Genomic DNA, 72,089 nt, shown 5'->3' on the forward strand with positions numbered 1-72,089 from the left:
TTTGTGTGTAAATGTAAGGATCTTCATGTGTAAACTCTTTAATGGTGAATATATGATGAAAACTTTGTTTCTACTTAAAACTCTTTGTGTTGGTTTATGATCGAGAGATGTTTACCAACTCTTGACCTAGGTTTTCATCCAATCTTGTTTGTTAGCTAGAGATAGTAATGAATGATTTTGTTCACCATAAGGTTGAACCAAAAAGTTGTCATTTTGATAGATTGTGTTCGAGAGAAACAATGGATCAAAATGGGAAAACTCACAAGGTGTGTTCGAGAGAAACATATTGGGAGGACTTTGTGAAATAATTTATCATCTAAAGGAGTTTATAAGATTGTTGACCGAACAAATACATGCAAAGTGATCATCGAACCCTAACTTTGGCAATATTTCTCATTTATTCAAACCAAAACTTTTACCGCAATTTATTACCTTTTTATGCAAGATAACGTGACAACCAACCAAAACCCTATTGTTACATTGAGTTAGAATTAATACAACCATCGAACGGCGGTGATATCTTACAATCCCTGTGGATACGATAACAAAAACCCGACACGTAAATTTACAACCAACAGAGATGCTCCTGCTATTGTTATCTGTTTGAAGTATAAAAAGCCGGGTCACAAGAGTAATGTGTGTAGGCTTGGTGAAACGAGATGTTTCCGTTGTGGTATGCCGGGACATGCGGCTCGTGATTGTAAGCAGAAGGATGTTGTTTGCTTTAACTGTGGGGAAGGAGGACATATGAGTGCTAAATGTCAGAAGCCAAAGAGGGGACAAGAGAGTGGTAAAGTGTTTGCTTTGTCGGGTTGGATGTAGTATTGGGTATGGACTGGTTGAAATCCAACTATGTTCATATTAATTGCTACAACAACACTGTGAGGTTTTCTTCTGCCGAAGAAGAGGGAAGAACAAAATTGTTATCCAAGAAACAATTGAAGGAGTTCATAGAAGAAGACGCGTTGGTGTTCTTGTTGATGGCAAGCTTGTCTGTGGAGAGTCAGGCTGTAATTGCGAACTTGCCGGTGCTGTGCAATTTCCCTGAAGTTTTTCCCGATGAGATTCCTAGTGCACCGCCAGAAAGAGAAGTTGAGTTCACTATTGACCTTGTACCTGGTACTAGACCCATCTCTATGGCGCCGTATAGGATGTCAGCATCAGAGTTGGCTGAACTGAAGAGTCAGCTAGAGGATTTACTGGAAAGGAAGTTTGTGAGACCTAGTGTATCACCTTGGGGAGCTCCAGTCTTGCTGGTGAAAAAAAAAGACGGAAGCATGCGACTTTGTATTGATTATAGACAATTGAATAAGGTGAAGATTAAGAATAGGTATCCACTCCCAAGGATCGATGACTTGATGGATCGTTTAGTGGGTGCTCGGATTTTCAGTAAGATTGATCTAAGGTCGGGCTACCATCAAATTAAGGTGAAAGATGAGGACATTCAGAAAACTGCTTTCAGGACTCGTTATGAACACTACGCGTATACGGTGATGCCTTTCGGCGTTACTAATGCGCCAGGAGTATTCATGGAGTACATGAATCGCATTTTCCATCCTTATTTGGATCAATTTGTGGTGGTGTTCATAGACGACATTTTGGTTTATTCTAAGTCGGAGGAAGAGCATGTGGAACATTTGCGTATTGTTTTGCAAGTGTTGAAAGAGAAAAGATTGTATGCTAAGTTGTCTAAGTGTGAGTTTTGGTTGAGAGAAGTTATCTTTCTTGGTCATGTTGTTTCCGGTGACGGAATTGCGGTTGATCCATCGAAGATTGATGCGGTGTTGCAATGGGAAGCTCCTACGTCAGTTACCGAGATAAGAAGTTTCCTAGGCTTGGCAGGTTACTATAGGAGGTTTATAGAAGGCTTTTCCAAGTTGGCATTTCCTTTGACTAAGTTAACTTGTAAGGGTGCTGCTTTTGTGTGGGATGTCCGATGCGAAGAAAGTTTCCTTGAGTTGAAGAAAAGGTTGACAACGGCTCCGATTTTGATTTTGCCAAATCCCGAGGAACCGTTTGTGGTTTATTGCGATGCTTCGAAGATGGGATTAGGAGGTGTGCTTATGCAGAATGGTAAGGGGGTTGCTTATGCTTCTAGACAATTGAGGATTCATGAGAAGAACTATCCTACGCATGATTTGGAGCTTGCGGCGGTTGTGTTTGTTTTGAAAATTTGGAGACATTAACTTTATGGATCTAGATTTGAAGTCTTTAGTGACCATAAAAGCTTGAAGTATTTGTTTGATCAAAAAGAGCTGAACATGAGACAAAGGAGATGGTTGTAATTGCTAAAGGATTATGACTTTGGGTTGAACTACCATCCGGGAAAAGCGAATGTGGTGGCCGATGCTCTAAGTAGGAAGACTTTGCATATGTCGACCTTGATGATGAAAGAGTTGGAGTTGATTGAGAAATTCCGAGATATGAGCTTAGTGATCGAGGTGACACCAAGAAGTGTGATTTTGGGTATGTTAAAGATTAACAATGATTTTCTTGATAGCATTAGAGAGGCTCAGAAGTTGGATATGAAACTTGTTGATGTGATCATTGGACTCAGACAATCTGAGAATGAGGATTTCAAATTGGATACACAAGGTGTGTTGAGGTTTCGTGATAGGATTTATGTTCCCGATAATGTGGATTTAAAAAGGATGATCTTGGAAGAAAGCCATAGGAGTAATTTGAGTATTCATCCCGGAGCGACTAAGATGTACCAAGATTTGAAAAGATTATTTTGGTGGTCGGGAATGAAGCGTGAAGTAGCCTAGTTCGTGTATGCGTGCTTGACTTGCCAGAAATCAAAGGTGGAGCATCAGAAACCTGCGGGGTTGATGCAACCGTTAGAAATTCTTGAGTGGAAGTGGGATAGCATTTCCATGGACTTTGTGACGGCTTTACCGAATACATCTAGAGGATGTAATGCTATTTGGGTGATTGTTGATAGGCTTACGAAGTCGGCTCACTTTATTCCTATTAACATAAGTTATCCGGTGTCGAAGTTGGCGGAGATTTATACCAATGTTGTTGTGAAGCTGCACGGTGTTCCTCTTTGTATTGTTTCGAATAGAGATCCGAGGTTCACTTCAGAATTTTGGAAGAGTTTGCAAGAAGCTTTAGATTCCAAGTTGAGGTTGAGTTCGGCGTATCATCCTCAGACGGATGGTCAAACGGAGAGGACTATCCAATCGTTGGAAGATTTGTTAAGGTCGTGTATTCTTGAACAAGGAGGTTCATGGGATACTCGCCTTCCGTTGGTGGAGTTTACTTACAACATTAGTTACCATTCAAGTATTGGAATGGCGCCTTTCGAAGCTTTGTATGGGCGGAGGTGTAGGACTCTGCTATGTTGGCATGAATCTGGTGAAAGTGTGGTACTTGGACCCGAGATTGTTCGAGAAACTACCGAGACAGTTAAGATGATTCAGGATAAGATGAAGATTTCTCAAAGTAGGCAAAAGAGTTATCATGATAAGAGGAGAAAGGATTTGGAATTTCAAGAGGGTGATCATGTGTTTCTAAGAGTCACACCTACGACCGGTGTTGGACGAGCATTGAAAGCTAAGAAGTCGACTCCTCGTTTCATTGGACCGTATCAAATTACGAGTAGAGTGGGAAAAGTTGCTTATAGAGTGGCGTTACCGCCAAACCTCTCGAATTTGCATGACGTGTTCCATGTGTCTAAACTTAGGAAGTATATTCCGGATCCGTCTCATGTGATTAAAATGGATGATATTCAAGTGCGCGATAACCTTACGGTTGAGACGATGCCTTTGAGGATCCAAGGTCGTGAGACGAAGTCCCTACGGGGAAAGGAAAATGATTTAGTGAAGGTTGTTTGGATTGATGCAGTCGGAGAAAGCACGACATGGGAATTGGAGAACAGGATGCGCGACTCCTACCCCGAGTTATTCAAATGAGGTAATTTTTGAGGACGAAAATATTTAAGTGGGGGAGAGTTGTAACGCCCCGATTTTTATTAAGTGTTATTATTATTATTTTTATAATGTTTGATTTATAATTATTTCGGTAAAATATTTTATTGTGTGTTAATATATTATTAGAGTTTAATTATAAGAATTGTGGTATAATAGCTATTGGGCCTAGTGGTGTATATAGTAATTAAGGGAGGTGTAAAAATTAAGCCCATTAGATAGTTTTTATTTTATTAAAACAAAGAATAGAAATAGAAGAGAAATAGAAAGAAGAGAAATAGAAAGAAGGGAAATAGAAAGAAGTAGAGAGAAGGAGGAGAAAAGAGAAGAAAAGAGAGAAAAGTTAGGGTTTGGAGGAGGAAGAGGAAATTGGAGAAGAAGAGCATCATCTTGATCAACCCAAGCTTGCTAGAACACTATAGAGTAACTCAATCATCATCTCTAAGGTAAGGGTGTGAGTTATCATTTCCTATAATTATGAAAATGATGGGTTTTATGTGGGTAAAGGTTGTTAGAGGATATTGTTGGGTTTTGGTGTTGTGATTGGATTCCTTGCTTTGAAAATGTTGTTTGTGTTCTTGATGTAGTGTTGATTGTTTGTGATTATTGAACATGTATCAATTCTTTATAAAATGTTAGGGTTAGGTTTAGAAGAATGATAAATAACATTGTGTGTTGTGTTGTTGTTGATGGTTTGGGGTTGATGTATGTTGTGAAAAATATGCTATTGTGTTGATGAATCAAAGTATGAGTAATTTCACAAATTGTGAATTTAGGAAGTGTTGGAAATTGATTGAATGATGTTTATAATGATGAAATAAAAGTTAATTTGTGGTTAGAATGGCTTTGTAATATTGAAAATATTTGTAGTCCGTTGAATTCTGAGAATGAGACTTTTTACGGAATCGAAATCGGAGGTCCGGAAGGTATTTAACGGTCAAAAACTCATTTTCTATGGTTCCTGCTAAATTCGCGGCGCGAAAGAGAGTTCGCGGCGCCAACTGATTTGAAAACATAATTCTTTTGTAAACTTGAAAAAGTCATAACTTTTGAACCGTAACTCCGTTTTGGTCCCCGTTCGAAGTGTTGCGAAGCTTATGAAATTTTCTACATGTTGTTGATGTTTATAGGCCATTATAAGGGCTTATTTTAATAAGTGATTATTTTGGAAAAGTGATTAATAATTGATATAGTAGGAAGCCTATTTGATTAATGAGGAATACCACTTAACTATAGTGTGTAGGTGTGCGATGTAAATAAACATAGCATGAGGTTGAATTACCTAAGAGATTGTATGATGAAACAATTGATTGTGGTGAATATTCTCATTTGTTTTATATATAAACATATGTATGAATGTTGGTGAAGATGATGTTGTGTGAATCCTTTTATGCATGTGAATGGCGACGTGGCCTAAATGGCAATAGCGACGTGGGCTTCGGCCATTGTGATGAGTTATGTTGATGCGATGATGATTTTGGTGTATGTGTATCATTTATCATGGAGTCACATACATTTGCATAAGCGACGTGGCCTTTTGGCAATAGCGACGTGGCCTTTTGGCAAAAGCGAAGTGGGCATAAAACCTTGGCCTTGATGGCAAAGCGACGAGTCGGTACCGCATAGCATTTGCATAGTTGAGTCACATATGTTGGTTATGTTTATTTCTGCATTTTGTGATAATTGTTGTTATGTGACTGTTTATGATGTGCGGTGATATTTTGCGATGATGCGATGAATCGTAATGTTTTATGATGGATTGGTGAAATGTTAAAATGATGAGATGCTATGATGTAACATTGATGTTGTGGATGATTATTGACTGTGTTTATGATTAAATACATAAGCATTCAAGTGAAGGATTGTGCGTTGTGGTAACAATATTTCTAACTTTCCGAATTTACTTATATATTGCTTATCATTATCTTGATTATATGATTTGAATATCTCACCCTTTTGTTGTTGGCCGTTACCTTTATACTGGTAACATGCAGGTGCTCCGCGTTGAGAGGAGGATAGTCGTAGCACACTTTTGGCGTCATTGCTCTGATTAGGATTGTAACACTCAGGGATTAATGAACGCTTTTCATGATTTTGATAGTAACGATGCTCTTTTGTATATCATTGTATATGATAGTTGTGATGGGCATTTGTTTTGTTGTTTTCTTTTGAATGTGTAAATGTACGACTCAACTTAATTATCTAAATGATTTCCGTTGCGATGTTTTGTGTATTGCTGCTATATGGACTAGGTGAATCCATATACAGTGTTGTTTATTATTTAACAAGGACTAAGTGGATCCTTGCGCATTTGCCGTGTTGTGTAATTTGTTTAAGTGTGGATGAAATGATATATGTGATGCCTCAATTTTGTGTGAAATTTGTTTACTTTGATTTTTAATTGAATTTACGACGGGTAGAATTGGGGTGTTACATTAGTGGTATCAGAGCAGGTCGGTCCATCCGACCAAGTTGTTGAGTCTTTTGTTGTTTAACGACCTTGTGTTGTTAATTTGTTGCTAATCCTTGTTTGTGTTGTGAGCGAAAGTGTAAGATGGCCGAAAGAAACGCTGGGAGGAATGATGAGGCTCTTGCTGCAGCTATGCAGGCAATGGCTCAGGCGTTCCAGAACCCACCCAATGCTGACGAGAACGTGGGGTCTCGTAGTCTGGCGACGTTTCAGAGGGAGAACCCGCCTACTTTTCTGGGTAGGTATGATCCTGAAGGAGCCTTGGCTTGGTTGAAGGAGATTGAAAGAATCTTCAGAGTGATGGATTGCACTCTTGTGCAAAAGATCCGTTATGGAATTCATAAGCTGTCAGGTGGAGCCGATGATTGGTGGGTGGACACTCGTCTAAGGTTGGAAACTGCGGGCGAGGAGATTACTTGGGAAGTGTTTCGTAGAGAATTTTTGAGGAAGTATTATCCAGAAGATGTGCGAGGAAAGAAAGAGATTGAATTCCTCGAGTTGAAGCAAGGGAACTTGTCAGTCACGGAGTATGCTGCTAAGTTCACTGAATTGGCTAAGTTCTATCCTCACTATGATGGAGCCAATGCCGAATTCTCTAAGTGCATCAAGTTTGAAAATGGATTGCGTCCAGAAATTAAGAAAGCTGTGGGATATCAAAAGATTCACGTCTTTGCGGATCTGATTGATAGTTGTAGAATCTTTGAAGAGGACAACAATGCACACTATAAGATCTTGTCTGAGAAGAGAGGAAGGGGTCAACACAGCCGTGGTAAGCCATATGAAACTCCGGTTGGGAAAGGGAAACAGAAAGTGATTCCGGGTCGAAGAACAAGTGGGGGAGATGCTCCTGCTAATGTTATCTGTTTCAAGTATGGAAAGCCGGGTCACAAGAGTAATGTGTGTAGGCTTGGTGAAACGAGATGTTTCCGTTGTGGTATGCCGGGACATGCGGCTCGTGATTGTAAGCAGAAGGATGTTGTTTGCTTTAACTGTGGGGAAGGAGGACATATGAGTGCTAAATGTCAGAAGCCAAAGAGGGGACAAGAGAGTGGTAAAGTGTTTGCTTTGTCGGGTTGGATGTAGTATTGGGTATGGACTGGTTGAAATCCAACTATGTTCATATTAATTGCTACAACAACACCGTGAGGTTTTCTTCTGCCGAAGAAGAGGGAAGAACAAAATTGTTATCCAAGAAACAATTGAAGGAGTTCATAGAAGAAGACGCGTTGGTGTTCTTGTTGATGGCAAGCTTGTCTGTGGAGAGTCAGGCTGTAATTGCGGACTTGCCGGTGTTGTGCAATTTCCCTGAAGTTTTTCCCGATGAGATTCCTAGTGCACCGCCAGAAAGAGAAGTTGAGTTCACTATTGACCTTGTACCTGGTACTAGACCCATCTCTATGGCGCCGTATAGGATGTCAGCATCAGAGTTGGCTGAACTGAAGAGTCAGCTAGAGGATTTGCTGGAAAGGAAGTTTGTGAGACCTAGTGTATCACCTTGGGGAGCTCCAGTCTTGCTGGTGAAAAAAAAAGACGGAAGCATGCGACTTTGTATTGATTATAGACAATTGAATAAGGTGACGATTAAGAATAGGTATCCACTCCCAAGGATCGATGACTTGATGGATCGTTTAGTGGGTGCTCGAATTTTCAGTAAGATTGATCTAAGGCCGGGCTACCATCAAATTAAGGTGAAAGATGAGGACATTCAGAAAACTGCTTTCAGGACTCGTTATGGACACTACGAGTATACGGTGATGCCTTTCGGCGTTACTAATGCGCCGGGAGTATTCATGGAGTACATGAATCGCATTTTCCATCCTTATTTGGATCAATTTGTGGTGGTGTTCATAGACGACATTTTAGTTTATTCTAAGTCGGAGGAAGAGCATTGTGAACATTTGCGTATTGTTTTGCAAGTGTTGAAAGAGAAAAGATTGTATGCTAAGTTGTCTAAGTGTGAGTTTTGGTTAAGAGAAGTTATCTTTCTTGGTCATGTTGTTTCCGGTGACGGAATTGCGGTTGATCCATCGAAGATTGATGCGGTGTTGCAATGGGAAGCTCCTACGTCAGTTACCGAGATAAGAAGTTTCCTAGGCTTGGCAGGTTACTATAGGAGGTTTATAGAAGGCTTTTCCAAGTTGGCATTTCCTTTGACTAAGTTAACTTGTAAGGGTGCTGCTTTTGTGTGGGATGTCCGATGCGAAGAAAGTTTCCTTGAGTTGAAGAAAAGGTTGACAACGGCTCCGATTTTGATTTTGCCAAATCCCGAGGAACCATTTGTGGTTTATTGCGATGCTTCGAAGATGGGATTAGGAGGTGTGCTTATGCAGAATGGTAAGGTGGTTGCTTATGCTTCTAGACAATTGAGGATTCATGAGAAGAACTACCCTACGCATGATTTGGAGCTTGCGGCGGTTGTGTTTGTTTTGAAAATTTGGAGACATTACCTTTATGGATCTAGATTTGAAGTCTTTAGTGACCATAAAAGCTTGAGTATTTGTTTGATCAAAAAGAGCTGAACATGAGACAAAGGAGATGGATGGAATTGCTAAAGGATTATGACTTTGGGTTGAACTACCATCCAGGAAAAGCGAATGTGGTGGCCGATGCTCTAAGTAGGAAGACTTTGCATATGTCGACCTTGATGATGAAAGAGTTGGAGTTGATTGAGAAATTCCGAGATATGAGCTTAGTGATCGAGGTGACACCAAGAAGTGTGATTTTGGGTATGTTAAAGATTAACAATGATTTTCTTGATAGCATTAGAGAGGATCAGAAGTTGGATATGAAACTTGTTGATGTGATCATTGGACTCAGACAATCTGAGAATGAGGATTTCAAATTGGATGCACAAGGTGTGTTGAGGTTTCGTGATAGGATTTATGTTCCCGATGATGTGGATTTAAAAAGGATGATCTTGGAAGAAAGCCATAGGAGTAATTTGAGTATTCATCCCGGAGCGACTAAGATGTACCAAGATTTGAAAAGATTATTTTGGTGGTCGGGAATGAAGCGTGAAGTAGCCTAGTTCGTGTATGCGTGCTTGACTTGCCAGAAATCAAAGGTGGAGCATCAGAAACCTGCGGGGTTGATGCAACCGTTAGAAATTCCTGAGTGGAACTGGGAAAGAATTTCCATGGACTTTGTGACGGGTTTACCGAATACATCTAGAGGATGTGATGCTATTTGGGTGATTGTTGATAGGCTTACGAAGTCGGCTCACTTTATTCCTATTAACATAAGTTATCCGGTGTCGAAGTTGGCGGAGATTTATACCAATGTTATTGTGAAGCTGCACGGTGTTCCTCTTTGTATTGTTTCGAATAGAGATCCGAGGTTCACTTCAGAATTTTGGAAGAGTTTGCAAGAAGCTTTAGATTCCAAGTTGAGGTTGAGTTCGGCGTATCATCCTCAGACGGATGGTCAAACGGAGAGGACTATCCAATCCTTGGAAGATTTGTTAAGGTCGTGTATTCTTGAACAAGGAGGTTCATGGGATACTCACCTTCCGTTGGTGGAGTTTACTTACAACAATAGTTACCATTCAAGTATTGGAATGGCGCCTTTCGAAGCTTTGTATGGGCGGAGGTGTAGGACTCTGTTATGTTGGCATGAATCTGGTGAAAGTGTGGTACTTGGACCCGAGATTGTTCGAGAAACTACCGAGACGGTTAAGATGATTCGGGATAAGATGAAGATTTCTCAAAGTAGGCAAAAGAGTTATCATGATAAGAGGAGAAAGGATTTGGAATTTCAAGAGGGTGATCATGTGTTTCTAAGAGTCACACCTACGACCGGTGTTGGACGAGCATTGAAAGCTAAGAAGTCGACTCCTCGTTTCATTGGACCGTATCAAATTACGAGTAGAGTGGGAAAAGTTGCTTATAGAGTGGCGTTACCGCCAAACCTCTCGAATTTGCATGACGTGTTCCATGTGTCTAAACTTAGGAAGTATATTCCGGATCCGTCTCATGTGATTCAAATGGATGATATTCAAGTGCGCGATAACCTTACGGTTGAGACGATGCCTTTGAGGATCCAAGGTCGTGAGACGAAGTCCCTACGGGGAAAGGAAATTGATTTGGTGAAGGTTGTTTGGATTGATGCAATCGGAGAAAGCACGACATGGGAATTGGAGAACAGGATGCGCGACTCCTACCCCGAGTTATTCGAATGAGGTAATTTTCGAGGACGAAAATATTTAAGTGGGGGAGAGTTGTAACGCCCCGATTTTTATTAAGTGTTATTATTATTATTTTTATAATGTTTGATTTATAATTATTTCGGGAAAATATTTTATTGTGTGTTAATATATTATTAGAGTTTAATTATAAGAATTATGGTATAATAGCTATTGGGCCTAGTGGTGTATATAGTAATTAAGGGAGGTTTAAAATTAAGCCCATTAGATAGTTTTTATTTAATTAAAACAAAGAATAGAAATAGAAGAGAGATAGAAAGAAGAGAAATAGAAAGAAGGGAAATAGAAAGAAGTAGAGAGAAGGAGGAGAAAAGAGAAGAAAAGAGAGAAAAGTTAGGGTTTGGAGGAGGAAGAGGAAATTGGAGAAGAAGAGCATCATCTTGATCAACCCAAGCTTGCTAGAACACTATAGAGTAACTCAATCATCATCTCTAAGGTAAGGGTGTGAGTTATCATTTCCTATAATTATGAAAATGATGGGTTTTATGTGGGTAATGGTTGTTAGAGGATATTGTTGGGTTTTGGTGTTGTGATTGGATTCCTTGCTTTGAAAATGTTGTTTGTGTTCTTGATGTAGTGTTGATTGTTTGTGATTATTGAACATGTATCAATTCTTTATAAAATGTTAGGGTTAGGTTTAGAAGAATGATAAATAACATTGTGTGTTGTGTTGTTGTTGATGGTTTGGGGTTGATGTATGTTGTGAAAAATACGCTATTGTGTTGATGAATCAAAGTATGAGTAATTTCACAAATTGTGAATTTAGGAAGTGTTGAAAATTGCTTGAATGATGTTTAGAATGATGAAATAAAAGTTAAATTGTGGTTAGAATGGCTTTGTAATATTGAAAATATTGTAGTCCGTTGAATTCTGAGAATGAGACATTTTACGGAATCGAAATCGGAGGTCCGGAAGGTATTTAACGGTCAAAAACGCATTTTCTATGTTTCCTGCTAAATTCGCGGCGCGAAAGAGAGTTCGCGGCGCCAACTGAGTTGAAAACAGAATTCTTTTATAAACTTCAAAAAGTCATAACTTTTGAACGGTAACTCCGTTTTGGTCCCCGTTCGAAGCGTTGCGAAGCTTATGAAATTTTCTACATGTTGTTGATGTTTATAGGCCATTATAAGGGCTTATTTTAATAAGTGATTATTTTGGAAAAGTGATTAATAATTGATATAGTAGGAAGCCTATTTGATTAATGAGGAATACCACTTAACTATAGTGTGTAGGTGTGCGATGTAAATAAACATAGCATGAGGTTGAATTACCTAAGAGATTGTATGATGAAACAATTGATTGTGGTGAATATTCTCATTTGTTTTATATATAAACATATGTATGAATGTTGGTGAAGATGATGTTATGTGAATGCTTTTATGCATGTGAATGGCGACGTGGCCTAAATGGCAATAACGACGTGGGCTTCGGCCATTGTGATGAGTTATGTTGATGCGATGATGATTTTGGTGTATGTGTATCATTTATCATGGAGTCACATACATTTGCATAAGCGACGTGGCCTTTTGGCAATAGCGACGTGGCCTTTTGGCAAAAGTGAAGTGGGCATAAAACCTTGGCCTTGATGGGAAAGCGACGAGTCGGTACCGCATAGCATTTGCATAGTTGAGTCACATATGTTGGTTATGTTTATTTCCGCATTTTGTGATAATTGTTGTTATGTGACGGTTTATGATGTGCGGTGATATTTTGCGATGATGCAATGAATCGTAATGTTTTATGATGGATTGATGAAATGTTAAAATGATGAGATGCTATGATGTAACATTGATGTTGTGGATGATTATTGACTTTGTTTATGATTAAATACATAAGCATTCAAGTGAAGGATTGTGCGATGTGGTAATAATATTTCTAACTTTCCGAATTTACTTATATATTGCTTATCATTATCTTGATTATATGATTTGAGTATCTCACCCTTTTGTTGTTGGCCGTTACCTTTATACTGGTAACGTGCAGGTGCTCCGCGTTGAGAGGAGGATAGTCGTAGCACACTTTTGGCGTCATTGCTCTGATTAGGATTGTAACACTCAGGGGTTAATGAACGCTTTTCATGACTTTGATAGTAACGATGCTCTTTTGTATATCATTGTATATGATAGTTGTGATGGGCATTTGTTTGCTTGTTTTCTTTTGAATGTGTAAATGTACGACTCAACTTAATTATCTAAATGATTTTCGTTGCGATGTTTTGTGTATCGCTGCTATATGGACTAGGTGAATCCATATACAGTGTTGTTTATTATTTAACAAGGACTAAGTGGATCCTTGCGCAATTGCCGTGTTGTGTAATTTGTTTAAGTGTGGATGAAATGATATATGTGATGCCTCTATTTTGTGTGAAATTTGTTTACTCTGATTTTTATTTGAATTTACGACGGGTAGAATTGGGTTGTTACATTAGTGGTATCAGAGCAGGTCGGTCCATCCGACCACGTTGTTGAGTCTTTTGTTGTTTAACGACCTTGTGTTGTTAATTTGTTGCTAATCCTTGTTTGTGTTGTGAGCGGAAGTGTAAGATGGCAGGAAGAAACGCTGGGAGGAATGATGAGGCTCTTGCTGCAGCTATGCAGGCAATGGCTCAGGCGTTCCAGAACCCACCCAATGCTGACGAGAACGTGGGGTCTCGTAGTCTGGCGACGTTTCAGAGGGAGAACCCGCCTACTTTTTTGGGTAGGTATGATCCTGAAGGAGCCTTGGCTTGGTTGAAGGAGATTGAAAGAATCTTCAGAGTGATGGATTGCACTCTTGTGCAAAAGATCCGTTATGGAATTCATAAGCTGTCAGGTGGAGCCGATGATTGGTGGGTGGACACTCGTCTAAGGTTGGAAACTACGGGCGAGGAGATTACTTGGGAAGTGTTTCGTTGAGAATTTCTGAGGAAGTATTATCCAGAAGATGTGCGAGGAAAGAAAGAGATTGAATTCCTCGAGTTGAAAGAAGGGAACTTGTCAGTCACGGAGTATGCTGCTAAGTTCACTGAATTGGCTAAGTTCTATCCTCACTATGATGGAGCCAATGCCGAATTCTCTAAGTGCATCAAGTTTGAAAATGGATTGCGTCCGAAAATTAAGAAAGCTGTGGGATATCAAAATATTCGCGTCTTTACGGATCTGATTGATAGTTGTAGAATCTTTGAAGAGGACAACAATGCACACTATAAGATCTTGTCTGAGAAGAGAGGAAGGGGTCAACACAGCCGTGGTAAGCCATATGAAACTCCGGTTGGGAAAGGGAAACAGAAAGTGATTCCGGGTCGAAGAACAAGTGGGGGAGATGCTCCTGCTAATGTTATCTGTGTCAAGTATGGAAAGCCGGGTCACAAGAGTAATGTGTGTAGGCTTGGTGAAACGAGATGTTTCCGTTGTGGTATGCCGGGACATGCGGCTCGTGATTGTAAGCAGAAGGATGTTGTTTGCTTTACTGTGGGGAAGGAGGACATATGAGTGCTAAATGTCAGAAGCCAAAGAGGGGACAAGAGAGTGGTAAAGTGTTTGCTTTGTCGGGTTGGATGTAGTATTGGGTATGGACTGGTTGAAATCCAACTATGTTCATATTAATTGCTACAACAACACTTTGGGGTTTTCTTCTGCCGAAGAAGAGGGAAGAACAAAATTATTATCCAAGAAACAATTGAAGGAGTTCATAGAAGAAGACGCGTTGGTGTTCTTGTTGATGGCAAGCTTGTCTGTGGAGAGTCAGGCTGTAATTGCGGACTTGCCGGTGCTGTGCAATTTCCCTGAAGTTTTTCCCGATGAGATTCCTAGTGCACCGCCAGAAAGAGAAGTTGAGTTCACTATTGACCTTGTACCTGGTACTAGACCCATCTCTATGGCGCCGTATAGGATGTCAGCATCAGAGTTGGCTGAACTGAAGAGTCAGCTAGAGGATTTGCTGGAAAGGAAGTTTGTGAGACCTAGTGTATCACCTTGGGGAGCTCCAGTCTTGCTGGTGAAAAAAAAAAGACGGAAGCATGCGACTTTGTATTGATTATAGACAATTGAATAAGGTGACGATTAAGAATAGGTATCCACTCCCAAGGATCGATGACTTGATGGATCGTTTAGTGGGTGCTCGGATTTTCAGTAAGATTGATCTAAGGTCGGGCTACCATCAAATTAAGATGAAAGATGAGGACATTTAGAAAACTGCTTTCAGGACTCGTTATGGACACTACGAGTATACGGTGATGCCTTTCGGCGTTACTAATGCGCCGGGAGTATTCATGGAGTACATGAATCGCATTTTCCATCCTTATTTGGATCAATTTGTGGTGGTGTTCATAGACGACATTTTGGTTTATTCTAAGTCGGAGGAAGAGCATGTGGAACATTTGCGTATTGTTTTGCAAGTGTTGAAAGAGAAGAGATTGTATGCTAAGTTGTCTAAGTGTGAGTTTTGGTTGAGAGAAGTTAGCTTTCTTGGTCATGTTGTTTCCGGTGATGGAGTTGCGGTTGATCCATCGAAGATTGATGCGGTGTTGCAATGGGAAGCTCCTACGTCAGTTACCAAGATAAGAAGTTTCCTAGGCTTGGCAGGTTACTATAGGAGGTTTATAGAAGGCTTTTCCAAGTTGGCACTTCCTTTGACTAAGTTAACTTGTAAGGGTGCTTCTTTTGTGTGGGATGTCCGATGCGAAGAAAGTTTCCTTGAGTTGAAGAAAAGGTTGACAACGGCTCCGATTTTAATTTTGCCAAATCCCGAGGAACCGTTTGTGGTTTATTGCGATGCTTCGAAGATGGGATTAGGAGGTGTGCTTATGCATAATGGTAAGGTGGTTGCTTATGCTTCTAGACAATTGAGGATTCATGAGAAGAACTACCCTACGCATGATTTGGAGCTTGCGGCGGTTGTGTTTGTTTTGAAAATTTGGAGACATTACCTTTATGGATCTAGATTTGAAGTCTTTAGTGACCATAAAAGCTTGAAGTATTTGTTTGATCAAAAAGAGCTGAACATGAGACAAAGGAGATGGCTGGAATTGCTAAAGGATTATGACTTTGGGTTGAACTACCATCCGGGAAAAGCGAATGTGGTGGCCGATGCTCTAAGTAGGAAGACTTTGCATATGTCGACCTTGATGATGAAAGAGTTGGAGTTGATTGAGAAATTCCGAGATATGAGCTTAGTGATCGAGGTGACACCAAGAAGTGTGATTTTGGGTATGTTAAAGATTAACAATGATTTTCTTGATAGAATTAGAGAGGCTCAGAAGTTGGATATGAAACTTGTTGATGTGATCATCGGACTCAGACAATCTGAGAATGAGGATTTCAAATTGGATGCACAAGGTGTGTTGATGTTTCGTGATAGGGTTTGTGTTCCCGATGATGTGGATTTAAAAAGGATGATCTTGGAAGAAAGCCATAGGAGTAATTTGAGTATTCATCTCGGAGCGACTAAGATGTACCAAGATTTGAAAAGATTATTTTGGTGGTCGGGAATGAAGCGTGAAGTAGCCCAGTTCGTGTATGCGTGCTTGACTTGCCAGAAATCAAAGGTGGAGCATCAGAAACCTGCGGGGTTGATGCAACCGTTAGAAATTCCTGAGTGGAAGTGGGATAGCATTTCCATGGACTTTGTGACGGGTTTACCGAATACATCTAGAGGATGTGATGCTATTTGGGTGATTGTTGATAGGCTTACGAAGTCGGCTCACTTTATTCCTATTAACATAAGTTATCCGGTGTCGAAGTTGGCGGAGATTTATACCAATGTTATTGTGAAGCTGCACGGTGTTCCTCTTTGTATTATTTCAGATAGAGATCCGAGGTTCACTTCAGAATTTTGGAAGAGTTTGCAAGAAGCTTTAGGTTCCAAGTTGAGGTTGAGTTCGGCATATCATCCTCAGACGGATGGTCAAACGGAGAGGACTATCCAATCCTTGGAAGATTTGTTAAGGTCGTGTATTCTTGAACAAGGAGGTTCATGGGATACTCACCTTCCGTTGGTGGAGTTTACTTACAATAATAGTTACCATTCAAGTATTGGAATGGCGCCTTTCGAAGCTTTGTATGGGCGGAGGTGTAGGACTCTGTTATGTTGGCATGAATCTGGTGAAAGTGTGGTACTTGGACCCGAGATTGTTCGAGAAACTACCGAGACGGTTAAGATGATTCGGGATAAGATGAAGATTTCTAAAAGTAGGCAAAAGAGTTATCATGATAAGAGGAGAAAGGATTTAGAATTTCAAGAGGGTGATCATGTGTTTCTAAGAGTCACACCTACGACCGGTGTAGGACGAGCATTGAAAGGTTAGAAGTCGACTCCTCGTTTCATTGGACCGTATCAAATTACGAGTAGAGTGGGAAAAGTTGCTTATAGAGTGGCGTTACCGCCAAACCTCTCGAATTTGCATGACGTGTTCCATGTGTCTAAACTTAGGAAGTATATTCCGGATCCGTCTCATGTGATTCAAATGGATGATATTCAAGTGCGCGATAACCTTACGGTTGAGACGATGCCTTTGAGGATCCAAGGTCGTGAGACGAAGTCCCTACGGGGAAAGGAAATTGATTTGGTGAAGGTTGTTTGGATTGATGCAGTCGGAGAAAGCACGACATGAGAATTGGAGAACAGGATGCGCGACTCCTACCCCGAGTTATTCGAATGAGGTAATTTTCGAGGACGAAAATATTTAAGTGGGGGAGAGTTGTAACGCCCCGATTTTTATTAAGTGTTATTATTATTATTTTTATAATGTTTGATTTATAATTATTTCGGTAAAATATTTTATTGTTTGTTAGTATATTATTAGAGTTTAATTATAAGAATTGTGGTATAATAGCTATTGGGTCTAGTGGTGTATATAGTAATTAAGGGAGGTGTAAAAATTAAGACCATTAGATAGTTTTTATTTAATTAAAACAAAGAATATAAATAGAAGAGAAATAGAAAGAAGAGAAATAGAAAGAAGAGAAATAGAAAGAAGTAGAGAGAAGGAGGAGAAAAGAGAAGAAAAGAGAGAAAAGTTAGGGTTTGGAGGAGGAAGAGGAAATTGGAGAAGAAGAGCATCATCTTGATCAACCCAAGCTTGCTAGAACACTATAGAGTAACTCAATCATCATCTCTAAGGTAAGGGTGTGAGTTATCATTTCCTATAATTATGAAAATGATGGGTTTTATGTGGGTAATGATTGTTAGAGGATATTATTGGGTTTTGATGTTGTGATTGGATTCCTTGCTTTGAAAATATTGTTTGTGTTCTTGATGTAATGTTGATTGTTTGTGGTTATTGAACATGTATCAATTCTTTATAAAATGTTAGGGTTAGATTTAGAAGAATGATAAATAACATTGTGTGTTGTGTTGTTGTTGATGGTTTGGGGTTGATGTATGTTGTGAAAAATATGCTATTGTGTTGATGAATCAAAGTATGAGTAATTTCACAAATTGTGAATTTAGGAAGTGTTGGAAATTGATTGAATGATGTTTAGAATGATGAAATAAAAGTTAAATTATGGTTAAAATGGCTTTGTAATATTGAAAATATTGTAGTCCGTTGAATTCTGAGAATGAGACTTTTTACGGAATCGAAATCGGAGGTCCGGAAGGTATTTAACGGTCAAAAACGCATTTTCTATGTTTCCTGCTAAATGCACGGCGCGAAAGAGAGTTCGCGGCGCCAACTGAGTTAAAAACAGAATTCTTTTGTAAACTTCAAAAAGTCATAACTTTTGAACCGTAACTCCGTTTTGGTCCCCGTTCGAAGCGTTGCGAAGCTTATGAAATTTTATACATGTTATTGATGTTTATAGGCCATTATAAGGGCTTATTTTAATAAAAGATTATTTTGGAAAAGTGATTAATAATTGATATAGTAGGAAGCCTATTTGATTAATGAGGAATACCACTTAACTATAGTGTGTAGTTGTACGATGTAAATAAACATAGCATGAAGTTGAATTACCTAAGAGATTGTATGATGAAACAATTGATTGTGATGAATATTCTCATTTGTTTTATATATAAACATATGTATTAATGTTGGTGAAGATGATGTTGTGTGAATGCTTTTATGCATGTGAATGGCGACGTGGCCTAAATGGCAATAACGACGTGGGCTTCGGCCATTGTGATGAGTTATGTTGATGCGATGATGATTTTGGTGTATGTGTATCATTTATCATGGAGTCACATACATTTGCATAAGCGACGTGGCCTTTTGGCAATAGCGACGTGGCCTTTTGGCAAAAGCGAAGTGGGCATAAAGCCTTGGCCTTGATGGCAAAGCGACGAGTCGGTACCGCATAGCATTTGCATAGTTGAGTCACATATGTTGGTTATGTTTATTTTCCCATTTTGTGATAATTGTTGTTATGGGACGGTTTATGATGTGCGGTGATATTTTGCGATGATGCGATGAATCGTAATGTTTTATGATGGATTGATGAAATGTTAAAATGATGAGATGCTATGATGTAAAATTGGTGTTGTGGATGATTATTGACTTTGTTTATGATTAAATACATAAGCATTCAAGTGAAGGATTGTGCGATGTGGTAACAATATTTCTAACTTTCAGAATTTACTTATATATTGCTTATCATTATCTTGATTATATGATTTGAGTATCTCACCCTTTTGTTGTTGGTCGTTACCTTTATACTGGTAACGTGCAGGTGCTCCACGTTGAGAGGAGGATAGTCGTAGCACACTTTTGGCGTCATTGCTCTGATTAGGATTGTAACACTCAGGGGTTAATGAATGCTTTTCATGATTTTGATAGTAATGATGCTCTTTTGTATATCATTGTATATGATAGTTGTGATGGGCATTTGTTTGCTTGTTTTCTTTTGAATGTGTAAATGTACGACTCAACTTAATTATCTAAATGATTTCCGTTGCGATGTTTTGTGTATTGCTGCTATATGAACTAGGTGAATCCATATACAGTGTTGTTTATTATTTAACAAGGACTAAGTGGATCCTTGCGCAATTGCGGTGTTGTGTAATTTGTTTAATCGTGGATGAAATGATATATGTGATGCCTCAATTTTGTGTGAAATTTGTTTACTCTGATTTTTAATTGAATTTACGACGGGTAGAATTGGGGTGTTACATTAGTGGTATCAGAGCAGGTCGGTCCATCCGACCATGTTGTTGAGTCTTTTGTTGTTTAACGACCTTGTGTTGTTAATTTGTTGCTAATCCTTGTTTGTGTTCTGAGCGGAAGTGTAAGATGGCCGGAAGAAACGTTGGGAGGAATGATGAGGCTCTTGCTGCAGCTATGCAGGCAATGGCTCAGGCGTTCCAGAACCCACCCAATGCTGACGAGAACATGGGGTCTCGTAGTCTGGCGACGTTTCAGAGGGAGAACCCGCCTACTTTTATGGGTAGGTATGATCCTGAAGGAATCTTGGCTTGGTTGAAGGAGATTGAAAGAATCTTCAGAGTGATGGATTGCACTCTTGTGCAAAAGATCCGTTATGGAATTCATAAGCTGTCAGGTGGAGCCGATGATTGGTGGGTGGACACTCGTCTAAGGTTGGAAACTACGGGCGAGGAGATTACTTGGGAAGTGTTTCGTAGAGAATTTCTGAGGAAGTATTATCCAGAAGATGTGCGAGGAAAGAAAGAGATTGAATTCCTCGAGTTGAAGCAAGGGAACTTGTCAGTCACGGAGTATGCTGCTAAGTTCACTGAATTGGATAAGTTCTATCCTCACTATGATGGAGCCAATGCCGAATTCTCTAAGTGCATCAAGTTTGAAAATGGATTGCGTCCGGAAATTAAGAAAGCTGTGGGATATCAAAAGATTTGCGTCTTTGCGGATCTGATTGATAGTTGTAGAATCTTTGAAGAGGAGAACAATGCACACTATAAGATCTTGTCTGAGAAGAGAGGAAGGGGTCAACACAGCCGTGGTAAGCCATATGAAACTCCGGTTGGGAAAGGGAAACAGAAAGTGATTTCGGGTCGAAGAACAAGTGGGGGAGATGCTCCTGCTAATGTTATCTGTTTCAAGTGTGGAAAGCTGGGTCACAAGAGTAATGTGTGTAGGCTTGGTGAAACGAGATGTTTCCGTTGTGGTATGCCAGGACATGCGGCTAGAATTGGGGTGTTACAGGCTTCGTGCAACTTATCTTCCGATCTCGAGGGCTTTGGACGATTGTTTCTAGGGCTCCATAGGATGTTCATTCTCTTTTTCTCTTGTATTGTATTTGGTTACTGAAACTGTATTACTTCCTTGGTGTAAAAAGTTTCCAAATATTATTGCTATGAGCATTCCATATATGTCTTAAAAGTTAAATATTTTCAAATATTTGCAAATAGATCTCTAAAAAGTTCCTCTGATTAAAAACGAATCATATGCACAAACATTGCATGCATCATATGCATAAGTAGGTTTTGTTCCAAGTTCTTGATCAGTGGTCTAACTCTTTGCTCTTCATTTATTTTGAAGACAAGCTAACGCACCGGTATAATACCAGAGCAAATTATTCGAAGATAATGGAACATCTCGAGCAAGAGAACAGGGACCTGAAGGAAGAGATTGCTAGGATGACTGCCATGACGGAGTCAGTTTTGGCCGCACAAAGCCAAGGTTCGCCAACTCCTGCAACTCCTCCCGCGAGGACGGTCATATCTGAGGTAGCTACTTCAACTGTTCCTGTTGTAACAACCCACTTCGCCCCGACTATGCCAGCCGGGTTCCCTTGGGGAATGCCTTCTAATTTCATGCTAGAGGGTTTTACTCCTACTCTCACTTCTAAGCCGGCATCTAGCCTGATCCTGTCTGTGCCACCACCTGTTGTGCACACCCTTCCCCGTGTTGAAGACACCATTTATCATTCCGAGCCGTCTGAGGGCACGAGCGTATATGAGAAGATGGATGAAATGAAAGATCAATTCCTTGAGCTGCGTATAGAACTGAAGACTTTGAGGGGTAATGACCTCTTTGGGAAGAGTGCTGCTGAGTTGTGCCTGGTGCCCAACGTGAAAATCTCTATTAAATTCAAAGTATCTGACTTTGAGAAATACAAGGGAAATACATGCCCACTCAGCCATCTTGTGATGTATGCTCGCAAGATGTCAACACAGACTGACAATGACCAACATCTGATTCACTACTTTCAGGATAGCCTGACAAGTGTTGCGCTCCAGTGGTATATGGGGCTGGAGAGTGCAAGCATCCGCACTTTCAACGATCTAGGCGAGGCCTTTGTAAAGCAATACAAATATAATATGGATATGGCTCCAGATAGGGACCAGCTGAGGGCAATGTCCCAAAAGGATAAGGAGACCTTCAAGGAATACGCCTAGAGATGGCGAGAAGGAGATGACAAAGATCTTCTTGAAGACTTTGAGCTCTTTCTATTATGAGAGAATGATCGCTAGTGCTCCCTCAGACTTCACCGAAATGGTGAATATGGGGATGAGATTAGAAGCAGGGGTCCGTGAAGGATGTTTATCTCGAGATGACAGTTCCTCAACAAAGAAGTATGGAGGCTTTGCTAGGAAGAAGGAGGGAGAAACTCATGTTGTGTCCTCTCATATTAAAAGAAGGCCCTCGGTGAGGAGGAGAGAAGTCCGTTCGACTGTCAACCAACACCAGGTGGCTCATATAGCACCTGCTTTCAGAGAAGTTCATCAACAACATCAACAACATCAACAACAACAACAACAACATCGTCAACAACAACAGGCTTACCAACCTCGCAACAATAATAACACCAGCACCAACTACGAGAGGAAGAGGGTAACTTTTGACCCGATTCCGATGACGTATGCTGAGCTTTATCCTTCCTTGATTGATAGGAAGCTGATAACTCCACAAGATCCTCCCGCTGTACCAATCAATCCATAGTGGTGGTACAAGCCCGAACTTTATTGTATGTATCATTCCGGTGCTCTCGGACATGATGCAGAGAACTGCTATCGATTGAAGACCAAGGTGCAAGACCTTGTGAGAAGTGGGATATTGTTTTTTGAGGACGTAGGTCCAAATGTAAAGAAGAACCCATTGCCCGAGCATGGGAAGGCAACTGTTAACATGGTTCAGGGTTGCCCTGGCAAGTATAAGTCCTTTATGTGAATGACATAAGGCAGTCTTTAGTTGAGATGCATAAGATGTTGTGTGAACACAACCATTATGAGCATGATCATGATAGGTGCCAGGTGTGCACTATCAATGAGAAAGGATGCCGTCAAGTGAGAAGGGACATCCAAGAAATGTTGGATCAAGGGATGATTGAAATACTTCAGAGTTGTAATGAGGACGAAGTTGATGTTATCACCCCCTGTTTAAAATTCCTGAGCCTGTCATTATCAAGTATGATGGCAGCAAGAAGAAAGTATCGCCAACTCTTGTGATAAAGCCAGCGGGTCCTGTCCCGTATGTATCAGACAAAGCTGTTCCTTATACAGTCATGCTAGAGGATGGAAAAGAGGTGCCGTTGCCCTTAACTTCTGTGGTGAGCATTTCAGATGTCAGTGGAGTGACCCGTAGCGGTCGTGTTTTCTCGGCTCATCCGAAATCCCATGAAGACATTGTGAAGAGAACTGCTGTTAATCCTGTCGGTCTGGTGGTGACTTCTTCTTCAAATAATTTTGTTCCTGTTGTGAAGGGTGTTGACCCTGTTGCTGTTAAAAATTGTAATACTCCTATCCCGGTTGGCCAGTCTGGCATTTTGAAAGAGGATGGTGATGAGATGCTGAGGCTCATCAAAAGGAGTGAATATAATGTTGTTGATCAGCTGCTACAAACCCCATCAAAGATATCTGTCTTATCTTTGTTGATGAATTAAGAGCCACACCGCGAAGCTTTGCAGAAGGTGTTGGACGTGGCATACGTAGACCATGATGTCACAATTGAGCAGTTTGATAGCATTGTTGAAAATATAACTGCCTGCAACAATTTGAGCTTCTGTGATGCTGAGATTCCCGAGGAGGGAAAAGACCACCATTTGGCTTTACACATCTCCATGAACTGTAAAGATGATGCCCTGTCCAATGTGTTGGTGGATACATGGTCAGTCCTTAATGTATTGCCAAAGTCCACTCTTGCTAAACTTTCATATCAGGGGCCTCCCATGAGGCAGAGTGAAGTGGTTGTGAAGGCGTTTGATGGATCGCGCAAAACTGTGATCGGCGAATTAGAACTCTCGATCAAGATTGGACCTAGTGATTTCCAAATCACTTTCCAGGTCATGGATATTCATCCATCTTATAGCTGTTTGCTTGGCAGACCATGGATTCACGAGGCAGGCGCCATGACATCCACCCTACACCAAAAGTTGAAGTTCGTGAAGAACAAGAAGTTAGTGGTGATAGGGGAGAGAAGGCTCTCTTGGTTAGCCATTTATCTTCCTTATCCTATATTGATGTTGAGGATGAGGTTGGGAATCCGTTCCAAGCTTTGTCTATTGCTGAGCCTTCGAGGAAATGACCTTCTTCATTTGTCTCCTATAAGGATGCAAAGTTGGCCATTGAGCATAGTGCAACTACTGGTTGGGGGGAATGATCAAGTTAGAAGTTAATACGTCCCGTGCTGGCATAGGGTATTCTTCTGGTGTTTCTAATGATCGTGGGCTATTCTAGAGTGGAGGTTTCATCCACACCTTTGAAGATTAGGAAGGTGCTGCCCTTGTTGAAGATGATGAAGAGGAAGACCTTGGCAACTTTGTCATACCCGGAGGAATCTGCAATAATTGGGTCACTGTTGATGTTCAAACAGTTATCCATAAGTCAACGTAATGTGTTCATTTTGATTAAAAACCCTTCTCCCATGCCAAAAGGAGAAGTGAAGACATTGTTGGCATATTTGATTAATACAATGATATTCATTCAATAATCGTATGTTAAATGTTTGTTTTCTCAAATTATTTTTTCCTTTTTGCTTTTTGCATGAAATTGGTGATCACTATAAAACCCTAAAAAGAAAATAAATCAATCTTTTCACATGCATAATGATTTGCCTTATTTGAATTCTGAAATCTCTTTTATACTCAAAATCATTATGCAGGTTAATCAAACCCATTGAATATAATGATCCAACACCATCTCCCAACTTTGAGTTCCCTGTATTTGAGGTAGAAGAAGATGATGTTGAAGAGATTCCTAATGAGATTACCCGTCTACTTGAGCACGAGGAGAAGGTCATTCAGCCACATCTTGAGAATCTGGAAACAATCAACTTGGGGTCTGAAGACTGCATTCGTGAAGTAAAGATTGGGGCACTCCTTGAAGAGTCTGTTAAAAAGGGGTTGGTTGAATTACTACGAGAATATGTCGACGTCTTTGCCTGGTCGTATGAAGACATGCCTGGTCTAGATATTGATATCGTTCAACATTTCATGCCATTGAAGCTTGAGTGTGTACCTGTGAAGCAGAAGCTCAGAAGAACTCATCCTGATATGGCAGTGAAGATTAAAGAAGAAGTTCATAAGAAAATTGATGCGGGGTTTCTGGTGACTTCTACATATCCTCAATGGGTGGCCAATATTGTGCCCGTGCCTAAGAAAGATGGAAAAGTCCAAATGTGTGTGGATTACCGTGACTTGAATAAAGCTAGTTCAAAAGATGATTTTCCTCTACCACACATTGAAATGTTGGTAGACAATATGGCTAAATTCAATGTCTTCTCATTTATGGGTGGATTTTCCGGTTATAATTAGATTAAGATGGCACCCGAGGATATGGAGAAGACAACATTCATCACACCTTGGGGAACATTCTATTATTGAGTGATGCCCTTCGGTTTGAAGAACGCCGGAGCCACATATCAATGTGGTATGACCACCTTGTTTCATGATATGATGCACAAGGAGATTGAGGTGTATGTTGATGATATGATTGCAAAGTCGAAACTGGAAGTTGAACATGTAGAGCACTTGTTGAAGCTTTTCCAGCATTTGAGGAAGTACAAGCTCCGCTTGAATCCGAACAAGTGTACATTTGGAGTCCGTTCCGGCAAGTTATTGGGCTTTATTGTTAGCGAGAGAGGTATTGAAGTTGATCCTGCCAAGGTCAAAGCAATACAAGAGATGCCTGCGCCCAAAACTGAGAAGCAAGTCCAAGGTTTTCTTGGTCGCTTGAATTACATTTCGAGATTCATATCCCACATGACTGCCACATGTGCGCCTATATTCAAGCTCCTCCGGAAACATCAGTGTCATGATTGGACCGAGGATTTCCAGAAGGCCTATGACAGTATCAAAGAGTATCTGTCCGAGCCTTCGATTCTGTCTCCGCCTGTTGAAGGGAGACCATTGATTATGTACTTGACTGTGCTTGATGATTCTATGGGGTGCGTCCTGGGTCAGCAAGACGAATCAGGAAAGAAAGAGTATACAATATACTACTTGAGTAAAAAGTTTACTGATTGTGAGTGTCAGTACTCAATGCTTGAGAAGACATGTTGTGCTTTAGCTTGGGCGGCTAAGCATTTGCGCCAGTATACGTTGAATCACACGACTTGGTTGATATACAAAATGGATACAATCAAGTATATCTTTGAGAAGCCTGCTTTAACTGGGAGGATTTCCCGTTGGCAGATGTTGTTATCTGAGTATGATATTGAGTACAAAGCTAAAAAAGCTATTAAAGGTAGTATCTTGGCTGACCATTTGGCACATCAACCAATTGAAGATTATCAGTCTGTTCAATACGACTTCCCTGGCGAGGAGATTCTGTATTTGAAGATGAAAGATTGTGATGAGCCTACGCTCGATGAAGGACCAGAGCCTGGTTCCCGATGGGGTATGGTGTTCGATGGCGCTGTTAATCAGTATGGAAATGGTATTGGGGCAGTAATTATCACTCCTCAAGGCACACATTTTCCTTTTACAGCAAGTCTAAATTTCAAATGCACGAATAATATGGCAGAGTATGAGGCTTGTATTATGGGTTTGGAAGAATGTATTGATCTTAGGATCAAACATCTTGAGGTTTATGGTGATTCGACCCTTGTTGTTAATCAGATTAAGGGTGAATGGGAGACGAATCAGCCTGGCCTCATCCCATACAGAGATTATGCGAGGAGAATTTAAACTTTCTTTACTAAAGTTGACTTTCATCATATTCCTCGAGATGAGAATCAGATGGTGGATGCTCTCGCTACACTTGCTTCGATGATTGTAGTGAAGTATTGGATTGAAGTTCACAACATTACTGTGATGCGCTTGGATAGACCAGCTCATGTGTTTGCAGTTGAAGAAGTAAAAGATGATAAGCCATGGTATTACGATATCAAGTGTTTTCTTCCAAGTCATACTTACCCGCCTGGGGCATCCGTTAAAGATAAGAAGACTTTGAGGAGATTGTCTGGCAGTTTCTACCTTAATGGTGATGTGCTTTACAAGAGGAATTTTGACATGGTTCGGCTCAGATGCGTGGATAGACACGAAGCATACATGTTAATGATTGAAGTCCATGAGGGTTCATTTGGTGCTACATCCAATAGACATGCTATGTCAAAGAAGATGTTGAGAGAAGGCTACTATTGACTGACAATGGAGTCTGACTGCTGCAAATATGTGAAGAAATGCCACAAGTGTCAGGTGTAGCGGGGTATTCGTTACCATTAGAGATATTGACTAAATCCAAGGTAAATCATACAAATCGAGTCGCCACCGCACTTCTATTTATCCAAAGGAATGGTTAGAAAGCGAACAAAAACCTAAAAGTTTTAACAAAAACTAGTAAAAGAGAAACAAAGATCTGGGTAAGGGGGTTGGTTATGTAATGGGAAGGTGTTAGGCACCCAAAACATCCTAGGTACTCCTAGGGAGCCCTTTTCACACTTGTTATAAAGGTTGTTGTTTTTGTGAAAATTTGTTTGTGCAAACATGATTGAAGAGATGAGAGGAGAATGTACAAGTTTATTTACATTTTGTGTTTGGATGGATAAACCCATTGCCTACGTACCATCTTTAAAAAAAGATTAGGATCAAAACCTCGTAGTTCGGGGTAAAAATCTCAAAACAAGTTGGTGAATTGATTGGTCCAAAAGCCTTAAGGTCTTTTGTTATCCAAGGGAGAAAACTCAACCTAAAACCACAAATCCACCATGTGAGGATAACTTTAACATGCTAGTGAGGGGTTAACCCTATAATAAGCATGGAAGACTCATTGTCCATCACTAAGGATATAGGTGAGTATTACATCTACCACAAGGATAACTCAAACCTAATAGCTAAAGGTTCTGAAAAATTTGATTAAGGAAGTGGCCATTGGAACCACAAAAGACATTTGAATGGGTTATATTTACCAATTAGAGGTATATACAAAATGGTCAAAGTTGACTTAAAGATTCAATTCAAAATAAGTGTTATGAAAAGAAAGTTTGAAGATCAAAAGCATAAGGCTTAGGTTTCTAATGTTTGAAAACAAAGGTTAAATGTTTGCACAAAAGGCTTTGGCTTGGGTTAGAGTGGAGGGAAGAAGAAGAAGGTCTAAAGTCCTAAATAAAGCAAAAAAAGTGAGGGATAAGAACAAAACCACAAAAGGAGTTCCTCCCTTGAGATCATATTGATGATCCAAGTAGCTCCCATCCTTTGGAATAAGCAATCACACAAAGCATAAGCAATCATCAAACAAGCCTCTTAAGAGATCCTCAATGTATCTTGTGTCTTTCACTTTGGATGAACATGACAATGGTCCTTCAATTTAAGCTCTCATAGAATCCCCTAGCACAAAAGCACACACATCAAAAGTTCCATGAAGTAAATCAAGAATGGACAAGAGTGAGTTTAGAAATTTGGTCCTTCTAATCCATCTTCATCATTAAGGTCCTTTTACTCCAATTTTGCATAGGGAATATCCTAGAAACTAAGTCCATTTGTCCATTTTTGCATAGGGAAAGTCCTAAGATCTAAGTCCACTTCTTTGCATTTGATTGACAACAATCAAAACAAAACACAAGCACAATAATATATACACAATTATGTGCTCAAGTGAGCAAAAGGAAAATGGCATTAACATAAACATGTTCTCAAGTGAGCAAAGGGAAAAAGCAAATGGATAATATGTGCAAGAATAGTAAATTGCATAAAAGTAAAGAGCAATAAGTAAATGTTAATTGTTAATGATTAGTGTTAATAGTTAGTGTGCCATAAGGCAAATTTAGCGCTATGTTAAGCAATCGTAATTGGACTTATGGAGAAGTCACAACTATCTGAGGCCGGTCAATAATAATGTAGGCAACAACACAAGTTAGAAGTCTTGATTAGTGAACCAAGTTCCAACAACTTGCCATGCCAAAAAGGAAAAGAGAATTGATCTTGTATTGGTTTAAGCCTTTTGTATGATTTAGAAAACAACCTATCCTTAATGCAAAACCATTCACTTGATCATTTGATCAAGATGAATTAGATTTGAATCAAGGAAGATTAAGTCTCCCTAATCAATGCTAACTTATCAACCTTCAACTCATTGATCAAAAAGAAAGAAGAAGAAGAAGAAGGAGATGCAGAATGGATAAAGAAATGGAAAGATCAAAATGCATAAAGTGAAATAAGATGTACCAATCCATATGTATTGACCAAATGACATTGAAAGTCAAAGTCAAACAATGAGAAATCAGAAGTGAGATGAAGATTGGAGATCAAACAATAAGCATAATATTTTTGGTATTTTTTTAATATTAAAATAAACTTGAATTAAAAATAAAAGAAAGGTCAAACTTCAAAATCACTTGAAATCAACCTTGAAAGGTCCAAGTGATTTATCCCAAGTTCAACAAAGTCAAACAAAGTTTGACAAAAAATTTCAGCATTTTTATAAGTCAGAAACTATTTTTAATCAATTAAAAATGAATAAAAATAACCTAATTGAACTAAAATCTCAAATAAATCTCAAATCAATTAAAAAATTGATGAGAATATTTTTCATAGATCCATCATCATTCAAATAGGTTAGGAAAATATTTTTGTATTTTTTGAATATCAAAAACTATTTAAAATGAATTAAAAATAATCAGAAAAGAGAAAATTCACAAAAAATATCAAATGACAAAATAAAAAAAATTAAAAATCAGAAATAGAAACTAGAAATTATTTGGAGACTAATGCAATTGGTCCCATATTTTTTGGATTTAAAATGAAGAAGATATGTATTTTTGAAAATAATGGAAATAAAAGAAATTAAAATCAGAAAATAGAAAATTCAAAAAAACCAGGAGCGTTAGATCTGAGCTCATTAATTGAGCTGGCAGATCATGCGCTCCAGATGCGCGCTTCCATCATATGTCCAAGTCCACGCGTAACATATTGAATAAATGAAAGTCATAACAAGCGAGGGCCAGGATTAGATCTGGGAAACTCAATCCAACGATCCACATTCAAACTGGCAATGGGACGGCCACCAAAGCCACCTTCTTCTCCGGTGAGCTTGTGTTTTCCGTCCAAAATTGCAGACAACCAAAACTTAACCAAAATACACGATCTATACACCGTTGGAAAGCTGGGATGATGTACATCATCCCTGTATCACTCAATTCCACTATAGATCTCTATATCGAGAGAAATCAGAGATGGAAATTCTGTGATGTTCATGAGAACTTGATGGATTTCAACAATTAAGTACTCAAATCAATTGCCTCTATGAAGAGGACTTCAGCCAACACAAGATCCAAGCAAATAGATCAATAGATGATGAGTTTCGAAGAAAAAACCAGTTGAAGAACAACCTTGATTTCTGGAGATTTGAGCTTGATTCCTTGCTTCCTTTGCCAAAACAGAAGATCAATGAACTAAAGGATGAAGGTTTAGAAGCTTTAGATCCAAAGATTTAACCAAATGTGGTTGAATTTTGGATCTGAAAAATTTGAAGAAAAGTGAACTAGCTTCTTTGGTGAGAGGTTAGGTTTTGATTTCTACAGCAATTCAGGTTGATTCCAGGGTGAAATTTGAATGGAATAAATCTTCTATTTATAGAGGGAATGGCAAGGAGAGGGTGATTCAATCCGTGTGCATGAAATTGGACATTCATTGCATGGGCTTGCATGATCATGCACAAGGCCCAAAATCAATGCCAAATGCAATCTGAAATCATACCAAAGTGAAATGGACTTGCAGCTTGGAGTGAATTGGCTTGTGCATGGAATTTTGAAGTGTTATGCATAATTGAAGCAAAAGATTCTCCTCTTCGAAAATACCATTTACCAAATCCAAACATGATCATGTGAGTAATGGTTGGAAAGGTTTTGATGTAAGGAACAATTGTTATGTTGGGCAAAAATCCATTTGAAGTGTGGAAATTGGTGAAATTGGAGTTTAAAGTGCAAGGTGCAAAACATGTAAAGGGCAAAGTTTCTAAATTTGGCCAATGTTCAAGCCCTTCTGTTTCGATGATGCAAGCCTCAAATGAAACAACCTCCAACATCAAAGTTGTAGATCTTTTCAAGACAATCAAAATGGACTTAAATTTTGCATCATTTGGATTTTTTATGAAATAGTTATGGGCACTTGAAGTTGGACTTTTTTACCTTTCAATGCATTTGGCCCAAAATGACTTATAATGTCTTGCATTATCACATGTATTTCCTTTGAGATTTTGAAACTTTGTCCAACATAACATTTGAATTAGACATCTTAAGCTTTCCAATTAATTTGATCCCACCTCAAAATAATAAAAAATGAATGAGTTATGTTCTTGGGAAGTTGACCCAAAATTAGGGTTTCAGTCAAGATGACCTATAATGTCTTGGAATGGGAGATGACCTTCCAAGCTTCAAATAAATTTCTGATGAACATGAAAGTTGTTCATATTGTCCTTAAGAACATGTTTGCTTTTGGGATCATCTCTATTTGACCAACACATAAAAAGTTAGGTCTCAGTGCATTTCAAAATAGTCAGATGAATTGACTGATCAACTTCTCAAGTCCACAACTCATATCCTGATGAATTGATGATTGAGGAAACTCAAATAAGTTCAAATATGCATGAAATGATGAATTAAAAAACTTCCCTTGATTGTATTTGACCATGGGCTGAGGTTACTTAATGAGCAAGGCATTGTGGTGCACAGATGAATTAGGGTTTCCCTGAGGAACCAACCTCAAACCCTTTGACTTGCTTTGATCAAAATGATAAATTGAGATGCTAGGGAGACACATTTTATGGATGAGAGCTTTGGGAACCATCACCATGCTTGCTATCATCTCCTCTTGACCATATCTTTGTACCAATGATCTCCTTGAAGCTTTTGACCTTGTGATTGCTCAAGCTACAAACAGAAGATGTTAGTGACATATTTTTGTGCTTTTAGTTAATAAACAAAAATGAGAAAAGCAATGATATACAATTCAAACATGCTTGATGGTCTCAAACCACTCACAAGGGGTCCCACCCAAAGGCCAAGGGAACCAAGATGCTTATAATCCTTGAGGCAATGCAAATGCAATGGTATGATGCCATGAGGGATCTTAGGGACAAAATTAGGGTCTTACACCAGGTTTATGCGGATAAGATTCATGTTCCCCTGACACTCCTAAATATTATTTCCTCGCCATAGCCTTTCTCTATGTGGGGAATTTACATGATTGGCATGATTGAACCAAAGGCGTCGAACGGTCACCATTTTATTCTCGTAGCCATTGATTACTTCACCAAGTGGGTTGAAGCGGCATCATATGTGAATGTGACCAGGTAGGTAGTTGTGAAGTTTATCAAGAACCAACTCATATGCCGATATGGTGTGTTAGACAAGATCATTACTGATAATGGATCTAACTTGAACAATAAGATGATGAAAGAGCCGTGTAGCGAGTTCAAGATTGCACATCATAATTCTTCTCCCTATAAACCCAAGATGAATGGGACTGTTGAAGCTGCTAACAAGAACATCAAGAAAATTATTCAGAAGATGGTTGTTACGTACAAAGATTGGCATGAGATGTTGCCATTTGCTTTGCATGGTTATCGTACATCAGTTCGCACTTCAACAGGGGAAACCCCTTTCTCTCTTGTATATGGCATGGAGGCTGTGCTCCCCGTGGAGGTTGAGATCCTATCAATGAGAGTCTTGATGGAAGCCAAGTTGATTGAGGCTGAATGGGTTCAGAGTCGTTATGACCAGTTGAACTTGATTGAAGAAAAGAGATTGTCTGCCATGTGTCATGGTTAGTTATATCAACAAAGGATGAAGAAAGCCTTTGATAAAAAGGTCAAGCCTCGTGTGTTCTGAGAAGGTGACCTTGTACTCAATAAAGTCTTGTCTTTCACGCTCGATTCCAGGGGTAAGTGGACTCCAAACTATGAAGGTCCATACGTTGTTAAGAGAGCCTTTTCAGGCGGCGCTTTGTTGCTTACAACTATGGATGGGGAGGATTTCACTCGTCTTGTGAATTCAGATGCAGTCAAGAAATACTTCGCCTAAAATAAAAACAAAATAGCTCGCTAAGTTGAAAACCCAAAAGGGAAACTTAAGCAAAAAATGAGCGTCTCAATGGATTGAAAACCCGAAAGGGTGTCCAGGCAAAAGTTAGAGTCATAAAAAAAATGAATATACATATCCCGCTAGATTGAGTACCTCACCCTGGGGCAATCTAGCCAAAAATTAGGGATTTTTGGCAAGTAACTGCATCCTGACAAGACTTTGTTTTACAACTATCATCTGTCAAAGACTCTCGCTTAGGAGATCCTGCTATACAAAGAGACAGTAGAAGTTATCAACTTGGGTTCCGAGGAAGTCAGAAAAGAAGTGAAAATAAGGGCATCCCTTGAAAAGGATGTGCACACTGAGTTGGTTAAATTGCTTCAAGAGTATATAGACATCTTCGCTTGGTCATATCAAGATATTCCTAGTTTAGACACTAACATTGTCCAGCATCATTTTCCACTCAAGCCCGAATGTCCTCTGGTTAAGAAGAAGCTCAAAAGGACCAAACCCTACATGGCATTGAAAATCAGGGAAGAGGTTAAGAAACAGTTTGATGCTGGCTTCTTAGCCATTTCTGAATATCCTCAGTGGGTTGCAAACATCATCCTAGTTCCAAAGAAAGACGGGAAGGTCAAGATGTGTGTAGACTATAAATATCTCAATAAAGCGAGTCCAAAGGATGACTTTCCTTTGCCTCATGTTAATGTCTTGGTTGATAACACTGCTCAGTTCTCTGTGTTTTCATTCATGGATGGTTCTCGGGGTATAACCAGATAAAGATGTCTCTAGATGATATGGAGAAAACCACTTTTATCACACCTTGGGGAACTTACTGCTACAAATTCATGCTGTTTGGTTTGAAGAGCACAAGGGCAACATATCAACATGCCATGGTAACTCTCTTTCACGATATGATTCATTAAGAGATTGAGGTTTACGTGGACGATATGATTGCTAAATCCAAAACTGAAGACAAGCACTTAGACTATCTGAGGAAGTTATTTGCCAGACACCGAAAGTTCAAGTTGCAATTGAATCATGCAAAATGTACCTTTGGGGTCCGATCTGGTAAACTCTTGGGGTTTCATTGTTAGTTAGAGATGCACTGAAGTTGATCCCGAAAAAGTTCGAGCAATTCAATACATGCCACCTCCCAAAACTTAAAAAGAAGTCTGAGGCTTCTTCGATCGACTTAATTACATCTCCAGATTTATCTCTCATTTGATGGCTACCTGTGAATTGATTTTCAAGTTGATGAGAAAGAATCAATCGATCATGTGGAATAATGATTACCAAAAGGAATTTGATAAAATAAAGAAGTACTTGCAAGAACCACCGATCTTAATACCGCCTGTTCCTGGTAGACCACTAATCGTGTATATCATTGTGCTGGATGAATATATGGTCTATGTATTGGGTCAACACGAAGACACATGCATAAAAGAATATTCCATTTACTACTTAAGCAAGAATTTTACCGAGTGTGACCAGATACTCACTCTTGGAGTAAACCTATTGTGCTCTAGCTTGGGTTGCTCAACGCCTAAGACAATACATGGTTTGTCACACCATTTTGTTGATATCCAAAATGGATCCAATAAAGTATATATTTGAGAAGCCTATTGTCACTAGAAGAATTACTCGGTGAGAAATGTTGTTAATTGAGTACGACATCTAGTATGTTACGCAAAAGGCTATTAAAGAGAGTGTATTGTCTGACTACCTTGATCATTAACTTGTGAAGGGTTCTCAACCAATGAGGTTTAATTTTCTAAATGAGAATATATTGTTTATTAGAGATTGCAAGATTCTAGTCCCTGACGAAAGACCCGAACCAGGATCGCAATGGACACTCGTGTTCGACAGTGCTTTGAATGCTCAAGGTCTTGGAATTGGGGAAATTATAACTTCTCCAACTGTCTCTCATCTTCCATTCACTACTAAATTATGCTTTGACTGAACCAACAATATGATAGAATTTGAGGCATGTATCTACAGAATTGAAGCAGTCATTAATCTGAGAATTAAAATCCTTGAAGTATAAGGAGACTCCTCTCTAGTGATCAGTCAAGTCAAAGGAGATTGGGAAACCCAGGATAGCAAATTAATCCCATACAAAGAGAATATCATGAATTTGATTCCCTATTTTGATGAAATCACTTTTCATCACATTCATAGGAAAGAGAATCAACTAGCAAAAGCTTTAGCTACCATGGCATCCATGTTTAAAGTCAAGTGGAGAAACGAAGCACCCGCTATTCACATTGACCACTTGGATGAACTAACACATTGTTTAGAAATTGAGGTAGAATATGATGATAAACGTTGGTTCTACGACATTAAAGAATATCTAGAAAAGCAAGAATATCCCAAAAATGTGTCCATCATTGATAAGAGGGCTCTAAAAAGGCTTTGTGCCAAGTTCTTCTTGAATGGTGACGTGTTGTACAAGAGGAATTATGATTCTCTTTTGCTCAAATGTGTGGATAGACACGAAGCAAACACGATAATAAAATCCATACATGATGAATATGAAGAAGTACATGCAAAAGAGCATGCCATGGCCAAAAAGATCCTTTGAGTTGGTTTCTACTTGACAACCATGGAGTTTGATTGTTACAAATTTGTCAAGAGATGTCACAAGTGCCAAATCTTTGGTGATAAGATCCATGTGCCACCAGCCCCGTAGGAGCAGTAAACAAAAATATAAGAAGATCATCCAGAAACTGGTCAAGAATTTTAAGGATTGGCATGTATTGAGTTAGGAGAAACTAAGAGACATTTAGGTTAAACCGTGTGTTTTGAAAAGCACTACGGAGACTTTATTATATATAGGGAGATTACAACTAATTACATGATATAGTCGATGTGAGACTATTCTATATACAAATATTCTCAACACTATATATTTACAAATATCAACGCTCCCCCTCAAGCTTGAGCATATAAGTCAAATGCACCAAGTTTGTTACATATATAATTAGTTCTGAGACTTCGCAGAGATTTTGTAAGCACATCTGCCAATTGATCATTAGAGTTGACATAGCTTGTGACGATGTCACCTGACTCGATCTTCTCTCTAATAAAGTGACAGTCTATCTCAATATGTTTGGTCCTCTCACGGAAGACTGGATTTGAAGCAATGTGCAATGCAGCTTGATTATCACAAATAAGTGTCATTGGTCTTGCTTCTTCAATTTGAAGTTCCTTAAGCAATTGTTTTAACCAAATAAGTTCACATGTTGCCATTGCCATGGCCCTATACTCTGCCTAGGTGCTTGATCTTCCAACTACGTTTTGTTTCTTACTTTTCCAAGATATAAGGTTTCCTTCAACAAGTACACAATACCCATAGGTGGATCGTCTATCAATGGGTGACCCTGCCCAATCAGCATCAGAGTATCTAATTATCTGAGTATGTCCTTTATCTTCATACATTAAACCTTTTCTTGGAGCACATTTGATGTATCTCAGAATCCGTATAACAACATTCATGTGTTCTTGATAAGGGGAATTTAAGAACTGACTTACCATACTAACTACAAAAGAAATGTATGGACGAGTGACTGTGAGATAATTCAACTTTCCAACCAACCTCCTATACCTTTCTGAGTCAGATAGAGGGCCCCCTGATTGGGTAGTAGTATGACACTTGGATCCATAGGAGTATCAACTGGTTTAGCATTCAAAAAACATGTTTCTTCCAAAATATCCATAGCATATTTCCACTGAGAAATCACCAAACCATCTTTAGATTGGGCTACCTCAATACCCAAAAAATGACGGAGTTTACTAAGATCTTTTGTTTGAAATCTTTTCGAGAGATGTTGTTTTAACTGGAGTATACCCTGCTGATCACTACCGGTTAAGACAATATCATCTACATATACAATAAGATAAATACACCCTTGGGCTGAGTGATGATAAAAAACAGAATGGTAAACTTCACTACGGACCATACCAAACTATTGTACTACAATGCTGAATCTGCTGAACCAAGCTCTCGGAGATTGCTTAAGACTATAAAAAGACCTGTGTAACCTACACACCATATTCAATGACTCCCTCTGAGCAACAAATCCAGGTGGTTGCTCCATATATACTTCCTCTCTAATATCACCATGTAAAAAATCATTTTTGATGTCAAGTTGAAGAATGGGCCAATGTTGAATAGCTGCAATGGCTAGAAGAAGTCTAACATATGCCATCTTGGCTACATGCGAGAAGGTATCACTATAATCCAATCCAAAAATCTGAGTGTATCCTTTGGCTACCAAGCAAGCTTTAAATCGATCAATCTTACTGTAAGACCCCAATTTTGACCCTAAGATCCCTCATGATATCTCACCATTTGCATTGTATTTGGGATCACACCTTGGCATCCTCCTTACCCCTTATTAATTGGGTATGCATTGGGAGAGATCATCAAGCGCATTTGATTTAATCATACTTTGTTTTTATTAGTTTACTAACCAAAATTCCAAAAATATGTCTATGTATAGCTTTGTTTCTTTTGTAGGTAGTGTGTGCATTCACCAATGCCTCATCAAGCTCATATCTAGGGTTTAAGACCCTCAGTACAAGGAGATCAATCAAGGTATGGTTCACATTGGTTCTATACATAATATATGGGTACCCATAATCTTCACATATCATTTTGATCAAGAAATCATCAAGATTTGAAGCTTGTTTGCCTTGGAAGCCCTAATTCATCTGGGTATCTTGTGTGACTTCCTCAACAAGTTTCTTCAACATTTGATAAAATGTATCAAGTTATACTTTTTCATACATCATCTTATGCATATATGATCCCCCATGACTCCTAAATATCAAGATAACTTCAAGTTTGCAAGTAGGTTCAAGGAGGTTGACCAGAGAAAGTCAACTGGTCAAAACTGGGGTTCCCTAGACCCTATCTCCTACAATTTTTGTCATATGAAAATGATTCCAAAATAATCTTTACTCCTTATAACATTCTAAACAACTTTCATGTTGAGGTCAAGATATAGTTTTACTTGGAAAGTCATTTTTTATGGTGAAAGATTATATGTCATTTTGTCTGTGCCCTAGTTAAGAGGTCAACTTCCAAGGACCATAACTTGCTCAATTTTTATGAGATGAAGGCCATCCAAGTTTCATGATAAATTTAAAGATGCCCTATCAAACTTTTATTCTTTGAGAAATGTCAAATTCAACTTTCAAATGCATGTTCCAAGAGGAAACATTATAGGTCATTTTGGACCATTACCATTGAATAAGAAGTTTTCCTCAACTTGTAAAATCCATAACTCGCTTATGCCAAATCCAAATGAGGTCAAATTTGTGACCAAATTGGAGAGGATTTAAATAGATACAACTTTGATGAAGGAACATTTTCCGTTTCAAGTTCATAGCAAAAGTTATTCAAAGTGGAAGAAGTGGACATTTGACCTGGTACTTCAAAAATTTTCAACTATGTTTGATTTCTCAAACTTCCGCCTCAAAATTCATCATGATAGAAGCTTCAAATGTAAAAGTGTTCAACATGAAAGTTTCTCCACTTGATGACACCTTTCCAAAAATTCCAAGATCACTTCATTTGGACAAGATTTGAGGGATTTGCACATAGCTACTTTGTTGAGTTTGTTTTGGCAAGATTTGGTTTCAAATGATCATTTCTCTTTGCATGCTTCCATGTGATGACCTCAGTACTCATTATGCACGAATTGAATTGGATTGCATCATTCTTTAGGCCCAAATTATTGCCCATGCATCCATGCACTATGGTTTCTAATTTTGTAAAAAATTCAAAGGGTGCGAAACTGAATTCAATTGGCTATATAAACAAGTGCGTTGCCTCAAGAATGACACACACACCTTGCCCAAGATTTGACAAGAGACCTCAAAACCTCACACCATAAAATTACTTGAAGATTTCTTTGAAATCGAGTTTGAACTTCACCTTCTGTTTTGAAGTTCAAACTCCAAGGATTCATAATCTTTCTCATCTCAATTGATCACAGCAAGCGAGAGGGGGAAGAATCTAGCAAATTCAGATCGAGATCAAGCCAATTTGAAGCTACCCAAAGGTGATTTTTTCTGAAACTTTGAGCATTCGATTCTCTCTCAATTCTTCACCATTCTCTTTGATTTCTGGTTGGCTGAAGTCCTACCAATATAGGCAACAATATTGAGTTGCTTTGAGGTCAAATCGAAGCAACTCAGATCATGAACCTCAAATTTCAAATCCATGTATCTTTCTATATACTTGGAATTCGATGAAATGGATGCTAGATTCGTGCTCTTGAGCATTTTTCCTTCAAAAAAATATACTCATTTTTCATTTGGTTGAGGATGGACTAGTCCGACGAGGTTCACCAGAGAAGATGATAGGAGCTAGGACTCTGGTGGTGCGTTGGCAAGTGTAGCGGGGTATTCGTTACCATTAGAGATATTGACTAAATCCAAGGTAAATCATACAAGTCGAGTCGCCACCCCACTTCTATTTATCCAAAGGAATGGTTAGAAAGCGAACAAAAACCTAAAAGTTTTATCGAATAAAAAACTAGTAAAAATGTCAGAGATCGGGGTAAGGGGGTTGGTTATGCAATGGGAAGGTTTTAAGCACCCAAAACATCCTAGGTACTCCTAGGGAGCCCTTTTCACATTGGTTGTAAGGTTGGTGTTTTTGTGAAAATTTATTTGTGCAAACATGATTGAAGAGATGATAAGAGAATATACAAGTTTATTTACATTTTGTGTTTGGATGGATAAACCCATTGCCTACGTACCATCTTAAAAAGATTAGGATCAAAACCTCGTAGTTCGGGGTAAAAATCTCAAAATGAGTTGATGAATTGATTGGTCCAAAAGCCTTAAGGTCTTTTGTTATCCAAGGGAGAAAACTCAACCTAAAACCACAAATCCACCATGTGAGGATAGCTTCAACATGCTAGTGAGGGGTTAACCCTATAATAAGCATGGAAGACTCATTGTCCATCACTAAGGATATAGGTGAGTATTACATCTACCTCAAGGATAACACAAACCTAATAGCTAAAAGTTATGAAAAGTTTTTGATTAAGAAGTGGCCATTGAAACCACAAAAGGCATTTAAATGTGTTATATTTACCAATGAAAAGTATGTACAAAATATGGTCAAAGTTGACTTAGAAGTTCAATTCAAAATAAGTGTTATGAAAAGAAAGTTTGAGAATCAAAAGCCTAAGGCTTAGGTTTCTAATGTTTGAAAAGAAGTGTTAAATGTTTGCACAAAGGTTTTGGCTTGGGTTAGAGTGGAGAGAAGAAGAAGAATGGCTAAAATCCTAAACATACAATAGGTGAGGGATAAGAAGTAAAACCACAAATGGAGTTCCTCTCTTGAGATCATATTGATGATCCAAGTAGCTCCCATCCTTTGGAATAAGCAATCACATAAGCATAAACTCAAGCAATCAACAATCAAATGAACTCTTGGAAAGCTTCTCAATGTATCTTGGGTTCCTCTCTCTTAGAAGCTCATGGTAGTGGTTCCTCAATTTGAATCAAGTTGGAATCCCTAGCAACAAGAACACACACATTAAAAGGTTCTAGCAAGCAAACAAGTAATGGACAAGAAGAGTTTAGAAGTTGGTCCTTTCAAGGTTATCTTCAACATTAAGCATTCTAAAGGCCCAATGCCTAGTTGCTCTTTGATTTTTATAGCACTCTAAAGGCCCAATGCCTAGTTGCTCTTTGACTCCAAATTTGCATAGGGAAAGTCCTAAAGTCTAGGTCCATTTTGTCCAAGTCTTTTGCATTTGGTCCACAACAATCATAACAAAACACAAGCACAATAATATATACACAATTATGTGCTCAAGTGAGCAAAAGGCAAATTGCATTAACATAAACATGTGCTCAAATGAGCAAAGGGAAAAGCAAATGAATAATATGTACAAGAATAGAAAATTGCATAAATGTAAAGAGCAAAAAGTAAATGTTAATGGTTAATGGTTAGTGTTAGTAGTTAGTGTGCCATAAGGCAAATTTAGCGCTATGTTAAGCAATCGTAATTGGACTTATGTAGAAGTCACAACTATCTGAGGTCGGTCAATAATAATGTATGCAACAACACAAGGTAAAGGTCTTGATTAGTGAATCAAACTCCAACAACTTGCCATGCCAAAAAGAAGATGAGAAATGACCTTGTATTGATTTAGGTTCTTTGCATGATTTAGAAAGCAATCTATGCTTAATACAAAGCCATTCACTAGATCATTTGATCAAGATGAATTAGATTTGGATTGAGGAAGTTAAACCTTCATAATCAATACTAACTTATCAACCTTTAACTCGTTGATCAAAAGGAAAAGAAAGAAGAAGAAGGAGATGAATAATGGAAATGGAAATAAGAGAATAATGAGCATTAAATGAAATAGAATGTACCAATCAACAAGTGTTGACCAATGACATTGAGGATCATGGTCAAACAATCAAAAACAAAATTGAGATGAAGATTGGAAGTCAAGAAATGAACAAAATATTTTTAGGCATTTTTAATATTTAGAATACACTTGAATTAAAATATTAAAGAAAGGTCAAACTTCAAAATCACTTCAAATCAAATTTGAAAAGTCCAAGTGATTTATCCTAAGTTCAACAAGGTCAAACAAAGTTTGACAATTTTTTTTAGCATTTTTAAAAGTCAGAAACTATTTTTAATCAATTAAAAATGAATAAAAATAACCTAATTGAACTAAAATCTCAAATAAATCTCAAATCAATTAATAAATTGATGAGAATATTTTTCATAGATCCATCATCATTCAAATAGGTTGAGAAAATATTTTTGTATTTTTTGAATATCAAAAACTATTTAAAATGAATTAAAAATAACCAGAAAAGAGAAAATTCACAAAAAATATCAAATGTTGAAATAAAAAATATTAAAAATCATTTTTAGAAACTAGAATAAAAAAGAGAAAAATGCAATTGGTCCCATATTTTTTGGATAAAAAATGAAAGAGTTATGAATTTTTGAAATAAAATGGAATTAAAGAAAATAAAAATGGAAAATAAGAAAATCAGAAAAAGGAGAGGCGTCTGATCAAGCCTCATTAATTGAGATGGCTGATCAAACGCTCCACATGCGCGCGCTTACCATGTACATGAGTCAAGCGCGTGGTACCGTGCATTATTGAAAGTCATAAGAACGAAGGGCTATGATTAGATCTGGGAAACGCAGTAAATGGTCCAGGTTTGATCTGGCAAAGAGACGGTGGTGCACACAATCGTCTTCTCCGACGAGGTTGCATTTTCCGGTGAGAGTTACAGAGGTAAAAACTTAATGAAAACGAGCGATCCTCATATCATTGGAAAGCTGGGGTGATGTACATCACCCCTATACCATTAGTTTCTTTTCTAGATCCCTATAGTAAGAGAAATCAGAAGGAGAAAAATATGGTGTTCATGCTGAACTTCATGGATTTCAAAAATTGAGCATATAGCAATGATGCCTCTATGGAGAGGACTTCAGACAACACAATATCAAGGCCAATAGATCAAGGAGTAAGGAGTTTCGAAGAAAAAACCAGTTGATGCACACCTTTGAACTGTGGAACTTTGAGTCTCTTTCCTTGCTTCCTTTTGCCAAACAAAACTTTAATAGACTAGATGATGAAGGTTTAGGAACTTTAGATCTGAAGATTCAACCAAATTCAATTGAATTTCAGATCTGAAATTTTGAAGAAATGTGAACTTAGTTCCTTTGGTATGGTTGGGAATTGATTTCTGTAGAGCTTTAGGCGCCTTTAGGTTAGTTCATAATGAAGCATAGCACATGTATTTATAGCTGGAATTGGCTGAACAAGTGAGTTTGCTCGTGTGCATGGCAAATGGATTTTCCTTGCATGGGCTTGCATGATCATGTAGAAGGCCCAAACTCAATTGTATTTGCATGCTGATGACCAAACAACTTGAAATGGACGTGTAGTTTGCAAGGCAATGGCTTGTGCATGAAGTTTCAACATGAATTCCATAATTATGCCTAAATATTCACCTCTTCGAAAATGCCAATTAGAAAATCCAAACATAAGCATATGGGTAATGATTGGAAAGTTATTGACATAAGGAATAAATGTTATGTTGGACAAAAACTCATTTGAAGTGTGGAAATTTATGAAAACAGGCCATGAAGTTCATAGTGCAAGACATGCCTTTGAGAACTTAGTCAAATTGAAACAACTTCAATCCCTTATGTTTTGATGATGAAAGCCTCAAATGGAAACACCTCCAACATCAAAGTTTTAGATATTTTCAATACAATCAAGATGGACTTAAATTTTGCATCATTTGGATTTTTGATGAAGAAGTTATGGGCGCTTGAAGTTGGACTTTTTTGCCTTTCAATGCACTTGGTCCAAAGTGACCTATAATGTTTTGCATTATCACATGTATTTATTTTGAGATTTTAAAATTTTGTTCAACATAAAATTTGAAGTAGACACAATAAGATTTCCAATTCATTTTATCCCACCTCAAAATCATAAAAAATGAATGAGTTATGTTCTTGGGAAGTTGACCTAAAATTAGGGTTTTAGTCAAAATGACCTATAATGTCTTGGAATGGGAGATGACCTTCCAAGCTTCAAATAAAATTTTGATGAACATGAAAGTTGTTCATATTGTTCTTAAGAACATTGTTTCTCTTGGGGTCATATCCATTTGACCAACTCACAAAAAGTTAGGTCTCAGTGCATTTCAAAATAGTCAGATGAATTGACTGATCAACTTCTCAAGTCCACAAATCATATCTTGATGAATTGATGATTGAGGACACTCAAATAAGCTCAAATATGCATGAAATGATGAATTAGAGAACTTCCCTTGATTTTATTTGACCATGGGTTAAGGTTGCTTCATTAGCAAGGCATTGTGGGTGATCAGATGAATTAGGGTTTCCTTGAGGAACAAACCTCAAACCTTTGACTTGCTTTGATCAAAATGATGAATTGAGATGCTAGGGAGGCATATTTGATGGATGAGAGCTTTGGGAACCATTTCCATGCTTGCCTTCATCTTCTCTTGACCATATTAATGCACATAGGATCTTCTAGAAGCTTTGGACCTTGTGATTGCTCAAGCTACAAACAAGAAAGGTTAGTGACATGTTTTTGTGCTTTTGGTTAGTAAATAAAATGAGAAAAGCAATAATATACAATTCAAGCATGCTTGGTGATCTCAAACCACTCACAAAAGATCCTACCCAAAGGCAAAAGGAACCAAGATGCTTATGATCCTTGAGGCTATGCAAATGAAATGTTATGATGCCATGAGGTATCTTAGGGTCAAAATTGGGGTCTTACAGATGCCTCTATTTAAGGTCATTCTAGCCGGAGAAGTGAAGGTTAAAATCTTCGTCTCGATGAGGTAGAATGGGCTTAAATAATAACAAAGAGACGATTTTTGGTCCCTAAGAGACCTCATGATGCAGAGGTATGTATGCAAAAGGTAACACTCTCTGTGGGGATATGTGTCTGTAAGACCCCAATTTTGTCCCTAAGATCCCTCATGGCATCATATCATATCATATCATTGCCTCAAGGATCATTGTGAACCTTGCCTCTTCCCTTGTGGGTGGGTTATCTTTTGAGTGTGATTCTTGATCACCAAGCATGTTTTGCATTTGTATATCATTGCTCTTCATTTGTTCACTAACCAAAAGTACAAAAATATGTCATCTAACCTTTGCCTTGCAGATGAAGCAATCACAGGTCAAAGCAGTCAAAGGCATTCATTGAACAATAGATGGTGGGCATTCTTGAGAATTTGGACCCCATGATCATTCATAAGAGTTCATATGAGCTATGATATCATTTTGAATCAAAATCTCAAGTGGTAGAGGCTTGAAATTCATCAGAACATTGCTAGGTCAACTGAAGGCTTGAGTAAGATTCGTTTTCCCGTTGTGGATTCGAATGTCCATCCTGTAAGTCGATTTGCTTTTTCAAGCCCTCCTTTCGGATGATGAGTGTTTTGGCATATATACCAATTCATGCTTTGGTCGGTCACCTATTATATACCCAGTAACCGGTATCCCTGGTGTTCCTTCCTTTCTGCTCCCTATTATGACCTTGGTCCCCTGTGGAGTCAGATTTTCCTGAGTTGATGTACCCTTTTTCAGGTCTTTCTCAGATGTTTGGTCGATTGATATCTCTCACCCTTATACCGGTCTTAGATATTCAGATCTTCCTGAGTTTGTTACCCTTATACCGGTAACACCTCATTTCTTTGTTGCTTCCTCAGGAGAGTCTCTTTGTTAGACTTTCTCCAGTGGAGTTTTGCTGTGGTGTTTTTACCCTTTTTGCTGTATTGGCGTTTTCTCCAATACATGCAGTTTTTCCCCGGCAGGGAGGTTCTTTGTGAATCTTTTCCTCGTCCGAGTCCGGATTTTTATCCGAAGTATCCTTTGTGGATAGTTTGAGTCAGCTTGTGTCTTTCCAATGGATGTGTCTTCCTTTGGAATTTTCTTTTTCCCCAGTGTGAGTCCTTCTTTCCCCAGTGAGGTCTCCAGTCCAGTCGTGTCTTGTTCACACTGTGTCAGTTTTGTTTTTCCCTAATTCAGAGTCGTGTCCTGCTCACGCATTCTTTTTCTTTTTTATCCCCATGAGAGTCTTGTTAGAGTCTCTGTTCCTGGTGAGTGTATTACTCCGATGGATCGTCTTTTCTTCTTTGTGGACCCGTATTCCCCACATAGTTTTGTTTGTTTTGCATGCATACATTTGCATCATGAGGTCTCTTAGGGACCAAAATTTGTCTCATTACTGTTATTTAAGACCATTCTACCGCGTCGAGATGAAGATTTCTAAACTTCACTTCTCCGGCTAGAATGACCTTAAATAGGGGCATCTGTAAGACCCCAATTTTGTCCCTAAGATCCCTCATGGCATCATATCATATCATATCATTGCCTCAAGGATCGTTGTGCACCTTGCCTCTTCCCTTGTGGGTGGGTTATCTTTTGAGTGTGATTCTTGATCACCAAGCATGTTTTGCATTTGTATATCACTGCTCTTCATTTGTTCACTAACCAAAAGTACAAAAATATGTCATCTAACCTTTGCCTTGCAGATGAAGCAATCACAGGTCAAAGCAGTCAAAGGCATTCATTGAACAATAGATGGTGGCCATTCTTGAGAATTTGGACCCCATGATCATTCATAAGAGTTCATATGAGCTATGGTATCATTTTGAATCAAAATCTCAAGTGGTAGAGGCTTGAAATTCATCAGAACATTGCTAGGTCAACTGAAGGCCTAAAAAGTCAACTGCCCAGTCAACTGTGGATTTGGAGGTGGGAAGTGATTAGAAATACTTCATTCATGTTCAAATAAGTCTCATTTGACATTTCAAACATCAACATTGAAGAAAATAAAGTCAGGTCAAAACTTTCCAAAAATAGTAAGTGACCTATAATTTGAAATTGCCAAAAATGGAAAGGTTTTAACCTAACTTCAACTTCAAATTACATTACCAAAAAGGCTTCAAATGAAATTTTGTTGAACATGAAAGTTGTAGATATTTCTCTCCCATTTCCAAAAAGTCCAAGATCATCCATTTCTGATGTGTGGTTGAAGAGATATGATCCAAACATGGCAAGGTGTACATGGAGCTTCAAACATGCATAACTTCTCAACCAAATGGCCAAATGAAGTGGTTCTTTTTGCAACATTTATATTTTGACCTCTACTATCCAAATTATGCATCACATGCCATGCATTCCCATCACATAATTTTTTGGAAAATCACTTGATTTTGGAGGGAAAAATTATGGTTTGAATTTGGTTCATTGTTTGATCATTTTACCACTTGCATTGGCTTCCAAATAAACATTTCAAGTGAATTCAAGCTGAAAAACGTGCACTGTTCACCCATGATTTTCATGCACAAGGGTGAAATGCCAATTTGCATCCACACTCCATTTTGGCTAATTACAATTGCATTGGCTTAAGTATGATTAAGGATTGGATTAACAGGACATATATAAACATAATCATAACTGAATTCTGCTAACAACATCACAATTTTCAGATCTAGATTTTCTTCACAAATTTTCTCTCACTTTGTTCTCTCAATTTCTTCAAACACCATTGCACTTTTCTTGATCAATTCATCATCTGGATGCACATTTGAGCAAGGTTGAAGGAAGATCCATAGGAATTCGAGCAAGGTTGAAGCATTCTTGAAGCTTTGAAGCATCCATGGCAGATCTAAATTCTGGAGGATTCGTGCATATTTGAGCTTCCATTTCTCATCCAATTGACTTCATAAGCATTGTGAAAGATCTGTTGAGCATTGCAAGGCCTTGGATCTACCAATTCCAGTTCTGTTTTCTCCAAGAGGTCAGGAATCGATCACTTCAATTCTTAAATTCATCATGCTATTGTTGTTAATCTTTGAATGCTGATGATGTTGAGCTTTGAATCACTAAAATCCGTGCCAAATTGAGTGAGATATGTTAGTTTGAACTTTTGATGATGATTCTTGTTTCATTCGATCCGTGCATGTATGATGTGTTTTTGATGAAATAATTGTGGATTCTTGATGCCTGATGAATGATCTTTACAATGCTATGCCTGTTTTTCATTTCTGGAGGTTTTGAAAATTTTCTGGAAAAATGGATGAAGATCTTAAAGATGTTCATCGTGTTCATGCTGTTCTTCATTTTCCTGCGAATTTTCATGCCAGTTCATGTTTTGGCAACGGTTTGATCCATAGGCCACGCTATTCCGTTCCTTTAAGTGTTTTAGCTAGGGTTTACGTGTGATAGGTCCACCTGTGTGCCACGCCGTGTCCATGTTTTGCTTTGATTGGTTATGATGCGTTTGACTGTGCCACATGTGTTTGACCTTGCCAGCTCATTTAATGAAACGCTGAGTTTCATCCTCAGCAAGCGCGCCAATTTTCAAACTGTGTCTCCCTTCGATTCCGCGCCATGTACATTGTTCAAATGCTTCACATATTATTTCCTTTCCCTCCATAATCATGTACATGATTCATATGTTTTTTTTTAATTTTTCTTCATCTTCATAAATTCATATCAAATTGAAAATAGCTTCAAAAAATATGAGGATTTTTGTTTTGGATTCCATTTTCTGTCTATTATTTTTTGGTTATTTCAACATAATTTGTGCATGGCTGAAAATTAATTGGTGCTAGGGAATGTTAACATGTATGCCATTTTGTACCTTGCTTGCCATATCTTTTGTGAAATGATGAGTTTTAATCCAATGAATCTGAAAATTGACATGTTGAAACTAGACTCTTGGCTGGACATTTTGGTGTTGAGTTTGCATTTTTACCATTTGTGGTTTCTGTTTTATGCTCATGTGAATGTAGGTGTGACAATGTGTGTCACACCTTTGCTTGTTCATCTTATGTGATGTTTTTACCTTGCCAAATGAAGTCCAATTGATGTGATTTTTTGTATGATGCTTCCTATGGATGTTGTTATTGCTCATGATTTTTACTGGAATTTTTTGGATTGATTTCTGATTTGATTGAGATTTTTCTTTCTGGATGGTCATGTTTGAGCTTTTGAATTGCATTGATTTTCATTTGTTTGTGAAATGCTTATGCTTTATCCAATGAATGTGAAATTTTGCACACTATTTCTAGCCATGTTGAAGAGTGGTTTGGCTTTGATTTGAGGTTTTTACCATGTTTCATTTCTGTTTTAGGCTTGTGCTAAGTTGATGTATCAAGTTGTGTCATATATGTGCTTGATTATGCTTGCCTTGACTTATGCAATTTGATTACCATGCCTAATGATGTCCAATGCCTCTAATTTTTTGTGTGATGATCATATTTTGTGTCCTGTTTACTCATGATTTTTCTTGAGATTAATTGAATCATTTTTGATTTAATGTGCATTTGTTCATTCTGATGTCACAATGTGGTTACAACTTGCATACCTTGCCATGTTTGGTTTATGAAATGAATTTGGTGAATGCTATTGATATGGGACCTTTTGGATTGTATTTTTAATTGATTGAGGTCGATCCATGTTAATTTTCATGTTCTGTTTTGAATTTTTTCTCCATCTTTGACCCTAGGCTTTGACCTAGTGGTTTGCTTCTCATCTTTGAGCTTTGTTTTCAGGTTGAACATCCAAGTTATATGGTTCATGATGCTTCACCACTTGAGCATTTGATGTTTACCTCTGTCTACTAACATTGTGTGTTTTGTAGGGTTGCTAACTCATTTGAGTTGTGTTTATGGCTTATGCCTTTGCTTATTGGGTTTGACTGTTGATATTGATGTTGTTTGATTGTCTGAGTTATATACTGATTTGTTTGATGTTTCAACAGGTACATTAGTTGCTTAAGTTCAATTTGAACTTGCTTTTGCTTGGTTGCTTAACCACTTAAGTATAACATTCTCTTCTTCATGTAGTCTGGAAGACCTGGCCTGTTATATGGTCAGGCACCTGTCTGAAGTCCTCCTTAAGAGGCAATGCTTGTGATTGTTTACTTTTTGTCCCCAAGCAGGAAAAGTCCTTTGATAAGGCAATTGGCAGATAAAAGAGATGTGTAATCCATCTCCTGCTAGTCTGTGTGTCATCCATTTGCTCACATAACATGTTGATGCATTGTGGAAATTAACCCAAGATCTATAGAGTCATTCACTTGTGGAGAGAGTTCCAACTTTCTGAACTCCCACACCTTCTATTATTTGAAGCTCTCCCTGACCGGGGATAAGAGCCATGAGGCACACCCCTCATATCCTTTTCATCTGCTTCACCTTAACTCTCAATGTTAAGGTTAAGAGCACCAATTACCCCATTCTAGTTGACTGTAAAGTCTAACCTTGCTTGAGCCTAATTGCTTGTGTATAGTGTGTGCTAACTGAATCATTGATTGCTTGTTGGTTCACCCATCTGTACATGTTTGCTTGTATGCCTTTGTGCATTTATCATCATTAATTGTTCATTATTGCATGATCATCATTTCATACTGTAAGTCCATTAATTGGCCAATGTTCCTATGATTTGGAAGGAGTCGAGTGTAAGTCCATTTATTGGCAACTTGTTTCCTTTTTGCTTGATGCATTTGTTTTGTTGTATGTGAGGAATCAATTGTAAGTCCATTTATTGGCAGTTGTTTCCCATGATCATCCTTTGGAGGTTAGTATAAGTCCAGATAGATTGGCATCTGACATCCATCTTTTGTGTTGCTTTGGGAGATTAGAGTAAGCCCAGATAGATTGACATCTGATATCCATGTTTTGTTTTGTTTGGGAGACTAGTATAAGTCGATTTATTGGCATATGGTATCCTTGTTTGTTTGTTTTAGGAGATTGGTGTAAATCCATTTATTTGTATCCGGTATCCACCTTTGTTTAGGAGATTGGTGTAAGTCCATTTATTGGCATCTGGTATCCATTTGCTTTGCTCATTTGTTATTGCCCATTGCCTATTCCAAAGGACACACTTGGATCATTTTCCATATGATCTCAAGAGGTGAACCTTTCTGAGAAGTTTTACACTCCATTATCCATTCACCCTATTTGTTCCAAAACCCCTTTTCACATGTTGACTTCAAAACTTGAAATAAATATTGTGCAAACATTCTTCATGTCTTTTCAAATTAGAAATCCGGACCTTAAGTCCTTGATTTTCAAACTTCACTTTTGATTACACTTCTTTCTGAATTGAATCTTAATCATACTTTGACCATCCTTTTGTGAATACTCATAATCAATTAACTTCACACATTCAATTGTTTTGATGGCTTTGTCCATTCTTGTTAAGTTTTTCATACATTAGCCATAGGTTTCAATTATCATAGTGGTTGATGTAAACCTTACCATATCCTTAGTGAGTGGATTGTAAGTCTTCCATACTTATTATAGGGTTAACCCCTCACTAGTATGTTGAAGCCGTCCTCGCATGGTGGATTGTTGATTCAGGTTGAGTTTTCTCCCATTGATAATGAAAAACCTTAGGGCTTGTGTTTTAAAATGAATTCACATACTTTTTTGGAGGTCTTTTAGCCGAACTACGGCGTTTTGATCCTTTACCTTTTCATGGAAAGGTACGTAGGCAACGAGTTCATCCGTTCAAACACAAAAATAATTAACTTGTATATTCTTTTCTCATCATCCCATTCATGTTTGCACAATAAATATTTCATAACAAATAACATTTTCATTCAACAAGTGTGAAAAGGGCTCCCTAGGAGTACCTAGGACGTTTTGGGTGCCTAACACCTTCCCATTGCGTAATTTACCCCTTACCCCGATCTCTGATCTTTTCATTAGTTTTCTATGTGCAAAACTTCTTAGGCTTTTGTTCGCTTTTTAGCCAATCCTTTGGATAAATAAAAGTGCGGTGGCGACTCGATTTATTGTATGCTTTGCTTTTGGTTTAATCAATAAATCATAAAGTGACGAATACACCGCTACAGAAAAGTGGCGACTCTGCTGGGGAAGAAACATTTGGTGGTTTTGCCTACTTTTCACCCTTGTTGTGCTATATTGTTATTTGTTATATGACATATTTTTGTACAATTTGGGATAACTGTATTGATTATAATGTTTGAATTGCTTGATATACAATTGTTGTTTGCTTTGGTGATCTCTGTGAGATGAGTTCTATACCCGAACTCGAGTGCACCTTAGGATAGGAGAATGGCATAGTCTTGTTGACTGGTGTGGAGTATTCCTTAGCCAGTTGACTTGCGAGTCCATTCACTTGGTGGAGGTCATGTTGGACTAATAATGTCACACAAGTTATTTATGGTTAGGCATTATTCTTTCAATCATGTGCCGTAGAAGCCAAGGACCTTAGTTTACCAAGCCCATCTTGGCCTATTTTTAGGACGTAGTGCGGAGGTCGTTCAGATGTCAGTTTTGATGCGATTGTTACGCGATACTACACTCATAAGAGTCTCTCTTGAGAATATTCTTGGAATACGAGTATTCGTTCCTCCGATAATATCCGAAAGATGGGACGATGATTATGGGAACCTCTGGTAGAACATGTCTGGCAGGTTTAAACCCTAGTACACTCCCTTTGGGTGGTTCTTAACTGAGACTCCATGCTCGTGACTCTCAGCAAACCCGTGATTCATGGTTGAGTCGTTCAGACAACCTTAATATCAATGGAACCTGGGTGTTGATAAGGTGAAAACCGTAATCCACCAAAACAGATGGTTGATATTAAGGATGATTGAGCCGGTTCATGTACCGTTAATATCAATGGAACTTGGGTGTCGATAAGGTGAAAACCATAATCCACCAAAATGGATGATTGATATTAAGGATACTATGAGCTTTCCCATGACCTTTGTCTGGTGTGCTTTGCTTGATCCTTGAGTGTGATTGTTGCATTCATGCATTCATGCATTCATCTGCATTCATGTCATCAGAAAAAAGGAAAATTTTCAAGGAACTTAAAGGGTTTATTTGCAAAATTTTCAGACATAGAAAGACCAAAAAGGCATACAAAGAAGTACAACTTTAGACAACCTGATGTGAAAGAGTTAAGGAATCTGACATCTTATGTATTAGATCCCTTGGGTTTCAAAGCTCGTTATGGGAAGCTTCTGCCTCTGTTGACTACTCAGGTTGATGAGGGTTTGATGAGTACTCTGGCGCAGTTTTATGATCCTTTGTATCATTGCTTCTCTTTCCCGGACTTCTAGTTGTTGCCTACCTTCGAGGAATATTCTCATCTGTTGGGTATTCCTATTCTGGATCAGGTGCCGTTCAGTGGCTTAGAGAGTATTCCGACCGCTCGAGAGATCGCAGACTTGTTGCACATAGATGAATCTCTGATTAAAGCTAATCTGACTACCAAAGGTGGAATTCAAGGTCTTCCTTCTGAGTTCCTCATTGCTCAAGCTACCGTTTATGGGAAGGACATGAGTGAGGATGCCATTGAGGCTTTGTTTGTGTTGCTCATCTATGGGTTGGTATTGTTCCCCAACATCGACAAATTTATGGATGCGAACGCCATTAGGATCTTTTCAGTTCTTAATCCCGTTCCGACTCTGTTGGGTGATGCCTATGTCTCTTTGCATCTGAGGAATGCAAAGGGTGGAGGAGTTATTGTGTGCTGTTTGCCTCTGTTGTATAAGTGGTTTATTTCTCACTTACCGCAGACGGTTGCTTTCAAGGAGAACAAGGGATGTCTACGGTGGTCTCAGAGACTCATGTCTCTCACTAATGATGATATCTCTTGGTATGATCGCGTGTATGATACCGTTCAGATTATTGATTATTGTGGTGAATTCCCTAATGTGCCTCTTCTTGGTACATGTGGTGGGATCAACTACAATCCTATTCTAGCACGTCGTCAGCTTGGGTTCCCCTTAAAGGATAAACCTCATAACATTTTGTTAGAGGGTGTGTTCTTTCAGGAGGGTAAAGATCCCCAAGGCCTAAAAGCCAGGATGGTCCGCGCTTGGCGCAGTATTCATAAGAAGGGTAGGAATGAATTGGGTCCGAAGAATTGCATTGCTTTGGAGCCATATACTTCTTGGGTCAGATAGAGAGATTTTGAGTACCTTATGCCGTATGATCATCCGAGACCTACACCGTTGGATGTGGCTGGGCCTTCAACCCTCCCTGACCAACGTGTAGAGGAGTTGAGAGAAGAAGACCTTTCACGTGCTTGGATCCGTGAAAGAGAGGAATTGCTGCAGCAGCTTAAGGAGAAGGACGCTCTGATTGAGTTTCTCGAGCATCAGGCGATCGATGATCCGAATGATACTTGGACTTCTCTGCTTCCTCAGTCTTCCAAATTCTGGAAGAGGAAGTATGATCGACTTGCGAAGGAGAAAGCGGACATGGAAGCTGCCTATGAGAGAGAGATCAAGAAGCTTTGTGTTTCTCGTCTTCCAGCATCCCGAGCTTCTAGGGATCCATATGATGTTCATTTTCCTTTTCCCTTGTAATGATCAAAAATGTTGTACTTCTTTGTCTTGAATATATTTGATGAGTATTTTCCATATGAAATTAAATGCTTTAAATACTCAAAAATTGCAAATAATACCCTAAGGGTTCCTTGAAAATAAAACAAAGCATATGCACGAGCATTGCATGCATCATGTTGCATAAGCAGGTTCTTCTGGTCTTCTTGTCTGTGGCCTAACTCTGTGCTCTTCATTTATTTTGAAGACAAGCTGACTCACCGGTACTATACCAGAGCCAATTCTGCTAGAGTGATGGATCAACTTGAAGAAGTGGCCCGTTTGAGTGCTCTGATGGAGCAATTCTTGTCTGCTCAGAATCAACCTTCTCCACCTCCTGCAACTCCTCCCGAGAGGACGGTTATATCTGAAGTGGTCGTTCCGACCGTGCCAGCTGCTAGTGCACACTTTATGCCAAATGCCATGCCAGCCGGGTTTCCGTGGGGTATGCCTCCGGGTTTTATGCCAGATATCCCAGCTCCCACCTTTGCTTCTATGCCGGCATCTAGCCCGGTCCTTGCTGCTGCTCCTCCTGTCGTGCATACCATTCCCAGGGTAGACGACACCATCTATCATTCTGAGCCGTCTGAGGGCCCAGATGTTAATGAGAAGATGGACGCGATGAATGATCAATTCCTCGAGCTGCGAAAGGAATTGAAGACCCTCCGAGGGAAGATCTGTTTGGCAAGTCCGCTGCTGAACTTTGCCTTGTTCCCGGTGTGAAAATTCCAGTCAAGTTCAAAGTTCCTGACTTTGAAAAGTACAAGGGGAACACCTGCCCTCTCGCTCACCTGGTCATGTATGCCAGAAAGATGTCTACGCAAACAGATAATGATCAGCTTCTGATTCATTATTTCCAGGATAGTTTGTCCGGTGCGGCTCTTCGTTGGTATATGAGCCTTGATAGTGCAAACATCCGATCCTTCAACGATCTTGGCGAGGCCTTCGTCAAGCAATATAAGTATAATGTTGATATGGCGCCTGACCGTGATCAACTCAGGGCCATGTCCCAGAAGGATAAAGAGACATTCAAGGAGTACGCCAAGAGGTGGCGAGAGTTAGCAGCTCAGATTACTCCTCCGCTAGAAGAGAAAGAAATGACTAAGATCTTTTTGAAGACTCTTAGCTCATTCTATTATGAGCGGATGGTTGCGAGTGCTCCCTCTGATTTCACCGAGATGGTGAACATGGGGATGCGTCCGGAGGAAGGAGTCCGTGAAGGACGTCTGTCTAAGGATGAGAGCTCTTCTAAACGGTATGGGGCGTTTAAGAAGAAAGATGGGGAGGCACATTCTGTGCAGTCCCATGCTAAATCAAGAAGACCCTCTGCTAAGAGGAAGCCAGTGCGTTACACCGGCAGCCAGCACCAGGTGGCTCATATAGCACCTGTTTTCAAGGATAATGCTCAATATCAGCAGCCTAATCAGCATCAGCATCAGCAACAACCTCAGTATCATCAGCAACAGGCTTACCAGCCTCGTGGCAGTACCAGCAATCAAGCCAATCTGAATTATGATAGGAAGAAGATCAGCTTCGATCCAATTCCTATGTCATATGCTGAATTATATCCTTCCTTGTTGGAAAGGAAACTGGTTACTCCCAGAGAGCCTCCGGCTGTGCCTACTAACCCGCAATGGTGGTACAAGCCAGATCAACATTGTGTGTATCATTCTGGTGCTCCTGGACACAATATTGAGAATTGTTATCCGTTGAAGACTAAGGTTCAAGACCTTATGCGGTGCGGTGTTCTGAGCTTCGAGGACTCAGGCCCCAATGTTACAAAGAACCCATTGCCCGAGCATGGGAAATCAGTGAACATGGTCTAGGGGTGCCCTGGGAAATATAAGGTCAAATATGTCAGCCATATTCGACAGTCATTGGTTGAATTGCATCGTCTCTTGTGTGAGTACAGCTATATGGAGCATGACCATGACAAATGCCGCATTTGTTCTGTCAATAGACTGGGTTGTCGCCAAGTGCGAAGAGAGCTTCAAGAGCTATTAGATGAAGGTACCATAGAGATTCTTCAGAACCGTAATGTTGATGAAGATGAACCAGAAGTGAATGTGATTTCTTCTGTGTTCAAGCTGCCTGAGCCTGTTGTCATCCGTTATGATGGTAGCAAGCCGAAGATCTCTCCTTCTCTAATAATCAAACCTGCAGGCCCTGTGCCTTATGCTTCGGATAGAGCTATTCCTTTCAGATATAATCCCGTTGCTGTGGAAGATGGGAAAGAAGTGCTGTTGCCTTCGACTTCTGTTACCAATATTGCTGACGTGAGCGGGTTGACCCGTAGTGGTCGTGTGTTTTCTGCACCCCCGAAGCCTCATGTTGCTTCTGATTCTGTTGAACGCCCGGTTGGGACTGCTGTGAATGTTCAGAATCCGGCTGTTGCCAAACCCTCCTCTGTACAAAAGACTCCTGCTTCTTCTGTTGGCCCGAGTGGCATTGTTAATGAAGAATGTGATGAGATGCTGAAGCTCATCAAGAAGAGTGAGTACAATGTTGTAGACCAGCTTCTACAAACGCCGTCCAAGATCTCTGTTCTATCTTTGCTGCTGAATTCAGAACCCCATAGGGAGGCTCTGCAGAAAGTTTTGGACCTGGCTTATGTTGATCATGATGTCACCATAGAACAATTTGACAGTATAGTTGCAAACATTATTGCTTGCAATACTTTGAGTTTCTGTGACGCTGATCTCCCTGAGGAGGGAAGAGACCACAACATGGCTCTACATATATCTATGAATTGCAAGACGGATGCCATGTCCAACGTGCTGGTGGACACTGGATCATCTTTGAATGTATTGCCAAAGACCACTCTCTCAAGATTGTCGTATCAGGGGCCTCCCATGAGGCAGAGTGGTGTTGTTGTGAAAGCTTTCGATGGGTCGCGTAAGACTGTGATTGGGGAAGTTGATCTCCCAATCAAGATTGGACCAAGTGATTTCCAAGTTACCTTCCAGGTTATGGATATCCACCCATCTTATAGTTGTCTTCTTGGTAGACCATGGATTCATGAGGCTGGCGCCGTGACATCCACCCTACACCAGAAGCTGAAATTCGTCAAGAATAAGAAACTGGTTGTGGTAGGGGGAGAAAAGGCTCTCCTGGTTAGCCACCTGTCTTTCTTCTCGTATATTGATGCTGAGGATGAAGTTGGAACTCCTTTCCAAGCTTTGTCTATTGCTGAGCCAATTGAGAAGAAGTCTCCTTCATTTGCTTCCTATCGCGATGCGAAACTGGCCATTGAATGTGGTGCAGTTGCTGGTTTGAGGAAGATGATTGAGCTTGAAGACAATAAATCCCGGGCTGGCATCGGCTATTGTTCTGGGGCATTCAATGAGCAAGGTTTCTTCACGAGTGGAGGTTTCATCCATGCTGATCAATCTGAAGAAGCTGCTGCTATCTTGGAAGAGGATGCAGAGGATTTGAGCAACTTCATCATGCCTGGTGGTGTCTGCCACAATTGGGTCGCTGTAGATGTTCCTACAGTCATTCATAGATCATAGTAATGGTTCACTTTGTTCAAAACCCTTCTCCCATGCCAAAAGGAGAAGTGATGACATTGTTGGCAGCATTTATACAATGATATTTCATTCAATTAATGCATTGTTAAACATTTGTTTTTCCATTTGTTTTCACTTTTTGCTTTTTGCATGAAATCAGTGATCACAAAAAACCCATAAAAACAAGAATAAAAGTAATCCTTTTTTTTCATCTGCATAATGGTTTACTTGTTTAAATTCTAAAGTTTTTCATTAACCAAAATCATTATGCAGGTTGATTCTAAAACCCATTGAACATAATGATCCAACGCCATCTCCCAATTTTGAATTCCCTGTATTTGAGGCAGAGGAAGATGATGTTGAAGAGATTCCTGATGAGATTACCCGTCTCTTTGAGCACGAGAAGAAGATCATTCAGCCGCATCTCAAAGATCTGGAAACAGTCAACTTGGGGTCTGAAGATTGTGTTCGTATGGTAAAGATTGGGGCACTCCTTGAAGAGTCAGTTAAGAAGGGGTTGATCGGCTTGCTACGAGAATATTCTGATATCTTTGCTTGGTCGTATGAAGACATGCCGGGTCTAGATACAAATATTGTGCAACATTTCCTGCCTTTGAAGCCTAAGTGCATGCTTGTGAAGCAGAAGCTCAGAAGAACTCATTCAGATATGGCAGTGAAGATCAAAGAGGAAGTTCAGAAGCAAATTGATGCGGGGTTTCTGGTGACTTCTACATATCCTCTATGGGTGGCCAATATTGTGCCTGTTCCTAAGAAGGACGGAAAAGTCCGTATGTGTGTTGATTACAGAGATTTGAATAAAGCTAGTCCGAAAGATGATTTTCCTCTACCACACATTGATATGTTGGTAGACAATACAGCTAAATTCAAAGTCTTTTCCTTTATGGACGGATTTTCCGGATATAATCAAATCAAGATGGCACCAGAGGATATGGAGAAGACAACATTCATCACACCTTGGGGAACATTCTGTTATCGAGTGATGCCCTTCGGTTTGAAGAACGCCGGAGCCACGTATCAATGAGCTATGACTACCTTGTTTCATGATATGATGCACAAGGAGATAGAGGTCTATGTTGATGATATGATTGCTAAGTCCCGAACGGAAGTTGAACATGTTGAGCATTTGTTGAAGCTTTTTCAGCGTCTGAGGAAGTTCAGGCTTCGCCTGAATCCGAACAAATGTACATTTGGAGTCCGTTCCGGCAAGTTGTTGGGTTTTATTGTCAGCGAGAGAGGTATTGAGGTTGATCCTGCAAAGGTCAAAGCAATACAAGAGATGCCTGCGCCCAAAACTGAGAAGCAAGTCCGAGGTTTTCTTGGCCGCTTGAACTACATTTCCAGATTTATATCCCACATGACTGCCACATGTGCGCCGATATTCAAGCTCCTTCGGAAAGATCAGTCTCATGATTGGACCGAGGATTGCCAGAAAGCTTTCGATAGTATCAAGGAATATCTGTCTGAACCTCCGATTTTGTCTCCGCCTGTAGAAGGAAGACCTTTGATCATGTATCTGACTGTTCTTGAAGACTCGATGGGTTGTGTACTCGGTCAGCAAGATGAATCAAGGAAGAAAGAATCTGCTATATACTACCTCAGTAAGAAGTTTACTGACTGTGAGTCTCGGTACTCAATGCTTGAGAAGACGTGCTGTGCTTTGGCTTGGGCTGCTAAGCGTTTGCGCCAGTACATGATAAATCATACAACTTGGTTGATATCCAGAATGAATCCAATCAAGTATATCTTCGAGAAGCCTGCTTTAACCGGGAGGATTGCCCGTTGGCAGATGCTGTTGTCTGAGTATGATATCGAGTATCGAGCTCAGAAGGCTATTAAAGGTAGTATCTTGGCTGACCATTTAGCGCACCAGCCGATTGAAGATCATCAGTCTGTTCAGTATGACTTCCCAGATGAGGAGATTCTGTATTTGAAAATGAAAGATTGTGATGAGCCTACACTTGATGAAGGTCCGGAACCTGGTTCCAGATGGACGATGGTGTTTGATGGCGCTGTGAATCAGTATGGAAATGGTATTGGGGCAGTAATCATTACTCCTCATGGTACGCATATTCCGTTTACAGCAAGGCTAACTTTCAAATGCACGAATAATATGGCTGAGTACGAGGCTTGTATTATGGGATTAGAAGAATGCATTGATTTGAGAATCAAGCATCTTGATGTGTATGGTGATTCGGTCCTGGTTGTCAATCAGATCAAGGGTGAATGGGAGACGAATCAGCCAGGTCTCATTCCGTATAGAGATTATGCGAGAAGGATTTCAACGTTCTTCACAGAAGTTGATTTTCATCATATTCCTCGAGAGGATAATCGGATGGCAGATGCGCTTGCTACGCTTGCTTCCATGATTGTGGTCAAGTATTGGAATGAAGTTCCCAATATCGCCGTGATGCGCTTGGATAGACCAGCTCACATATTTGCAATTGAAGAAGTCAAAGATGACAAGCCTTGGTATTTTGATATCAAGAATTTCCTCCAGAACCAGGTCTACCCGCCTGGGGCATCTGTGAAAGATAGGAAAACTTTGAGATGGTTGCCAGGCAGTTTCTACCTCAATGGTGAAGTGCTGTACAAGAGAAATTTTGACATGGTTTTTTTCAGATGCGTGGATAGACACGAAGCAAACCTGTTGATGACTGAGGTCCGTGAGGGTTCATTTGGTACTCATTCCAATGGACATGCCATGGCTAGAAAGATGTTGAGAGCAGGCTACTATTGGATGACAATGGAGTCTGACTGCTGCAAATATGTGAAGAAATGCCACAAGTGTCAGATTTATGCGGATACGATTCATATTCCTCCGACACTTCTGAATGTGATTTCATCACCATGGCCTTTCTCTATGTGGGGAATCGACATGATTGGCATGATTGAACCAAAAGCGTCCAACGGACACAGGTTTATTCTCGTAGCAATTGATTACTTCACCAAATGGGTAGAAGCCGCATCGTATGCGAATGTGACCAGGCAGGTGGTTGTGAAGTTTATCAAGAACCAGCTGATTTGCCGTTATGGTGTGCCAGATAAGATCATTACTGATAATGGATCTAATCTGAATAATAAGATGATGGATGAGTAGTGCGCTGAATTCAAGATTGCACACCATAATTCCTCTCCTTACAGACCTAAGATGAATGGGGCTGTTGAAGCTGCTAACAAGAATATCAAGAAAATTATCCAGAAGATGACAGTTACGTACAAAGATTGGCATGAGATGCTGGCTTTTGCTTTGCATGGGTATTGTCATAGCCCAAAATTTGCCCATTAATCTTGCAAAACATTTCTCGAAGTACTCCGACTTATTCTGCAAGGCACTAACCTTAAAGGGACAAAAGCCCAGCTCACAACAGGCCCAATCCAGAAAATGGCCCAAACTGGCCTGCTCGCTAGGCGAGAAAATCCTTCGTCTAGCGAACCCTTTGTTATGACACTCGCCCCAGCGAAGCACCAGATCCAAAAAAAGCCCACACTAGCTGGCTCGCTAGGCGAGCAACTCCTTCGCCTAGCGAAGCTTGCGAATATCATAATTTTCGGGCTTCATTCTGAGCCCATTAGGTCACAACAAGAGCATTATAAATAGCCAAGCTTCAGTCACGAAAAGGGACAGAGGAAGACGGACGGAAACCCTGGCATAGAAACCCTGGAGATCAACTTAGAGAATTCAGAGTAAAGAAACCCTGAAGGCCGCTCTTCCGCACCGAAGTTACCGCCGCCCAACTCCATCCGATACCAAGCTCAGTTACAAACAGGTTTGCGTATCACTAATGTTTTATGCTTTTAATCGATAATCTTTACATATATAAGGCATCATGATTAGATTTTCGGATATGTAATTCAATTTCATGTGTGAATTTAAGTATGCCTGAATATCCTGAATGTTTGTCCATGTTATTCCTGTAATTAAATGCCATGAAGGTCAGGGTTCCGGAGATCATGCTGCTGTCAAACTCAAAATCCGTCGCCGCTCGCTAGCACATCGCTAAGCGAGCCTGGAGCGAGCCCTCGCTAAGCCTTCGCTAGGCGAAGCAGGGGCGAACGGGGCAGTGGTTGTTTTGTTTCTTTGCTGTTCTGCCTTATGTTTATCTGATCAAGATTCATTATAATTCTGCATTATTTGGCCTGACTTAATGACTGTTGTGTTGTGGTGCAATTTCCAATTGTACTTTATCTCGATGCTCTAACCCGTGTGCTGAATTGTGTAAAGGCTTACATATTCCCGAGGAAACGGCCGGCTAGGTATTCCACCTTATGTGTGGGATACCCTTATGGAGATGGATTCTGAATTACTTTATTTTAATGTGGAGATGCATCCTAAATTACCTAGCTGATTTTAATGTATTGATTTCATCAATTTTAATATGGACCTAATTACCTAATCGATTACGGCTATCTAATTAATTGTAAAACTTTGCCTTTAAATAAGTGATCTTGGACCTCTCTTTGTTACCCTCCGATTACGGTATTACGGTCATGTCCCGCGAATATGGGGATACACTTAGCAAAGACCCTTTGGTTAAATCATCATAGTCCCTCGAATGTTGCCTTTGTCCCTCGATGACCCTTCGGTATAGCCTACGATTAAATGATGATCGTCCCTTCGAATGCTAAGGTATCCTTACAAGTGTTGCCTTCAATGACCAATCGATGACCCTACGATGACCCTTTTACATCCAAAGGATAAAACTACTTACTTCTCAATAGTAAGGACAGTTTTACCCTCATAAGGATAGGAAATGCCCATAAAGACCTTGGGTAGGTATAACTCCTAAATGCCTGCTCACAACTAAAACTACTTTTCACACCTCACACTTTTCAAAACCTCCATTAGAAAATCACCACTAGGCATACATTCGTACTAGAATCATTGTCAAGTTATATTTTTCTAAACAACTTTCAAAATTAAACGAGATAAATACTTTGTATACATTCGTACAAGAATCATTACAAAGTTAAACTCTCTTTTCAAAATATTTTCTAAACAGCTCTCACACACTTTTTCAGACAAGAAAAACATAAGTGATCAAGCAATTAAGAGCCCATGGATAACCATGGATACAAAGGGTGCTAACACCTTCCCTTTGTATAATGTACCTCCCGAACCCAAAATCTAAATTAAGGTCTTTCCTGTTCTTTTCCGCCTTTCCTTATTGGATAAAAGAAAAGTCGGTGGTGACTCTTGCTAACCGCGACATTGCGATTAAAAAACACATTAAAGTCAGTTCACCGTATGACAGAACTGGCGACTCTGCTGGGGACTAAACAAAGAGAGGTCACCTTAAAAAATCATTTATGTTTTCAAATTGTTCCTTCTTTTAAGGGTATTTTCGAGTGAAAGATCCTACACCCGGATCTAGTGTACCTTAGGTAAGTAGCAATAGATCATCGCGACTATCCGGCGTATACTGGAATGGTTAAAATGATGGCTACGGTTAATGTGACACTTTGGATGTCCTGATGTTCCTCATGTTTACTTGAGGAAAAATTTGGCATTCGCGTGGTGTCATTAAAGCATTAACCAGACCTTTAGAACCGTAATTGACTCATCCTAGCCATTAGAAAGTAGTGAGATAACTGACTTCGGTTCCGACTGAGGTTGGTTGAGACTCGATACTACGCTCTTTGAGATTGGACTTTAGGGAAGCTTCGGTCAACCACCTGGTGTTGCACTGAAGTGGACTTAAAGGAAGGTCAATGATTTGAGATCCTTCTAGAACCCGGTTACTATTCTAGGACAGGTTGAACCAACCAAACTTCAGTGGGGAGGGTACTTACCTATGGAACTCATGCATGCCTTAAAACCTAGGAATGATTGTGTGACTTGTTTATGCTTATTATTGGCATAACATCATAACATCATAACATCATAACATCATAACATCATAACATCATAACATCATTGCACTAACCATTTCAAGGACTTAGGAATTTAGCTTTGCTCTGTTAAACAGGTTATGGCTTCCAGGAAGACTATCCGGATCAATTTTGTAGTCATCTCTCCTCAACTCAAGGATTTAGTGTCAGAACTTCCCGATCATGCTCAGTTCATCAAGAAACATGGTTCTCTCCTCAATTTGGTTACCACCGGTTTCAAGGAAGATATGATGAGAGTTTTATTCCAGTTCTTCGATCCTAAACATCATTGTTTCACCTTCCCAGATTATCAGTTGGTACCCACATTAGAAGAATTTTCCAGGCTGCTTGGGATACCTATTCTTGATCAAACACCTATCAGTGGTTTAGAAAAGATCCCGAAGTATGAAGAAGTTGCCGCAGCTTTACACATGACAAAATCCGACATTGAAACTAATTGGGTAACAAGAAGTGGAGTTAAGGGTTTACTTGCCAAATTTCTGATGAATAAGGCCCGAGAATTCCTAAAAGTTATGGATGTCCATGCTTTCGAGAATGTTCTAGCATTGCTAATCTATGGTTTGGTGTTATTCCCTAATCCGGACCAATTCATAGACATGAATGCTATTAAGATATTCCTCACCCATAACCCTGTGCCTACCTTGCTCGGAGATATTTTGCATTCCCTTCACACCCGTACTATGAAGAGACAAGGGACTCTCATGTGCGGCGTACCTTTGTTGTCTAGGTGGTTTATTTCGCACCTCCCTCAATCAGTCTTGAAGAATGATCAAAATCTGAAATGGTCTCAAAGGATAATGTCGCTCTCCCATTCAGACATCCGTTGGTGTTCTAATCTCAGAGAAAATGTTACCCTCATCGACCATTGTGGAGAATTCCCTAATGTACCACTCATGGGGATAAGAGGAGGTATTACTTATAATCCTGCCTTAGCCCTACGTCAGTTTGGTTGTGCTCGAAGAGATGGTCCACATGAAATGATTATTCAAGGTACGGTGTTTGACTATGACAATGACCCTCAAGGTCTCCGTCAAAAGTTTGTACGAGCTTGGGGCATGGTGAAAAGAAGCACTTTAGAACAGAAAAACTCTATTCCTATGGAGCCTTATCTCAGACGGGTACGCGCCAGAGCTCGTGAACTCGTCATGCCATACCTTGCAGTCGGACCGCTGATTGTTGAACCAGAAGTTGAAAGAGGTACTTCTCAGATCATTCCTTATCCAGATATGCCTACCGATGTTGAGGAATTGAGGAGATCCTGGACCCAGTTGAGAGAGGAAAGGGATACTTTCGAAATTCAGTTCAATGCAGAAAAGAAGAAAGTACTAGAGCTCACCAGCCAGCTTAATGAGGAGCGAAGACTCAATGCATATCTTCCCCCAAAAAGAAGCCGTCCCTGGGAGACTTGAGCTTTTGTTGTATTTTATTTATTGTAATGAACATTGATTAAAAATTATTAATAAAAGTTTCCCTCTTTTTGGTAGTTCACGCAAAGTTAAATTCCAAAAGTCCTTGAAAACATTTCATACATTGCATTGCATGACATAACATTGCATAACAGGTGTTCCAAAAGATCATATTCTCACGATCTTCCTCTTAAACAGAAAAATGGCTCTCGAACAAACTGTCAAAGATCTCCAGGCTCAGAATGCTCAATTCCAGGAGATGATGCTGAGCTTATCCAAGGGGCAGGAAGAACTGAAGGCTCTCTTGCTCGAGAAGAAGAAAGACCAGAAACCTGTGAGTTACATTAACCCAGGAAGAAGGCTTAAAAGACAGGCCGCGAGAGTCAAGTTTGGAATTCCGAATGGTCCAGAAGAGGAGACGGAGAATGATTCAGAGGAGGAGAATGTTGATTTCTCCAACCCTGAGGATGACGATGAAGATTATGAAGGTGAACAGTACTCTCCAAGAGATGATAAGTACAAGTTGCTGGAAGAACGTATGCTAGCCATGGAGGGTCAGAAGGCGCCCGGTCTGGATTTCGAAAGTTTGGGTCTGGTCTCCGATGTGACCATTCCTCGCAAATTCAAGATCCCCACTTTCACTAAGTACGATGGTGCGTCTTGTCCTCAGATGCATCTGAGAGCTTATGTGAGAAAGATTCAGCCGCATACCACTGATAGGAAGCTATGGATCCATTTCTTCCAAGAGAGTCTGTCTGGCACACAGTTGGAATGGTATTATCAGCTCGAGAGCTCTGACATCCGCACCTGGACTGATTTAGCAACAACTTTCTATAAACAGTACCAGTATAACTCTGAACTAGCGCCTACTCGGCTACAGTTGCAGAATATGACCATGGGATCCAAAGAAAGCTTTAAAGAATATGCTCAGAAATGGAGAGATTTGGCTGGCAGAGTCAAACCCCCTATGACTGACCGAGAATTAGTGGACATGTTCATGGGCACACTGACTGGCCCATTCTACAGCCATCTGCTGGGAAGTTCTTCATCAGGTTTCACTGAACTTATATTGACAGGTGAACGGGTGGAGAGCGGCATTCGAAGTGGAAAGATACAGGCGACTACCTCTGCAAGCACCAAAAGGTCCTACCAAGGGAGGAACGAATCAAATGCTGTGTACGGTCAAAAGGGTCGTAACAAGAAAAATCGTGACCATACCATTGGAGCAGTTACGATTGCAGCACCGCCATCTCAAAACTTCCAGCCCAGACAAGACAAGCCAAGAAGGCAGTTTACCAGGATCAATATGACCTTGGCACAGGCACTGCAGGGGATGCTCAAGGCAAATTTGATCACCCTCAGAGATCCTCCTACAAAACCCAACACTACTTCTTCTCGTTATAATCCCAATGCCAGGTGTGCATATCACTCCGATAGCCCCGGGCATGATACAAACGATTGTTGGTCATTGAAGAATAAGGTTCAGGATATGATCGAAGCTGGAGAAATTGAATTTGAGCCTCCGGAGACTCCCAATGTCATCACTGCACCTATGCCTAATCATGACACGGCTGTTAATGCTATGGATGACAACTCTCGTATTTCTAATGTAGCTGACTTAGCATCTCCTCTCCTGGCCATCAAGAAGAAGTTGTTGCATGCTGGTTTATTTCCAGGATGTGCTGAAAATTGCGATTGCTGTATACTCCGACCCAATGAGTGCTTGAAGTTGAGGAATGGTATTCAACGGCTGATGGATGATCGCACAATTCTCTTCGAAAAGGTTCCTAAGGTGGAAAACCCTACTGAAGAAATATCTGCGATTGCTAGGTCCAAAGTTCCAGTGAAGATTATCGCTACTAGAGCGCCTGTGAAGATTACTGTTGAGCCCAAGGTGGCTCCCCTAATCATTACTGCGCCTGGCCCAGTACCGTATTCCTCCAGCAAAGCCATTCCGTGGAATTATGGAGGTGATGTTTACATCCATGTCATAAAGCAAGTTGGTAATTCTGCTAATCCTAATGACATTGTTGGGACTAGTAAAGTTACTCGAAGTGGAAGGATCTTCTCTCCAGAAATCTCACCTCCCGTCCCTGAAACTCGAGGCGAGGAACCAGTCAACCCTCCTCAGTCAAAGATACCGGTCGAAGTTACTGCTGAAAATGTTGCCAAGCAAGAAATGGAGGAAATGCTGAAAATCATCCGTAAGAGTGATTTTGATGTGGTAGAACAGTTGGGGCATACCCCGTCTAAAATTTCGATGTTATCCTTGCTATTATCTTCTGAATCTCATGCCAATGCATTGATCAAATTCTTGAAGACCGCTCATGTACCTCAGGAGACGTCTGTCGATCAGTTCGAAAACTATGTTGCTAACTTGGCTGTTGACAATGGCTTAGGCTTTTCCGATGCTGATCTGACACCAGCAGGAAAGAATCATAACAAAGCTCTGCACATCTCCATTGAGTGTAAGGGGATCACCTTGGCTCATGTGTTGATCGATAATGGCTCTTCTTTGAATGTGCTACCGAAAGTTGTACTCGATAAGCTTGACTGCAAGAGCATCGAATTGAAACCTAGTGATACTGTGGTGCGCGCGTACGACGGTGCAAAAAGTGTTGTCCATGGTGAAGTGGTTCTCCCTATCAAGATAGGACCTCAAGTCTTCAACACTACCTTTCACGTGATGAACATCCGTCCTGCCTATTCATGCTTGCTGGGACGCCCTTGGATTCATGAGGCAAGTGCCGTAGCTTCATCTCTCCATCAAAAGCTGAAGTATCCAATGGAGGGTAAGATTGTCACGGTGTGTGGAGAAGAAGAGTATATCGTCAGTAGTGTGCATACCTTCAGATACGTTGAGATGGATGGTGAATTCTTTGAGACTCCGTCTCAGTCATTTGAGGTAGTTCCTCCGACTAATCCTGTCCTTAAGCCAACTTCCTGTGCGCCCAAGGTTATTCGTGCTCCTCCTGCTATGATTTCTCTGAAAGATGCTCAAGCCGTGGTTGAAGATAGTGGTCGTACTGGCTGGGGTCAACTAATCGAGGTACCGTACAAGTCTGATAAATTTGGCCTGGGATTCAACTCTAAAAAGATAGTCAAAGACAAGATTAATGCTGTAGAAGATGCTGACAGCGATTGCGACCTGGATAGCTGGATTTACCCAACAATTGGTGACGGACCCAATAATTAGAGGGCTGAAGACACTATCCCGATTTCCTTTAGTCAGGAGTAATTGTTATTGTCTATTTTAGTGTTGCAAATTTTTTTTTTAGTTTTTCGATTGAACTTCTTAAAGCATTGTGTCTATGCCCGGGGCACAATAGCTAATTTGTTAAGGGTTTGTCATTTCATAAGCATATTCACATTCAATAAATCAATGGACTTTTTGCATTCAAATATTGCGCTCTTTATCTTTCTTGTCATCTTCCAAACAAGCTATGTTTTCTTACACACACTCACGTAATAAATTGCAGATCCATACCCACTCTGGATCCTATTGATAATAGTTCCACTACTGTTCACTATGACTTTGAAAATCCGATCTACCAAGCCGAGGATGGAAGTGAGGAAGATTGTGAAGTACCTGGATAACTTGCCAGACTGTTACTGCAAGAAGAAAGGACTATACAGCCGCATGAGGAGACAATCGAAATTGTAAATCTGGGTACTGAAGTAGACAGAAAAGAAGTCAAAATAGGAGCAGGCTTGGAAAACGGTGTCAGAGAAAGATTGATTCAGATGTTACATGACTATGTAGAGATTTTCGCGTGGTCTTATGAAGACATGCCCGGATTGGATACTGATATAGTAGTGCATCGGCTGCCGATGAAGGAAGATTGTCGTCCCGTTAAGCAGAAGGTTCGTCGCATGCGCCCGGAAATGTCTGAGAAAATCAAAGCCGAAGTTATGAAACAATTTAACGCCGGTTTCCTAGCCGTTACTTCTTATCCTCAATGGGTTGCTAATGTGGTACCGGTACCGAAGAAGGATGGTAAGGTGCGAATGTGTGTAGATTATAGAGATTTGAATAAGGCGAGTCCCAAGGATGACTTTCCACTTCCGCATATTGATGTTCTGGTAGATAACACCGCTCAACACAAGGTATTCTCATTCATGGACGGCTTCTCAGGTTATAATCAGATTAAAATGGCACCTGAGGACATGGAGAAAACTACGTTTGTGACGCAATGGGGCACTTTCTATTACAAAGTAATGCCATTCGGTTTAAAGAACGCCGGGGCAACGTACCAGCGCGCTATGGTGGTCTTGTTCCATGATATGATCCATCATGAGATAGAAGTATATGTGGATGACATGATAGCCAGATCTCATACTGAAGAAGAACATCTCGATCATTTATACAAACTGTTTGAGAGGTTGAAGAAGTACAAGTTGAGATTGAATCCGAACAAATGCACCTTCGAAGTAAGGTCCGGTAAACTCTTGGGCTTTATTGTCAGTGATAAAGGAATTGAGGTTGACCCGGCCAAGGTGAGAGCTATTCAAGAAATGCCATACTTTGAAGAGATTACATTTGAACATATTCCACGGGAAGAAAATCAATTGGCGGACGCATTGGCTACCATGTCATCTATGTTTAGAGTCAGGTGGGACAGTGAAGCTCCCAGGATCACCATTGAACGATTAGATGAACCAGCACATCGTTATGAACTTAATACTGAGGGAGTAGAGGAGAAACCTTGGTTCCACGAAGTAAAAAGATATTTAGAAGCTCAGGAATACCCTGAAGGGGCATCCATCAATGACAGAAAATTCCTGAGGAAGTTCTCCGCTAAATTCTTTCTGAGTAATGGAGTATTATACAAGCATAATCATGATTCGACTCTGCTTCGCTGTGTGGATAGAAAGGAAGCAGAAAGGATTATGGAAGACATGCATGACGGTATTTTTGGGACTCATTCTAGTGGACATACAATGGCCAAGAAGATTCTGAGATCAGGGTATTATTGGTCTACCATGGAAGCTGATTGCCACCATCACTCCAGAACCTGCCACAAGTGTCAGATCTATGCGGATAAAGTACATGTGCCTCCTGCTCCATTGAACGTGTTGACAGCACCTTGGCCCTTTGCAATGTGGGGCATCGATATGATTGGAGAGATTAAACCTACTGCTTCTAACGGACATCGTTTCATCCTTGTTGCTATTGATTACTTTACAAAGTGGGTAGAGGCGGCCTCATTTGCTTCTGTCACCAAGAATGTGGTGGCACGGTTCATCAAGAATAATCTCATTTGTCGGTATGGCATCCCTGAAAGAATTATCACTGACAATGGTACTAATTTGAACAACAAGATGATTACTGAACTCTGCACGCAGTTCAAAATAAAACACCATAACTCTTCTCCGTACCGGCCAAAGATGAACGGCGCCGTGGAGGCTGCTAATAAGAATATTAAGAAGATTATACAAAAGATGACAGTAACGTACAAAGACTGGCATGAGATGTTACCATTTGCTCTTCATGGTTATCGCACTTCAGTATGCACTTCGACAGGGGCAACTCCTTTCTCTTTAGTCTACGGAATGGAAGCCGTCTTACCAGTAGAAGTTCAGATTCCCTCTCTAAGGATCATGAAAGAGGCGGATTTAGACGAGGATGAATGGATTCAAACTCGACTCGATCAGATAAATTTGATTGATGAGAAGAGACTTGCGACTGTTTGTCATGGGCAGATATATCAGAAGCGCATGACCCAGGCATTTAACAAAAGGGTCAAGAGACAGGTGTATCAAATTGGCGACTTGGTGATCAAGCGTATCATTCTACCACAAGGTGATTCCAGAGGCAAATGGACTCCCACATACGAAGGGCCATTAGTAGTTAAGAAGGTATTCTCCGGTGGAGCCATGATACTTGCTACGATGGATAGCGAAGACTTCCCACATCCCGTGAACGCAGACATAGTTAAAAAATACTACGCATAAAAGAGACCCGCTAGGTCGACGTACCTAGGCAAAAGTAAGGGCATCCCAGCGAACCAAAAGGGTTCGGGCAAAAATTAGGGATAAACATATAAAGACGTACACCCGGCAAGTCGAAAACCTGAAAAGGCGGCTTGGGCAAAAAAGGGTATCCTGGTGGACTGAAAACCTGAAAAGGCGGTCCAGGAAAAAATTAGGGATTAAAGCGTATGACTATATCCCGTTCTCCGTCAGCTTCACCCAAGTTCCAAGGACCGAACAAGCCAATCACTTCTATCCGACAGTAGGGGATGAGATGCTTGAAGACATAATGACAGTAGTGGAGTTAAAATCAATAGGACTTCTTCTGCATAGCTTTCTCTTTGTTTGCCTGACAATTTCCTCTTACTAGGATTTCTGTCTCCCTGTACACGAATTGCCTGTTTACAGGCCCTCTTTCAAAATCAATACAATTTTATTTCCAAAAAGATGATTTCGTTTTTACTTTTCTGTTTTGTTTGCGTAAACGTCCATTGATTTAATTTGAATTGATTTATGCATTTGAATATGATCAATGTTTACCAAAAATACATGCCTAAAATAGCAATAGCAATTACTACACGACTTCAGGATCGAGGAGAAGGTCTAATCACGCTTCCCAATGAATCCGTTGCTAATTCGATTCCCCGGCAACGCCAGTTATTCCCCAGAAGAAATTGGCATCACTAGACAGACTGGTCATCTCTTCTACCCCTGGCCGAGCTCTGCCGAATGTTTCTGCCATCGGATAAAAATCAAATACCCCCAGCTGAGACAGGGTCATCAATACGAATATCTCCAACCAGAAGACTGAGATTTATTTCCCCAGTAGAGTCCCCTGGAAGAACGTTTCAGGCGCATAGGGCATTCATTACATCATTTCATAACATATACATGCATACAATATTCGCATTTATTTCAGACGCATAATTCGTTCATTACATCATTTCACAGCATACGCATGCATACATTGTTCGCATTTAGTTCCAGAAACATAAAACATCTCATACATCATGACATAGCATGAAGCTAACCTTATTTTTCAGGTTAATCATCCTCCTGATACAGTCAAAGTAAAGATCCAGTCAAACGGATACTCCTATTGATTACATTCCAGACATTTGTTGCAAGTACACCATATACAAATACTATCAGATATAGCCTAGCGTACGGTTCATTCTGATTCAGCTCAACATATGACTCCTTCAACTCAGATGCGATCTAACGTACGGTCCATTCTGACCTTCAACAGCTCCAATACGGTCTAACATGCAGTCTAACGAATGGCTCATTCTGCTACTAAGATGCTACCTAGCGTATGGTACATTCTGACATGGTCTAGCATACGACTACCCTTTCATCCTCAGATGCGGCCTAACATACGACCCCTTTGGATTTTCAACTCGGATA

The 72,089-nt window shown here is 39.8% G+C and overlaps 3 protein-coding genes across 3 annotated transcripts; all 3 read left to right on the forward strand.

Annotated features, from left to right (window-relative positions):
* The first annotated feature begins 6,486 nt into the window (after positions 1-6,486).
* LOC127079412 (uncharacterized) lies at positions 6,487-7,485 on the forward strand. Its single transcript, XM_051019794.1, has one exon. The coding sequence runs from the start codon at positions 6,487-6,489 to the stop codon at positions 7,483-7,485; it is 999 nt and encodes a 332-aa protein (XP_050875751.1).
* A 5,661-nt stretch (positions 7,486-13,146) lies between these two features.
* Positions 13,147-14,073, forward strand: LOC127079413 (uncharacterized). The gene is made up of 2 exons (XM_051019795.1): positions 13,147-13,451; positions 13,509-14,073. The coding sequence occupies exons 1-2, from the start codon at positions 13,147-13,149 to the stop codon at positions 14,071-14,073; spliced, it is 870 nt and encodes a 289-aa protein (XP_050875752.1).
* Positions 14,074-14,152: 79 nt separating this feature from the next.
* On the forward strand, positions 14,153-14,617 carry LOC127079414 (uncharacterized). The gene has a single exon (XM_051019797.1). It carries the CDS (start codon positions 14,153-14,155, stop codon positions 14,615-14,617), a length of 465 nt encoding a protein of 154 aa, XP_050875754.1.
* Positions 14,618-72,089: the final 57,472 nt, after the last annotated feature.

The sequence above is a fragment of the Lathyrus oleraceus genome, chromosome 5, assembly GCF_024323335.1.
Source record: "Lathyrus oleraceus cultivar Zhongwan6 chromosome 5, CAAS_Psat_ZW6_1.0, whole genome shotgun sequence".
Taxonomy (NCBI): Eukaryota; Viridiplantae; Streptophyta; class Magnoliopsida; order Fabales; family Fabaceae; genus Lathyrus; species Lathyrus oleraceus.

Coding starts and splice junctions, on each gene's coding strand:
- LOC127079413 (XM_051019795.1), top strand. CDS start 13,147: ATGGCAGGAAGAAACGCTGGGAGGAATGATGAGGCTCTTGCTGCAGCT. Junction 13,452..13,508: donor TGGGTGGACACTCGTCTAAG/GTTGGAAACTAC, acceptor AGAATTTCTGAG/GAAGTATTATCCAGAAGATG.
- LOC127079414 (XM_051019797.1), top strand. CDS start 14,153: ATGGACTGGTTGAAATCCAACTATGTTCATATTAATTGCTACAACAAC.
- LOC127079412 (XM_051019794.1), top strand. CDS start 6,487: ATGGCCGAAAGAAACGCTGGGAGGAATGATGAGGCTCTTGCTGCAGCT.